General features: G+C 39.1%; 1 protein-coding gene and 1 pseudogene across 1 annotated transcript in view; both read right to left on the bottom strand.

Annotated features, from left to right (window-relative positions):
• Positions 1-8,166, bottom strand: part of LOC133070270 (cytochrome P450 2C18-like) — a 25,632-nt gene extending 17,466 nt beyond the window's left edge. The window contains 4 exon segments of the mRNA XM_061162229.1: positions 311-471; positions 5,969-6,118; positions 6,327-6,489; positions 7,999-8,166. Of these exon segments, the coding sequence (XP_061018212.1) occupies positions 311-471; positions 5,969-6,118; positions 6,327-6,489; positions 7,999-8,166 (642 nt within the window).
• An 18,623-nt stretch (positions 8,167-26,789) lies between these two features.
• Positions 26,790-49,671, bottom strand: LOC133069887 (cytochrome P450 2C42-like; annotated as a pseudogene).
• Between the last annotated feature and the right edge of the window lie 22,418 nt (positions 49,672-72,089).

The following is a 72,089-nucleotide window of genomic DNA, read 5'->3' as shown; positions in this document are numbered from 1 at the left end:
TCATGCTTTGGGGAAGTTACCAAAGTAGTTTACAGAAACTGGTCTTTGGATCTTGGTGGAAAAACCACTGAACAAGGTAAATGGGACTGAACTGCAGTTCTATATTCTGGGCACGTATTTTCCTGTCTATCATTAAGGGCTCTGCAGTCATCCAGATGAGTACACCCAGATGAGTACACCATGATGCTAAGCTCTGGGCAGGACTGTGTTGTTCACACATTCACCTCACAGCTTGGTGCCCAAAGAGATCTGGATCTCATGGGGAAAAGAGCCAAAATGAATCCTTGAGAAGAAAGGACTTTGGCCTCACCTGCAGCTATGGAGAGCCCAGAAGCCTGATGTTTTCATTCAGTCTTTCCATTAGATCTAAAAAAATCTGATCTTTATAATCAAAACGATTCCGGAAAATAATGGAGCAGATCACATTGCAGGGGGCACAGCCCAGGATGAAAGTGGGATCGCAGGGCGACCCTAAAGAATAACAAACAATTTGAACACACCATTAAAACATACACAAGAGACACTTGATATTTGAGATAACAGGTAAAGGTAATTTTTTAGAAACTCTAAAGCGATATCTCATCAACAAACTCCTTTAAAAATAAATATTCAGCATGCATAAAATCAACACATCACTTTACCTTAACCTGAGTAGGATATTTCAGCACAGCTAGTTAAATAACAGGCTTTTACAAATATTCAATTCACTCCTCCCACCTTTACTTGTACCCTTTTCACTCAAGGTGCCTGTAAATTTGAAGGGAAAATGACAAGAACATCTAAAGAGGCCATTTTGTATGATTTGATAATGAAAGTTATCAATGTTCAATATCATCTGTCTGCAAATTAAACACTGACAGAAAGAAAGAAAATTATTAGGGAACTCAAAATGAATAGTTGAAAAACTCATGTGCAGAATCAGGGAGGAAAAGCTAAAGTGAGAGAGAGAGACTGTAGTTGAAGTCATGCATTTGAAAGAATAAATGTAATAAAACACAAAGTATCCATGCTATATGAGAAGAAAAACTAAGATACAAGTGAACAATTAACCAATTATTATAAATTGAATTTTTGTCTAATTATATTTTGCCTAATTTATATTAATAAAATGTAACATTTTAATTTCAAACATAAATCCCTAGATAAGTGAAACAAAAAAAGTAACTTGATGAGTGGAATTCCCTTAATTTTGTTTCATGTTTAAAATTTCTTCTTTTTTAAGAATTGATGTCCCTCATTTACCATGGCCATTAAAATTAATATATTTAGAATTAATACTAGAGAGGATTTGGAGAAAAGGAAACACTCCTATACTGTTGGTGGGAATATAAATTGATGGAACCACTATAGAGAACGGTATGGAGGTTCCTTAAAACACTAAAAATAGAGCTACCATGTGATTCAACAATCCCACTCCTGGGTGTATATTCAGAAAAGATAAAAACTCTAATTCAAAAAGATACATGCATCCCGATTTCATGTCAGCACTATTTATAATAGCCAAGACAAGGAAACTAGAGAAGGCAACAGCAACCCACTCCAATATTCGTGCCTGGAGAATCCCATAGAAAGAGGAGTTGGGTGGGCTACGGTCCGTGAGGTCACAAAAGGTCAGACACGACTGAAGTGACTTGGCACAAGACACGGAAACAACCTAAATGTCCATCGGCAGATGCCTGGATGCCGAAGGTGTGACACACACACACACACACACACGTAATGAATATTGTTGTGTTGTCTAGTCTCTAAGTCATGTCTGATTCTTTGTGACCCCGGGACTATAGTCTGCCAGGCCCCTCTGTCCATGGGATTTTCTAGGCAGGAATACTGGGGTGGGTTTCCATTTGCTTCTCAAGGAGATCTTTCTTTTTTTTAATTTATTTATTTTTTCAGTGGGTTTTGTCATACATTGACATGAATCAGCAATAGATTTACAAGTATTCCCCATCTCGATCCCCCCTCCCACCTCCCTCTCCACCCGATTCCTCTGGGTCTTCCCAGTGCACCAGGCCCGAGCACTTGTCTCATGCATCCCACCTGGGCTGGTGATCTGTTTCACCATAGATAATATACATGCTGTTCTATCGAAACATCCCACCCTCACCTTCTCCCACAGAGTTCAAAAGTCTGTTCTGTACTTCTGTGTCTCTTTTTCTGTTTTGCATAAAGGGTTGTCATTACCATCTTTCTAAATTCCATATATATGTGTTAGTATGCTGTAATGTTCTTTATCTTTCTGGCTTACTTCACTCTGTATAATGGAGATCTTTTTAATCCAAGAATTGAACCCACATCTCCTGCATTGGCTGGCAGATTCTTTACCACTAATGTCACCAGAAAACCCCCAATAAATATTACTCAGTCATTAAAATAAAGACATAATGCCATTTTCAGCAATATTAAATTATTATATTGAGTGAAGTAAGCCAGAAAAGATAACTATAACATGATATTGCTTATAGTATGTGAACTGAGAACTTCTAGATGTACCTGCTGGATTTAGAAAAGGCAGAGGAACGAGAGATCAAATTGCCAACATCTGTTGTATTATAGAAAAAGCAACAGACTTCCAGAAAAACATCTAATTTTGCCTCATTGACTACACTAAAGCCTTTAACTGTGTGGACCACAACAAACTGTGGAAAATTCTTAAAGAGATGGGAATACCAGACCACCTTACCTGTCTCCCAAGAAACCTGCATGCAGGTCAAGAAGCAACAGTTAGAACCAGACATGGAACAACAGACTGGTTTCAAATTGGAAAAGGAGTATGTCAAGCTTGTACATTGTCACCCTGCTTATTTAACTTATATGCAAAATACATCATGTGAAATGCCAGGCTGGATGAAGCACAAGCTAGAATCAAGATGCCAGGACAAATATCAATCAATTCAGTTCAGGTCAGTTGCTCAGTCCTGTCCTGATTCTCTGTGACCCCATGGGCTGTAGCATGCCAGGCTTCCCTGTCCATCACCAACTCCTGGAGTTTGCTCAAAGTCACCTCCATCAGGTCAGTGATGCCATCCAATCATCTCATCCTCTGTTGTCCCCTTCTCCTCCTGTCATCAATCTTTCCCAGCATCAGGGTCTTTCCAAAGAGTCAGTTCTTCACATCAGATAACTAACATATTAGGGCTTTAGCATGAATGCTTCCAATGAATACTGAGGACTGATTTCCTTTTAGCATTGACTGGTTTGATCTCCTTGCTATTCAAGGGACTTTCAAGAGTCTTCTCCAAGATCAGAGTTCAAAAGCATCAATTCTTCATCACTCAGCTTTCTTTATGGTCCAACTCTCACATCTGTACATGACTACTGGAAAAACCATAGCTGTGACTATCTGAACCTTTGTTGGCAAAGTGATGTCTCTGCTTTTTAATGTGCTGTCTAGATTTGTCATATCTTTTCTTCCAAGGAGCAAGCGTCTTTTAATTTCATGGCTTCAATCACCATCTGCAGTGACTTTGGAGCCCAAGAAAATAAAGTCTGTCACTGTTTCCACTGTTTCCCGATCTATTTGCCATGATGTGATAGGGGTGGGGGGAAATGCCATGATCTTAGTTTTTTTTGAATGTTGAGTTTTAATCCAGCTTTTTCTTTTTTTTTCCATTTATTTTTATTAGTTGGAGGCTAAATACTTTTTGGACTCTGTGGGAGAAGGCGAGGGTGGGATGATCTGAGAGAATAAGCCAGCTTTTCCATGCTTCTCTTTCCCTTTCATCAAGAGACTCTTTAGTTCTTCTTCGCTTTCTGCCATAAGGGTGGTGTCATCTGTATATCTGAGGTTTTTTATATTTCTACCAAAATGGTGACTTCTACCTATTAACTTTAGGCTGCCTAAAGTTATCCTGAGCCAACAGCTTCCTGTAAACATACCCTGTGACACAGCTCTGCCCACAAGAGGGACAAGACCCAGCTGCACCCACCAATGAGCAGGTTTCAGTCCCACCCACCAGCAAGCCTGCACAGCTCCAGGACTAACCTCAAGCACCAAGGGGCAGACAAGCTAGAAGAACTACAGTCCTGCAGCCTGTGGAACAGAGGCCACAAACACAGGAATTTAGACAAAATGAGATGGCAGAGAAATATATTCCAGACTGTACATTTGTTGCTGCTGCTGCTAAGTCACTTCAGTCGTGTCTGACTCTGTGCGACCCCTTAGATGGCAGCCCACCAGGCTCCACCATTCCTGGGATTCTCCAGGCAAGAACACTGGAGTGGGTTACTAAAATCCAAAAAAGATGGGGCAAAATTTACAAACTGAAAACAGAACCAAATTCTACTTGGAGAAGACAAGATAAGCAGGTAAAAATTTAGTTAAATAAATATTTCATGACTTGGTTCTAAATAGGAAAAGGAGTACGTCAAGGCTGTATATTGTCATCCTGCTTATTTAACTTATATGCAGAGTATATCAAGAGAAACGTTGGGCTGGATAAAGCACAGGCTGCAATCAAGATTGCCAGGAGAAATATCAATAACCTCAGATATGCAGATGACACTGCCTTTATGGCAGAAAGTGAAGAAGACCTAAATAGCCTCTTGATGAAAGTGAAAGACGAGAGTGAAAAAGGTGGCTTAAAGCTCAACATTCAGGAAACTAAGATCATGGCATCTGGTCCCATCACTTCATGGCAAATAGATGTGGAAACAGTGGCTGACTTTATTTTGGGGGGCTCCAAAATCACTGCAGATGGTGATTGCAGCCATGAAATTAAAAGACACTTACTCCATAGAAGGAAAGTTATGACCAACCTATACAGTATATTAAAAAGCAGAGACATTGCTTTACCAACAAAAGTCAAGGCTATGGTTTTTTCAGTGGTCACGTATGGATGTGAGAGTTGGACTATAAAGAAAGCTGAGCACAGAAGAATTGATGCTTTTGAACTGTGGTGTTGGAGAAGACTCTTGAGAGTCCCTTGGACTGCAAGGAGATCCAAGCAGTCCATCCTAAAGGAGATCAGTCCTAGGTGTTCATTGAAAGGGCTGATGTTGAAGCTGAAACTCCAGTACTTTGGCCACCTGATGCGAAGAGCTGACTCATTTGAAAAGACCCTGATGCTGGGAAAGATTGAGGGCAGGAGAAGAAGGGGATGACAGAGGATGAGATGGTTGGATGGCATCACCGACTCGGACATGGGTTTGGGTGGTCTCCGGGATGGACAGGGAGGCCTGGCGTGCTGCGGTTCATGGTGTCGCAAAGAGTCGGACACAGCTAACAGACTGAACTCAGCTGAACTGACTTGGTATATGGGTGTTTTAACTGAATTAAGATGTAGCATACATTTATTCAAAATATACAAATCAGTACAATTAGTATTGAATAACAAGAAATAATGAATGCTGATACTTTTTAAAGACTGCTGTCTTTTCAAAGAAAGCATAATTGATGAGAATTGCACTAAGGTATACCAAGATGATTAAAACCATAGATCGTATTACCATTGGCCAGAATTGTAGGCCTGAGCCCTGGAAGTAACTCTCAAAATTGTCTGTAAGGCTGAATATATAAATATAGTCCATTTAACTGAACACACATGTTACTTGTTTCATGTCCCATAATGGTCATTCCCACCCTGTCCAATTAACAAGTATTCCCTGGTAAAATATTCCAGAATAGACAACCACATTATCTCTACCCTTCTCTGTTCTTTAATATTTTTAGGAAATGACTCAAAACTATGTTTTGTGGTTTCTGGTTTGAAAACAAAAAGTTTAGGAGATAATTTGATTAAATGATCTTTTTGCCCACACTGCGTGCACAGTCATGGGAGTACACACACAATAAGCACAGATACACAAAAGCTCCTTGGCTGCCTATGCTTTATAACCCCCTCCCCCATCTGAGGGCTGACAGCCAATACCCATATGAAAGATGCGGCCTTCCCTGAAATATTTCCAAGGATGTAACTGGAGAGAGAGCAGCCTGTTAAGGTCAGACTTAAGAGAAAATAGAATCACCCACCATTGGTTTTTCTCAACTCCTCCACAAGGCAGCGTGCTTCCTCTTGAATACGGTCCTCAACGCTCCTCTTCCCCATCCCGAAATTCCTCAGGGTCATGAGGGAGAAGCGCCGGGTCTCCTTCCATATCTTGCCATTGCTGAAAGCGATTCCTACCAGGGAGCGAAACAGAAACTAGGAAGGACGTTCTAGGGGAGGAGGAGTGAGCTGACACATGGCAGCCTCAGAGAAGGAACACGATCTGCTGGGGGGCCACGGTGCGGGGGCAGGGGGAGGGGGGCGGCATTTTCAAATTGCTCTTTTCCATCCTCCCCACTCCTACCCTTTGCCAATGCTGAACACCCACACATACATACCTACCGTATCCCTTAGTAGCTCTTTGAAGCACTGGGTAACTGCCTCTTCTAGAAAACTCCTCTCCCAGGTCAATCAGAGCTTCCTTCACTACTTCATATCCATGCAAGACCACAGTGGGCTTCATGCCAAAATACAGAGTGAACACAGGACCGTAGACTTTTGAGAGCTGGGAATGAAGAGGCATGTAACAGCAAAAGAAGTCAATATGAGATACTATGCTGTGCCTGATGCTGAATGTATTATCATCCTGCTATTATGTTTTTATTCTGCCAGAGAGAGCCTAATTATGTATTAAATTCATAATTTAATGCATAAATATGGTGGTAATTGTTATAGGTTCTACTTACAGATGACCTGAAATGCTGGGTAATGGCCCAAGTAGCTGGTGCACAGATTATAATTAATCCTCAGATCAGCACTTTCAGTGGGTTTATTTTCCCCACTATAAATAAGGAAACTGAGGTTGCAGAATTCTGTTCCATGTCCAGCACCCCAGGGCTAATATGTAGACGATTCAAATTTGAAGATCATAGTCACCCTCTGATCCTTGAGAGCAATGTAGCAATCCTCAAGGCCCACCTTTTGGACCAACAGCCAGCTCACTGCTTCAGAATCACCCATGGAGCAGTCATTAGAATTCTGATTCTGTAGCCCTATGATGAATACTAGAAATTTATAATTAAAAAAATAAGTTCATATAACTCTAATGCCCAGCCTAGTTTGAGATCCTCTGGTATCACTAACACAGAAAGAGAGGAAGCATCATAGAGGCAGTGCCAGGACATGCAGCATCTCATGGAAGACCAACACTTTCTATGCGGCAGCATTCACAGGGTACAGATGGCAGTTTCCTGCAGAATCCAAATGAATGCTGCTGCCACCAGTGGGAACCTAACTGATGACTTCTTTCTTTCATTCCCCCGTGATCATCCTAATCCTAAATTAATTCCTTAACACCAGGCACAATGCCCTTCTTCAGAAAAGTTCTGTTTTCCTGGTCATTTGAACAAAACACACAACTTATATAGTCAATGATTTCAGGAAAGAAATCGCTAATCATATGCTGAAGCTGAAGCTCCAGTACTTTGTTTGGCTACCTGATGTGAAGAGCCAACTCACTAGAAAAGACTCTGATGCTGGGGAAGATTGAAGGCAGGAGAAGAGGACGACAGAAGACAAGATAGCTGGATGGCATCACTGACTTCAATGGACTTGAGTTTGAGCAAGCTCTGGGAGGTGGTAAAGGACAGGGAAGTCTGGCGTGCTACAGTCCATGGGGTCACAAAGAGTCAGACACAACTGAGCAACTGATCAACAATATAGTAAATTATTTCTGGAAAGAAATCACTAATCACAAAACATTTCACTTACCCTTTACTTCCAGTCCCATGTGAAATAAAGGAGGCAACACTCCCAGCTTTTAAAACTTAATTATTTTGATTCTACCTTACAAAGGCATAAACGCTTCTCTACTCACAAAACACATTACTTTGTTCCTCTATTTATGATAATAACAGGCCTGAAAAGGCAAGAAAAATATCAAATTTACAGGGAGTAATTTGCTTCAAACTGACCTGCTTTAACAGTGTGCTCGTAAGAATATATATTGTTTTTTAAATTGGGCTTATTTTACTTACCTTTTACAAGACACTGGAGGAACATAAAATCTACTTACACTGCTTACAGATTTGCTGATTTCCTTAACATCTAATTGTAGGATGTTTCCAAGAATTGGGAGAGGAGTGGGGCCCAGCGGGAGCTTCCCTTTCCCAGAGCGCTGTTTCCAGAGTGAGAGGAGAAGAAGACAGCAGAGACAGAGCACCAGGGCCACAGCCAGATCCATTGATGCCGTCTCTCCTTACTCAGACGGCTGTGAGCCTGAAATCGAGAGCTTTTGTAACAGGCCCTGCTAATTCAACTTGGGCCTCTCTGAGGAATAAAGATACCATTCGATCACATCCACTTTGTACTCTATTCTGAATGGACTTTGGCCATTGATAAAGATAAAATTAAAGTGTCCTTTAGTCTTGTTTTCCTTCTGTTCAATGACGACTGTAGAGACTGTCATTTAATTGCACTGCGTTGGGATCAGGTTTGCTAACAACAACAACAAAAAAGTATTTCCATTGTGCAGCCAAGAATTAGAACCACTAAAATAAATAACTTGATGCCCCAAATAGCTCAAAACTCTGGATTCTAGTCAATGACCAGTTGCAAATGTATGACTTTGAGGGAAATCGGTGTATTCTGTGCCTTTTTTTATTAAAAAAAAAAAAATTATCTTGTAATTCAATATAGGATAATTTGTCCTTGAAAATGTATGTGTTTAAAATTTTTAATGTACTGCACTACCATTACAGTTATAAAAAAATAATTAATTATGACATATTTAAGGTAGTTTAAAAATCAGAATAGAGTAACTATGGTTCTGGCATCCAAAATGAAGTTTGGTGGTCATTGTGGATGTGGTTTTTAGACATAAGTGTTCCTGTATCACTGAGAACTTGAATTCTTTTCTGTGTCAAACTCAAGGACTACACCAACCATTTTCAAAACAATATATGTTAGCAGGTACTTGCTACAATTTTGTATTTTCAAAGTCCTCTCCAGACTCTCCTCCCTCCGATCCCCCATCCTGCATCCACTGCTTCACAACTCTGTAACCATTTCTAAGTCCAACCAATTTTGCTTACAAGCATCCTTACCTCTTGCCATCTACAAGTCTCAGTTCAGTTCAGTTCAGTCTCTCAGTCGTGTCCGACTCTTTAAAACCCCATGAACCGCAGCACAAGTCTAGCTCTTGACAAAAACTTCACCTACTCTTGTGGTTTCTTGTCTTTATTAAATTCCCCATTTTGTAGCCTAGAAGAACATAATTTAAGACCTTCTTGGATCTGTGCTTCCTGGGCTACAGTCCTATCAGGTCCAAATAAACACCTCTTGATTTTAACCAGATCGTCATTCTTGGAATTCATGCTTAATATTAACATAATTCAAACCTCTTAAATGACCAAAGACATATACAGTAATTATCTAAGTAAATTTACATGATTTTTACCTTGAAATCTCACATCTACTTTAGCAAAAAAAAAAAAAAAAAAGGAAGGTAGAGATAGTAATTTGATATTTTTTATATGAGGGAAAAGGTGATTCTGAGATAAGAGAACTGTCCAGCATCACAAGGCTCATAATAAATAAAATTAGGATTTAAACTGAGATCTTCTGACTCCCATTGTGATGCATTCTCATATATACCTCAGCTGCCTCAAGAACAATTTTAGAAAAACAAAACCAAATAGCCTAAAATATTACTCTGAATATGCACCCCACTGATTGTTCATCGATTGTTCAGAAATAACAGGCATCACAGGATACGCATGTCCCTGGACTTCGAGGGGAAAAGTCATAGATTCTTAAGACAAGAAATTCTAAAAAGATATTCACCCTTCTCCAACACCAAAGAGCAAAACTTGCTCAGGCAATGGAGGGAATAGACAGTCTCAAGAATTTAGTGGGGAAGGCTTGAGAAACTATGACTCAAGCCTCCTACTTGCCTCCAGACACAATTGTTTCTGTTGCCTTTTGGAGTCTGTCTTTGTCAGAAATAATGAAATTAAGAATACACGGAAAATGCAGACTTGACTGATATAAAAAGGTGTTTACTGGGAGTTTGTTAGGACTGCAGCCCAAGAGACAGAGATTCAAGAAACAACTGAATCACACTCTGCTGGACTACAAAAATGTGGAGGCTTACGAGGGCAAAATTCACAAAATTACAAAACAATTCTTGTTTGTCAAGAATCACTGTTGGAGTTGGCAAGTAAGGGTTCCTATTAAGTAACCGTTAGCTGGGGTCCAAGATGGTGGCACAGTTACAATGGGAGACCTTGAGAATATAAGGATGTAGCTGGTAAGTGTTTCCTGAATAGGGATAGTCGTGTCCTTGGGTCTGGTACAGGTCAAAGAAACATCAGGTTCTCAGAGGTGCGGAGACAACCCTGAGACTGGATCCTCAATGGCCTGCTGACTCCATTTTTGTATGTCTGAACTGTGACTACTCCATTATAATTCCAATTTGTCATCAAGAGCAAGGAAGATTTTACACAGAACAGCAGGTGTGGATTCAGTGGAGGATCACAGGCATAGACTTCATTAAACAGACCCTCAGCCCAGAACCACCAGTACATGCAGATCCAAATAGAAGACAGTTAGTGGTCATGATGATCTAAATATCACTGGAGGGGTGAACATCACTAGACCACTAACAGCAGTCCTTTACAATCACATATTCGACAAAGATATCATATTTGTTTAGATTGACTAGTGCAGTTATTTCTAAGATGTTTTTGCAGGCAGAAATAAGTTTTTGTCGAGACCCAATTACAAATTTTTTTTTAAATTTTTAAATTTTTAAAAATTTTATTTTATATTGGAGTCTAGTTGAGTATATTGTTTTTATTGGAGTATATATAACTACTATATAAACTACTCCAATAGTTTATATTGGAGTATGTTGGAGCATAGTTGATTTACAGTGTCGTGTTAAGTTCAGGTGTACTGCTGCTGCTAAGTCACTCAGTCGTGTCCGACTCTGTGCGACCCCATGGACGGCAGCCCGCCGGCTCCCCCGCCCCTGGGATTCTCAGGCAAGACACTGGAGTGGGCGCCATTGTCTTCTCTGTCAGGTGTACAGCAAAGTGATTTCGTTATACACATACCTATTTTTTTTTTTCAGATTATTTTCCCATATGGGTTACTATAGAATACTGGGCAGAGTTCCTTGTCTTATACAGGAGGTCCTTGTTTACTATCTGTTTTTATATAGTGGTGTGTGTAGGTTATTCCCACCTTCTAGTTTATCTCCCGCTCCCCCTTTCCCCTTTGGTAGCCATAACTTTGAGTCTGTTTCTGTTTTGTAAATGAGTTCATTTGTATCACTTTTTAGATTCCATATGTAAATGATATATATGATATTTGTCTTTGACTTTACTTACTATGATAATCTCTATGTCCATCCATGTTGCTAGAAATGACATTATTTCCTTTGTTTTTTAGGTTGAGTAGCATTCCATTGTCATACGTACCACACCTTCTTCATCTATTCATCTGTCAATAAACATCTGTCAATAAACATTTAGGTCGACTCCGTGTCTTGGCTTTTGTAAATAGTGCTGCAGTGAACACTGGGGTGCATGTATAATCTCGAAGTATGTTTTTCTCCAGATATAAGCCCAGGGGTGGGACTGTTGGATCATATGGTAACTCTATTTTTAGTTTTTTAAGGAACCTCCATACTGTTTTCCACAGTAGCTGTACCAATTTACATTCCTACTAATAGTGCAGGAAGGTTACCTTCTCTCCACACCCTCTCCAGCATTTACTGTTTGTAGACTTTCTGATGATGGCCATTCAGCATGGTGTGAGGTGATTTCTCATTGGAGTTTTGATATGCATTTTTCTAATAATTAGTGACTTTGGACATCTTTTCATGTGCTTTTTGGCCATCTATACCTCTTCTTTGGAGGGATGTCTATTTCTATTTTTTTCTATTTTGTGCCCACTTTTAGCTTGAGATGCTTGTTTTTTTTTAGTAATGGGCTGCATGAGTTGGGATATTTTGGAGATTAATCCCCTGTGAGTTGCATCATTTGAAAATATTTTCTCCCATTCTGTGGGTTGTGTGTTCATTTTGTATATGGTTGCCTTTGCCATGCAAAAACTATTCAGGTCCTATTTACTTATTTTTTAAAATTTTCATTACTCAAGGAGTAATGAAGGAGGTGGATCCAAAAAGTTATTGTTGCAATTTATTTCAAAGAGTGTTTTGCCCATGTGTTCCTTTAAGAGTTTTATAGTGTCTGGTCCTACACTTAGGTCTTTAATCCATCTGAGTTTATTTTTGTATATTGTGTTAGAGAATGTTCTAATTTTATTCTTTTACATGCAACTGTCCAGTTTTCCCAGCACCACTTATTGGAATGACTGTCTTTACTCCATTGTCCATTCTTGCCCTCTTTGTTGCAGATTAATTGACCAAAACTGCATGGGTTTATTTTGGGGCTATCTATCTTCTTCCATTCATCCTTTATCCCTCATTTTTACATGGATTCATGTTTTATTCACCAGGTAATAGGATTTTCACACCCATGATTTTCTCTCATTACCTTAGCTGAAGGTAAAACTATTCCCATTTGGGGAATGAAGAAACGGCCTTGGAGAATCACTACTTGTGCCAAGGACACAGGATCTGCATGTGGTAGAGCTGAGACTGGAACTCACATCTCTTAAGCCATGTGTGCTTCCCCCAAACCAAACATTCAGTTCACCAGGGTCACCACACTAACTGTGTATGTGGCATGATTCAATATTTTGGGATTCATCCTAGGCAGTGAATTTCCAAATATGTTGACTTGGTTAATAATTAGTGTACCAGTTGATTAAAATGGGGGTTAGAAAAGTTTAGTTTTCTAACCTGTAAACTTGATTGAGTCTAAGACTCAGAGTAGCTTTTATTTACAACAAAGAGATGCAGTAATTTGTTGCCTAACTCAGGTAGCTCTAAACCCTAAAATAACTGAACAGTTTATTGTGGATGAAATCTATTTGGTCACTTTCTTTAGAGCTTCCCTTTTATTCTTTGAGAAATGAGTGTGCCTGCTTTGTTCCACTTTCCTTCTGTTAAAAGCTCATTGTTTTTTATAGAATAGTAGAATCAAAGATAATTTAAAGATTCAAGGAATCTCTGAGATCAATTAGTCCAGTCTTTCTTTTTTCTAGGGGCAATTAGAAAATTGACTTGGATGATGTTTCCTCATTGCATTAGTTCAAAGCCTTGAGTGAAAATCCAAGTTTTCCATCTCCCAAATCAACACTGTCTCACATCAAATAACATTCTTCTGGCTGTCCTAATGATCAGGAGGTCATCATCATTAACTCCTTCATTGTCATTGAATAATGCAAACTTCAATTTGGCTAGAGTTGTGAATTAGTGGTTTTTTTTAATTAATAGAAATTATTTTATTTTTTACTGAAGCACAATTGGTTTCTAATATTATATTAGTTTCAGGTGTACAACATAGTGATTCAGTATTTTTACAAATTATACTCCACTATTACTAAAAGATAATGGCTATAATTGACTGTGCAGTACAATATATCCTTATTGCTAATCTATTTTATACACAGTAGTTTGTATCTCTTAATACTCCTCACTTGCCACACACCCCTCCTTTCACCCATTTAGTAACCACTACTTAGTTTTCTATATTTGTGAGTCTGTTTCTGTTTTGCATATACATTCATTTTCATTAGATTTTCAATTCCTGATATAAGTGATCATACAATAATTTTTTATCTGTCTGACATATTTCACTATGCATATGCACATATGCATTTTCTAGGACTATCCACTTTATTGCAACTGGTGGAATTTCATTCTTTTTAATGGCTGAGTAGTTATTTTATTGAAGATTATATTATATTCCAGTATAAACATACAGACCACATCTTCTTGCCTAGTCATCTATTGATGGACACATGAGATGCTTCCTTATCTTGGCAAGTGTATGTAGTGCCACTATGAACACTGGGGTGCATTTATCATTTTGAATTAGTGTTTTCATTTTCTTTCTGATATATAGTCGTGCTGTCGTTCAGTTGCACAGTCATGTCCTACTCTTTGTGATCCCATGGACTGCAGCATGCCAGGTCTCCGTGTCCTTCACCATCTCCTGAGGTTTGCTCAAGTTCATGTCCATTGCATCGGTGATGCCATCCAGCCATCTAATCCTCTGATGCCTTCTGCTCCTCTGCCTTCAATCTTTCCCAGCATCATGAACTTTTCCATTGAGTCGGCTGTTCACATCAGATGACCAAAATACTGGAGCTTCCTTCAAGTGAGTATTCAGAGTTAATTTCCCTTAAGATTGACTGGTTTGATTTCTTTGCTGTCCAAGGGACTTTCAGGAGTCTTCTCCAGTATCAGAGTTCAAACGCATCTATTCTTTGGCGTTCTGCCTTCTTTACAGTCCAGCTCTCACAACCATACTTGACCACTGGGAAGACCACAACCTTGACTATACAGATCTTTGTCGGCAGAGTCATGTCTCTGCTATTCTGTATGATACTCTACCACTGTAGTATCATACAGAACAACAGCATCACCTTAAAAATCCCCTGATTCACTTATTAGTCCCTCCACCACGCCCCTGGGAACTGATGATCTTTTCACTGTATTCATAATTTTGCAATGTAGTCTTCAGATTGATTTCTCTCACTTAGTAATTCTCATTAAGTTCTTCCATGTGTTTTCATGGTCTGATAGGTCTTTTCTAAGGGAAAAAAGCAATATTCAATTGCATATACTACAGTTTGCTTATCCATTCACCTATTGAAGGACATCTTGGCTTCTTCTGAGTTTTGGCAATTATGAATAAAGCAATTATAAAGATTCATGTACAGATATTTATTTACTTTAAATTGAAGTACATCATGGCTGATTCATGTCAATGTATGACAAAAACCACTACAATATTGTAAAGTAATTAGCCTTCAACTAATAAAAATAAATGGGAAAAATAATAATAAATTGAAGTACAGTTGATTTACAATGCTGTATTATGTTTCAGATGTACAGTAAAGTGATTCATTTATATATATATATATATATCCTTTTTAGATTCTTTTCAGTTATAGGTTATTACAAAATACTGAATATAGGTCCCTCTGCTATATAGTAGATCCTTGTTGATTGTCTATTTTATATACAGTGTGATGTATATGTTCATTTCAGACTCCTAGTTTATTCCTCTGTCTCCCTTCCCCTTGGAAAACCATATTTGTTTTCTCTGTCTGTGAGTCTATTTCTGTTTTGTATGTAAGTTCACTTGTATCATTTTTTTAAGATGTCACACATAACCAATTTCATACATTTGCTGTTCTCTGTTTGACTTCATTTTTAGTATGATAATCTCTATGTCCATCCATGTTGCTGTAAATGGCATTATTTCATTCTTTTTCATGGTTGAGTAATATTCCACTGAATATATATATATGTATATACATATATATATATATATCTTCTTTACATTTAAGACTATGATCTACTTGAGTTAACTTTTGCGAAGGGCATAAGATCTTGTGTGTGTGTGGAAAAGAGAGACAGGATTGGGGGAGAGAATATTCCATAGTGGGAGAAACCTTTGCTGAAAAAACTATCTTCTATATTTTTCCATTGGATTACTTTGCTCTTTTGTCAAAGCTCAGTTTTCTATATTTATATCTAGGAAATGGAAATCCACTACAGTATTCTTGCCTGGAAATTCCCATGGACAGAAGTGAGCCTGGTGGACTACAGTCCGTGGAGTCACAAAGAGTCAGACATGGCTGAGTAACTATAAACAACAACAATAACTAGCCTCTCTCTTCTGTTCCACTGATCCATATCTCTGTGCTGTCATCAATACCACACTGTCTTAAACACTGTAGCTTACAGTAAGTCTTAAGTCAGATAGTATCAGTGCTCTGTCCTTGTTCTTTTTCTTCAGTATTGTGTTGGCTATTCTGGGTCTTTAAACTGTTCACACAGATTTTAGAAAAGACTGTTCATGTCTTAACAAAAATCTTGCTGAGATTTTGATTAGGATAGCATTGAATCTTATACTATATTGCTCAGATGTTCAATCGTGTCTGACTCTTTGTGACCCCATGGACTGTACCTACCAGGTTCCTCTGTCCATAGGATTTTCCAGGCAAGAATACTGGAGTGGGTTGCCCTTTCCTTCTCCAGCGGATATTTCCCACCTAGGGGTCAAACCTGGGTCTCTTGTATTGTAGGCAGATTCTTTACCAACTGAGTCACCAGGGAAGAACACTAAATTGGGGAGAACTAAATACTACATAATTCTGAGACCTTCTATTGCTGGACATGGAATATATTTCCTATTATTTAGAGCCTCTTTGGTTTCTTTAATCAGAGTATTATAGGTTTTTTTCCCATTTGTTTTTATTAGTTGGAGGCTAATTACTTTACAATATTGTAGTGGTTTTTGCCATACATTGACATGAATCAGCCATGGATTTACATGTGTTCCCCATCCTGATCCCCCTTCCCGCCTCCCTCTCCATCCCATCCCTCTGCGTCTTCCCAGTGCACCAGCCCTGAGCACTTGTCTTGTGCATCCAACCTGGGCTGGTGGTCTGTTTCACCCTTGATAGTATACTTGTTTCAATGCCCTATATGAAAAACAGAAAAAGAGACACAGATGTACAGAACAGAATTTTAGACTCTGTGGGAGAAGGCGACGGTGGGATGTTCTGAGAGTATTATAGTTTTATTTGAATACAACTTGTACAGGTATTGCAGATTTAGATTTAAGTAGTTCAATTTTGTTTTAATGTACATAATATTGTGTTTTTAATGTCAAATTCCAATTGTTAGTTGCTAGTATATAGGAAAGAAACTGATGGCTATATGTTAACACTATGAACTTCTCTTCTGGTTCAGCAGGTAAAGAATCTTCCTGCTATGTGGGAGATGTGGGTTTGATTCATGGGTTGGGAAGATCCACAGGCGAAGGGAAAGGTTACACACTCCAGTATTCTGGCCTGGAGAATTCCAGTATTCAAGCCTGGAGAGTCAGACACCACTGAGAAAATTTCACTTTACAATATTATATACTGAAATCATGCTAAAATTGCTTATTAGTAGTAGTTCCTGGAGTTTTTTTAAAAAACTTTTGGGTGATTTTCTACATAGAAAATTACATTGTCTGAAATAAAGACAATTTTGTTTCTTCTTTCTCAATCTGCATACTCCCCTTATTTCCTTTTCCTGTCTTACTACAAGATCAAATAGGAATGATGACAGAGGATATCTTGCCTTACCCCTCATTTTAGCAGGAAAGCTTCTAGTTTCTCACCAATGACAATGATATTAGCTGTGACTACTTTGTAGATGTTCTTTCTCAAGTTAAGGAAGTTGCCCCTCCATTCCTAGTTTGCTGAGAGTTTCCATCATGAGCGGGTTTTGGATTTTGTCAGATGATTTTTACACATAAACAAAAATGCAATTTTGTGATTTCTAGTCTTTAATTTGTTGATGTGATGGTTTACACTGATTGGTTTTCAAATACTGAACCAGTGCATGAACCAGTCACGGACACCTTAAATAAATCTGATTGGACATTGTTGGATTTGGGTTGTTAATATTTTGCTGAGGAATTTTGCTTCTATGTTCATGAGAAATATTGGTCTGTGCTTTTCCTCTTTTGTAATGTCTTTGTCTGAATTAGGGTTATACTAACCTCATGAAATACTAGATTCATGAAATACTAGCCTCATCAAATGCTTCAGGAAGAATTTCTACTACTATATTAACTCTAGGTAACATGCAACCAAAGGTTAACTGAGGTTTGTATTTGAAAAGGAGAACAATTTCTTTCAGTGGCAGATTTCCCCAGTAGGAATATTGAGATCAGTAATGGTGAGAAATTAAAATTCAAATTAACCCACAGAAAACTACATATGAAAATCAGAATAAAAATCAGTGAGACTGTAAAAACGAAATCACCAGGTTAAAAATATCCATGAAACCAAAGGTGGTTCTTTAGAATAGAATTGATAAACCTATACCCAGGGCTACCCCCACCTTCCAAGTCAAGACAACACAAATTAAACAAGTTGTAGTTAAAATGGCGGGTCATTTCTTTGATGCCATGGACATTAAAAGCATAATAAAATAGTATTATTAACAGCTGTACATCCATGAATTTGATAGCTTAGTTGAAATGGGTCAATTTCTAAGCACACAATCTGCTGAAACTCACACAAGAGGATATAACATTAGTAAAATGCCATAATAGGAAGCTCTGAACTTTTCATTCCCCAATGGCCACATTGATTCAGAGCAACATGTAGAGCACTTCTCTTTGTAAAAATAATCCAGTACCTAGTTGAAAGACTTCTGCACCCTTAGTGAATGTGAATCCAGACACATCAAACCCAGAAAGAATTAACTCTAGGGAACATGCAACCAGGGCTTGCTTCCCTGGTGGCTTAGACAATAAAGACTCTGCCTGCAATGCGGGAGACCTGGGTTCGGTCCCTGGGTTGGTAAGATCACCTAGAGGAGGGCATGGCAATCCAGCATGATATCGTTGCACTTTTTCCTTTCTTTTCTTACCTACAATGTGCACAGATTTGAGAACTGATTTATCAAGCTCTGCTTTTCTTTTCTTTTTTTTTTTTTTATTATTATTTTTTTTTTCCAGTGGGTTTTGTCATACATTGATATGAATCAGCCATGGATTTACACGTATTCCCAATCCCGATCCCCCCTCCCACCTCCCTCTCCACCCGATTCCTCTGGGTCTTCCCAGTGCAACAGGCTGGAGCACTTGTCTCATGCATCCCACCTGGGCTGGTGATCTGTTTCACCATAGATAGTATACATGCTGTTCTTTTGAAATATGCCACCCTCACATTCTCCCACAAAGTTCAAAAGTCTGTTCTGTATTTCTGTGTCTCTTTTTCTGTTTTGCATATAGGGTTATCGTTATCACCTTTCTAAATTCCATATACATGTGTCAGTATGCTGTAATGTTCTTTATCTTTCTGGCTTACTTCACTCTGTATAATGGGCTCCAGCTTCATCCATCTCATTAGGACTGGATCAAATGAATTCTTTTTAATGGCTGAGTAATATTCCATGGTGTATATGTACCACAGCTTCCTTATCCATTCATCTGCTGATGGGCATCTAGGTTGCTTCCATGTCCTGGCTATTATAAACAGTGCTGCTATGAACATTGGGGTGCACGTGTCTCTTTCAGATCTGGTTTCCTCAGTGTGTATGCCCAGAAGTGGGATTGCTGGGTCATATGGCAGTTCTATTTCCAGTTTTTTAAGAAATCTCCACACTGTTTTCCATAGCGGCTGTACTAGTTTGCATTCCCACCAACATTGTAAGAGGGTTCCCTTTTCTCCACACCCTCTCCAGCATTTATTGCTTGTAGACTTTTGGATAGCAGCCATCCTGACTGGCGTGTAATGGTACCTCATTGTGGTTTTGATTTGCATTTCTCTAATAATGAGTGATGTTGAGCATCTTTTCATGTGTTTGTTAGCCATCTGTATGTCTTCTTTGGAGAAATGTCTGTTTAGTTCTTTGGCCCATAATTTGACTGAGTCATTTATTTTTCTGGAATTGAGCTGCAGGAGTTGGTTGTATATTTTTGAGATTAATCCTTTGTCTGTTTCTTCATTTGCTATTATTTTCTCCCAATCTGAGGGCTGTCTTTTCACCTTACTTATAGTTTCCTTTGTAGTGCAAAAGCTTTTAAGTTTCATTAGGTCCCATTTGTTTATTTTTGCTTTTATTTCCAATATCCTGGGAGGTGGGTCATAGAGGATCTTGCTGTGATTTATGTCGCAGAGTGCTTTGTCTATGTTCACCTCTAGGAGTTTTATAGTTTCTGGTCTTACATTTAGATCTTTAATCCATTTTGAGTTTATTTTTGTGTATGGTGTTAGAAAGTGTTCTAGTTTCATTCTTTTACAAGTGGTTGACCAGTTTTCCCAGCACCACTTGTTAAAGAGGTTGTCTTTTTTCCATTGGATATCCTTGCCTCCTTTGTCAAAGATAAGGTGTCCATAGGTGTGTGGATTTATCTCTGGGCTTTCTATTCTGTTCCATTGATCTATATTTCTGTCTTTGTGCCAGTACCATACTGTCTTGATGACTGTGGCTTTGTAGTAGAGTCTGAAGTCAGGCAGGTTGATTCCTCCAGTTCCATTCTTCGTTCTCAAGATTACTTGGGCTATTCGAGGTTTTTTGTATTTCCATACAAATTGTGAAATTCTTTGGTCTAGTTGTGTGAAAAATACCATTGGTAGCTTGATAGGGATTGCACTGAATCTATAGACTGCTTTGGGTAGAATAGCCATTTTGACAATATTAATTTTTCCAATCCATGAACACGGTATGTTTCTCCATCTGTTTGTGTCCTCTTTGATTTCTTTCATCAGTGTTTTATAGTTTTCTATGTATAGGTCCTTTGTTTCTTTAGGTAGATATACTCCTAAGTATTTTATTCTTTTTGTTGCAATGGTGAATGGTATTGTTTCCTTAATTTCTCTTTCTGTTTTTTCATTGTTAGTATATAGGAATGCAAGGGATTTCTGTGTGTTAATTTTATATCCTGCAACTTTACTATATTCATTGATTAGCTCTAGTAATTTTCTGGTAGAGTCTTTAGGGTTTTCTATATAGAGGATCATGTCATCTGCAAACAGTGAGAGTTTCACTTCTTCTTTTCCTATCTGGATTCCTTTTACTTCTTTTTCTGCTCTGATTGCTGTGGCCAGAACTTCCAACACTATGTTGAATAGTAGTGGTGAGAGTGGGCACCCTTGTCTTGTTCCTGATTTCAGGGGAAATGCCTTCAATTTTTCACCATTGAGGGTGATGCTTGCTGTGGGTTTGTCATATATAGCTTTTATTATGTTGAGGTATGTTCCTTCTATTCTTGCTTTCTGGAGAGTTTTAATCATAAATGAGTGTTGAATTTTGTCAAAGGCTTTCTCTGCATCTATTGAGATAATCATATGGTTTTTATCTTTCAATTTGTTAATGTGGTGTATTACATTGATTGATTTGCGGATATTAAAGAATCCTTGCATTCCTGGGATAAAGCCCACTTGGTCATGGTGTATGATTTTTTTAATATGTTGTTGGATTCTGTTTGCTAGAATTTTGTTAAGGATTTTTGCATCTATGTTCATCAGTGATATTGGCCTGTAGTTTTCTTTTTTTGTGGAATCTATGTCCGGTTTTGGAATTAGGGTGATGGTGGCCACATAGAATGAGTTTGGAAGCTTACCTTCTTCTGCAATTTTCTGGAAGACTTTGAGTAAGATAGGTGTTAGCTCTTTTCTAAATTTTTGGTAGAATTCAGCTGTGAAGCCATCTGGTCCTGGGCTTTTGTCTGCTGGAAGATTTTTGATTACAGTTTCAATTTCCTTGCTTGTGGTGGTTCTGATAAGATCTTCTATTTCTTCCTGGTTCAGTTTTGGAAAGTTATACTTTTCTAAGAATTTTTCCATTTCATCCAAGTTGTCCATTTTATTGGCATAGAGCTGCTGGTAGTAGTCTCTTATGATCCTTTGTATTTCAGTGTTGTCTGTTGTGATCTCTCCATTTTCATTTCTAATTTTGTTAATTTGGTTTTTCTCTCTTTGTTTCTTAATGAGTCTTGCTAATGGTTTGTCAATTTTGTTTATTTTTTCAAATAACCAGCTTTTAGCTTTGTTGATTTTTGCTATGGTCTTTTTAGTTTCTTTTGCATTTATTTCTGCCCTGATTTTTAAGATTTCTTTCCTTCTGCTAACTCTGGGGTTGTTCATTTCTTCCTTCTCTAGTTGCTTTTAGTGTAGAGTTAGGTTATTTATTTGGTTTTTTTCTTGTTTCTTGATGTAAGCCTGTAATGCTATGAACCTTCCCCTTAGCACTGCTTTTACAGTGTCCCATAGGTTTTGGGTTGTTGTGTTTTCATTTTCATTCATTTCTATGCATATTTTGATTTCTTTTTTGATTTCTTCTATGATTTGTTGGTTATTCAGAAGCGTGTTATTTAGCCTCCATATGTTTGAAGTTTTAACAATTTTTTCCCTGTAATTGAGATCTAATCTTACTGCACTGTGGTCAGAAAAGATGACTGGAATGATTTCAATTTTTTTGAATTTTCCAAGACCAGATTTATGGCCCAGGATGTGATCTATTCTGGAGAATGTTCCGTGTGCACTTGAGAAAAAGGTGAAGTTGATTGTTTTGGGGTGAAATGTCCTATAGATATCAATTAGGTCTAGCTGGTCCATTGTGTCATTTAAGGTTTGTGTTTCCTTGTTAATTTTCTGTTTAGTTGATCTATCCATAGTTGTGAGTGGGGTATTAAAGTCTCCCACTATTATTGTGTTACTATTAATTTCCTCTTTCATATTCGTTAGCATTTGCTGTACATATTGCGGTGCTCCTATGTTGGGTGCATATATATTTATAATTGTTATATCTTCTTCTTGGATTGATCCTTTGATCATTATGTAGTGTCTTTCTTTGTCTCTTTTCACATCCTTTATTTGAAAGTCTATTTTATCTGATATGAGTATTGCGACTCCTGCTTTCTTTTGGTCTCCATTTGCATGAAATATTTTTTTCCAGCCCTTCACTTTTAGTCTGTATGTGTCTCTTGTTTTGAGGTGGGTCTCTTGTAGACAGCATATATAGGGGTCTTGTTTTTGTATCCATTCAGCCAATCTTTGTCTTTTGGTTGGGGCATTCAACCCATTTACATTTAGGGTAATTATTGATAGGTGTGGTCCCGATGCCATTTACTTTGTTGTTTAGGGTTCACGTTTATACAACCTTTCTGCATTTCCTGTCTAGAGAAGATCCTTTAGCATTTGTTGAAGAGCTGGTTTGGTGGTGCTGAATTGTCTCAGCTTTTGCTTATCTGTAAAGCTTTTGAATTCTCCTTCATATCTGAATGAGATCCTTGCTGGATACAGTAATCTAGGTTGTAGGTTATTCTCTTTCATTACTTTCAGTACGTCCTGCCATTCCCTTCTGGCCTGGAGGGTTTCTATTGATAGATCAGCTGTTATCCTTATGGGAATCCCTTTGTGTGTTATTTGTTGTTTTTCCCTTGCTGCTTTTAATATTTGTTCTTTGTGTTTGACCTTTTTAATTTGATTAATATGTGTCTTGGGGTGTTTCGCCTTGGGTTTATCCTGTTTGGGACTCTCTGGGTTTCTTGGATTTGGGTGGCTATTTCCTTCCCCATTTTAGAGAAGTTTTCAGCTATTATCTCCTCGAGTATTTTCTCATGGCCTTTCTTTTTGTCTTCTTCTTCTAGAACTCCTATGATTCGAATGTTGGGGCGTTTCACAGTGTCCCAGAGGTCCCTGAAGTTGTCCTCATTTCTTTTGATCCTTTTTTCTTTTTTCCTCTCTGCTTCATTTATTTCCACCATGTTATCTTCTACCTCACTTATCCTATCTTGTGCCTCCGTTATTCTACTCTTGGTTCCCTCCAAAGTGTTTTTGATCTCATTCATTGCATTATTCATTTTTAATTGACTCTGTTTTATTTCTTCTAGGTCTTTATTAAACAGTTCTTGAATCTTTTCAATCTTTGTTTCCAGGCTATTTATCTGTAACTCCATTTTGTTTTCAAGATTTTGGATCATTTTTATTATCATTATTCTAAATTCTTTTTCAGGTCGATTCCCTATCTCCTCCTCTTTTGTTTGACTTGGTGGGCATTTTTCATGTTCCTTTAGCTGTTGGGTATTTCTTTGCCTTTTCATCTTGTTTAGATTGCTGTATCTGGAGTGGGCTTTCTGTATTCTGGAGGTCTGTGGTTCCTTTTTGTTGTGGAGGATTAACCCAGTGGGTGGGGTTAGACGATTGGCTTGTCAAGATTTCCTGGTTAGGGAAGCTTGCGTCAGTGTTCTGGTGCGTGGAACTTGATTTCTTCTCTTTGGAGAGCAATGGAGTGCCCAGTAATGAGTTTTGAGATGGGTCTATGTGTTAGGTGTGACCTTGGGCAGCCTGTATGTTGATGTTCAGGGCTATGTTCCTGCGTTGCTGGAGAATTTGCGTGGTATGTCTTGCTCTAAAACTTATTGGCTCTTGGGTGGTGGTTGGTTTCAGTGTAGGTATGGAGGCTTTTGGACGGTCACTTATTACTTCAAGTTCCATGTAGTCAGGAGTTTTCTGGTGTTCTCCAATTTTGGGCTTAAGTCTCCTGCCTCTGGATTTCAGTTTTATTCTTCCTGTAGTCTCAGGACTTCTCCAACTATACAGCCCTGATAAGAAAACTTCTAGGTTAATGGCTAAAAGATTCTCCCCCGTGATGGACACCCAGAGAGGTTCACAGAGTCACATGAAGAAGAGGAGAGGGAGGAGGGAGATAGAGATGAACAGGAGGAGAAAAAGGGGGACTCAAGAGGAGAGAGACAGATCTACGCAGCTGTCTGTTCCCAGAGTGTTCTCCGTAGCCCAGTCACCTACAAAGATTCACAGAATTGGATTGGGAAGAGAAGGGGAAAGGAGGAAATAGAGGTGTTCTGAGGTAGAAAACAGAGAGTCAAGATTGGGAGAGAATAATCTTCGGTTTAAAAATAGGGCTTCTCTTCTTTTCTTTTTTGTAAGGTTATAGTGTATTGAAAATGAAAATTAAGGAGTAGTAGAGGAGTACTAGGGGACTTTAAAAGAAATAAGAGAAAAAGAAAGATAGAAAATAGAAGAGGAAAAGGAAAGAAAAAAAAAAGAAAAAAAATTTTTTTTCCCCCTAATTAAAAAATCGTAAAAGTCTATGGAAATGAAAGTTAAGGAGTAATGGGGGAGTAATAGGGGATTTTAAAGGAAAATAAAAGAGAAAAAATAAAAAAGAAAAAAAGAAAAAAATAAAAAATAAAAAAAAAAAGAGAAAAACGTAAAATTATATCTAGGAGTTTCTCTGGAGCTGTTGCAGTCAGTGTGGGTTCGACTCAGTTTCAGATAGCTCCTCGTTCCAGCTTACGCTTCTCGATATCTACAGGCTCCTCCAGTGTAGTCAATGTTTCCTAGAGGGATTTTAATCTGTTGCACCAGTCCCTTCTGAAGCGGTTCCCTTTGTTTATTTGGCTTCTGTTTGCCGGTCTCTTCAGAGCCTCATTTCCGCCCTGACACAGGCGGGCAGAGGTGGACTCTTATTCAGGTAGCTAGTTCCATAGCTCTGCGGGGAGGGGCTTGCGCTGCAGGGAGAGGCTGGCGCTGTGGGGACAGGCTTGCGCCGCAGGGATGGGCTGGGGCTGCCGGGAAGGGCTGACGCTGCTCTCTCTGTCTGCGCTGCTCAGGCTCCCGGTTGTTCTATATGGAGCGCGCCCCGCGCTGCGCGAGGTTCCAACCCTCGGGTGTTCCACAAAAGCGCGGAAGGAAAAGCTGCGCCTGCTCTCTGTGCCTTCCCCGTCAGAGCAGTCCAGGCAGCCAGGGGCTTGGTGGGCGCACTCTCCCCAGGTGTGGCGTGCCCCCTCCCTTCCGCGGACCCAGACTCAGTTTCCGCTGGCGCCAGTCGGATGTGTGCGTCTTCTGCCCTCCGCGTCCCCAGCCCCAGTCCCCGCCCGCGCCGGTCAGGTGCCTGCGCCCTGTGTCTCGCCACGACCTTCCCCTCCCCCCTGCCTCCTGCCTCCGGCGGGGCTGGGCCGGTCCGCAGCCTGCGAGCTCCTCTCTGGACCCTGTCGGTCTCTTTGTTCTGCGAACGGCCGGCAGTGTGTTCGGGCCGGTTAATTTACTCTCTCTCTTTTGGTCTCCTACAGTTCAAGTTGGCAACTCACAGAAGCTCCCTCCGATTGTCCTCAGGGCACTCAGGCCCGGACCCTACCCCAAGCAATGCCGCCTAAGAGCTCCCGGGACGGATCTCCGTCCTTAGCTCTTTTGTCTCACTTTTTATCTTTTATATTTTGTCCTACCTCCTTTCGAAGACAATGGGCTGCTTTTCTGGGAGCCTGATGACCTCAGCTAGCGATCAGAAGTTGTTTTGCGAAGTTTGCTCTGTGTTCAGTTATTCTTTTGATGAATTTGTAGGAGAGAAAGTGGTCTCCCCGTCCTACTCCTCCGCCATCTTGGCTCCTCCCCCCTCTGCTTTTCACTAGGAACATATACAGGAGAAGTTGATCTGCATTGGTAAAATAATCACCTTATTTTATCTGGAGTGCCTAGTACTATGTGGACTTCCCAGGTGTTGCTTGTGTTAAAGAACCCACCTACCAATGCAAGAGATGTAAGAAAGTTGGGTTCAATCCCTGGGTTGGGAAGATACCCTGAAGGAGGTCATGGCAACCCATTCCATATTCTTGCCTGGGGAATTCTTCCATAATCCCACAAACAGAGAAGCCTGGCAGGCTGCAGACTGTAGGGTTGCAAAGAGTTGGACTGAAGTGACTTAGCATGCATGCAGCTAGTATGGAGTATGGAGTGTGCATGTTTGTGTTAAGTCTCTTCATTCATGTCCAACACTTTGCAATCCTATAGACTATAGCCTGCAAGGCTCCTATGTCCATGGGATTCTCCAGGCAAGAATACTTGAGTGGGTTGCCATTTCCTTCTCCAGCAGATCTTCCCAACCCAGGGATCAAACCCACGTCTCTTAAGTCTCCTGCATTGGCAGGCGGGTTCTTTACCACTAGCACCCCCTGGGAAAGCCCACGTAGGGAATACTACACAGTGTTAGATAAGTATTTGTATATACGGTCTCCAAAACAGATGTTACAGAGTATGAAGAACAGCAGACACATTTCTGCCTGTACAATGAATGAGGAGAGGTCAGAGAAGCTATTCTCAGGAAAGACTGATGAGAAACAGGTGAAGGATGCCCAAGATAAGAGAGAGTTGAAGACAACACCACAGAAGTCAAATGATCTAACACATTCCTCACCCAGGAATGAAGCAGAGCTGGTAAGGAGGCAGCAGAGAAGCAAACCCACTGGCAATTGGGGTGGTATCGATGTCCCTTGGGTCAACTACAGATTTAAAGGTAAATTTTTTCCAAAATTGTGCTCAGGAAGAAAAACAGCACCATGCTAGGTACTCTCACCCACAAATCTGTTTTCCTGAAAATAACAAACATAGTGAGCACATACTTCTTGAACACTGCGTTGCTGGTTGTCAGAAAGAGACTATGTAGTAATCATTTGATGAATGTTTGAATGGATGGATGGAAGGCAGGATAGACAGATGGACAAAAGTGGACACACGTGTTGTCCATGTAACATTTTACCTTAACAGGCATCCTTCTTTCAACAAATATTTACTGAGTGTCAGCACTATACCAAGTATCCATACATTATAGCTGCAATTTAATATTTTCAAGTTCCATAATTTTTTTTCTAGAAACACTCATACCTTGGTTGTATTTTTATTCTTGGCTTGATGGTCCCAATATGTATTTCTTTTATTTCTTCACAGCCTCTTCTCTGCTGTAAGTATATCTACTCTTCATCAACCTCCAAAATACCTTGAAGTTTCAAGTTTTATAACACATGGTTCCTTTTGGTTAAGATTAACTTCTTGTACATTTTCAGTATCCAGCTCAAATTTTCCTTCTGAGTTTGAAATAACTGGGTCACCTCTCCAAAGCTCTGGTAACCTAGCCCAAGAATGAGGATGTATCATGAGCAGTGAAAGTGTGTGGCCCTGGGACTGCTGCCCCTTACCATAGACAAAGAACATTTTTACCAGCCCCAGAGCAAGAACTATGTAAGTTCCCACTGATCACCAAAAGGTAATCTTGTCCTCTGAAGTAGTGAAGAAAATAAATTTAAGTTACCTGCTGAGAAAGCCATGAAGTAGTCAGTCTTCTTAAAGTTTCTACTCTCATCCAGGAAGTTGTCAGGTTCAAACACTTCTGAGTTGGCGATTCTTTGTCATCATGTAGCACAGAAGTCAGGGATGTTAATATATCTGTACCCTGGAAAGAACAGATGAAGATAAACTGAACTATGAAGAAGTCATGGAGCTGGAAGAAACGTTGCAAATTACTTACTCCAGTCTTATGATATAGATGAATGATCCTAGGTCCAAAGAAGAGCAGTGGCATTTTGAGGCAGCAGAAACAGGTAACAAACAAGGATAAGTTTAAGATAAGTGGCAGTGATGTTGCTAACGTGAACTTCGACAGCATCTGAAATACTCAGTACCTGGGTCCTAGGGTATCAGACCTTATTAATCCAATCTGCTTATCATACTGGTATAAGTCCCCACCAGCTGCTTTATTTTATTATACCAATTTTCACTCATCTCATATGTGGTTTATGATTTAAAACAAATCATTATTATTAATTTGAAATATCTGGAGTTATAACCTCTTTTGTGATAAAAACACTGAGCACAGTAACAAATATTAGTGTTTACCATTGCCGCACAAACTATTTGTCTTAATTTAAAAATATAGAGTAGACTTTATTGCAGATTAATCATAGCTTTGAAATTCAGGAAGGATGACAAAATTAGGAAAATTATTTTTAAACAATTCAGCTTAGGATTATTAATTAAAGCAAATTGTATCTATTAATGCTAAAAACTGCTAGGTAAATGAATAAGAAGCATCATATTCAGAAAGCCATAAAGAAACATTCAGTTAATTGAATATAAAAAACACTTCTGCCATAGAGAAATCTGGCAGATACCACTTTATCATGTGAACAACATTGCATAACCAACAATGGGATAAGTGACATGATGTGCTCCACCTCCCTAATGAATTTCAGTGGGACACACAAAGCACCCATGTAGTTCTCTTACCAAGTCATAACCGGAATCTGTGTCCAGAAATCAATCACATAAAACCAGCCTGAGGAAAATTTTACATGAGTACTAAACTGAACTCTTCACAAAGTTAAATGTACTAAAAGAAAACAAACAAGGCAAAGAGAACTGATAACATGAGAAAACAGGGAAAGATAACCAAATGTTAGGCTTGTTCCTGGCTGGATATTGATTGGCAATGAAAAAAAAGCTATAAAGTTTATTCCCCTAAAAAATCAATAAAGAAAATCTTTTTAAAAAAGAAAAAATAGGGGAGGAGCCAAGATGGCGGAGGAGTAGGACGGGGAGACCACTTTCTCTCCTACAAATTCATCAAAAGAATAACTGAACGCAGAGCAAACTTCACAAAACAACTTCTGATCGCTAGCTGAGGTCGTCAGGCGCCCAGAAAAGCAGCCCATTGTCTTCGAAAGGAGGTAGGACAAAATATAAAAGATAAAAAGTGAGACAAAAGAGCACAGGACGGAGATCCGTCCCGGGAAGGGAGTCTTAGGCGGCATTGCTTGGGGTAGGGTCCAGGCCTGAATGCCCTGAGGACAATCGGAGGGAGCTTCTGTGAGTTGCCAACTTGAATTGTGGGAGAGCAAAAGAGAGAGAGAAAATTAACCGGCCCGAACACACTGCCGGCCCGTTCGCAGAACAAAGGGACCGAGAAAGTCCAGAGAAGAGCTTGCAGGCTGCGGATCGGCCCAGCCCCGCCGGAGGCAGGAGGCAGGGGGGAGGGGAAGGTTGTGGCGAGACACAGGGCGCAGGCACCCGACTGGCGCGGGCGGGGACTGGGGCTGGGGACACGGAGGGCAGAAGGCACACGCACCGGATTGGCGCCAGCGGAAACTGAGTCTGGGTCCACGGAAGGGAGTGGGCGTGCCACACCTGGGGAGAGTGCACCCATCAAGCCCCTGGCTCCCTGGACCGCTCTGACGGGGAAGGCACAGAGAGCAGGCGCAGCTTTTTGCTCCCTGCTTTTGTGGAACACCCGAGGGGTGGAACCTCACGCAGCGCGGGGCGCGCTCCATATAGAGCAGCCGGGAGCCTGAGCAGCGCAGACGGAGAAACCAGCGCCAGCCCCTCCCCGCAGCGCCAGCCCTTCCCCGCAGCGCCAGCCCCTCCCCACAGAGCAACTGAACTAGCTACCTAAATAAGAGTCCACCTCCGCCCGCCTGTGTCAGGGCGGAAATGAGGCTCTGAAGAGACCGGCAAACAGAAGCCAAATAAAGAAAGGGAACCGCTTCAGAAGGGACCAGAGCAACAGATTAAAATCCCTGTAGAAAACACCAACTACTCCAGAAGGGGCCTGTAGATATCGAGAAGTGTAAGCTGGAATGAGGATCTATCTGAAAATGAGCCGAACCCACACTGACTGGAACAGCTCCAGAGAAATACCTAGATATATTTTTACTTTTTTTTTTTTTTAAGTAAGAAAAAAAAATTTTTTTTAATTTTTTTATTTTTTATTTTTTCTGTTTTCTCTTTTATTTTTCTTTAAAATTCCCTATTACTCCCACATTACTCCTTAACTTTCATTTTCATAGATTTTTACGATTTTTTTAATTAGGGAAAAAATTTTTTTTTCCTTTTTTTTTTCTTCTTTTTTTTTTCTTTCCTTTTTCTCTTCTATTTTCTATTTTTCCTTTTCTCTTATTTCTTTCAAAGTCCTCTAGTACTCCTCTACTACTCCTTAATTTTCATTTTCAATACACTATAAACTTACAAAAAAAAAAAGAAGAGAATCCCAATTTTTAAACTGAAATTCAGCTCCCATTTTTATTCAGGAGTGTGTTGATTATTCTCTCCCAATCGTGACTCTCTGTTTTCTACCTCAGAACACCTCTATTTCCTCCTTTCCCCTTCTCTTCCCAACCCAATTCTGTGAATCTTTGTAGGTGTCTGGGCTATGGAGAACACTCTGGGAACAGACAACTGCATAGATCTGTCTCTCTCCTCTTGAGCCCCCCTTTTTCTCCTCCTGCTCATCTCTATCTCCCTCCTCCCTCTCCTCTTCTTCATGTAACTCTGTGAACCTCTCTGGGTGTCCATCACAGGGGAGAATCTTTTAGCCATTAACCTAGAAGTTTTCTTATCAGGGCTGTATAGTTGGAGAAGTCCTGAGACTACAGGAAGAATAAAACTGAAATCCAGAGGCAGGAGACTTAAGCCCAAAACATGAGAACACCAGAAAACTCCTGACTACATGGAACTTTAAGTAATAAGTGACCGTCCAAAAGCCTCCATACCTACACTGAAACCAACCACCACCCAAGAGCCAATAAGTTTTAGAGCAAGACATATCATGCAAATTCTCCAGCAACGCAGGAACATAGCCCTGAACGTCAACATACAGGCTGCCCAAGGTCACACCTAACACATAGACCCATCTCAAAACTCATTACTGGGCACTCCATTGCTCGCCAAAGAGAAGAAATCAAGTTCCACGCACCAGAACACTGACGCAAGCTTCCCTAACCAGGAAACCTTGACAAGCCAATCGTCTAACCCCACCCACTGGGTAAATCCTCCACAATAAAAAGGAACCACAGACCTCCAGAACACAGAAAACCCACTCCAGACAGAGCAATCTAAACAAGATGAAAAGGCAAAGAAATACCCAACAGCTAAAGGAACATGAAAAATGCCCACCAAGTCAAACAAAAGAGGAGGAGATAGGGAATCTACCTGAAAAAGAATTTAGAATAATGATAATAAAAATGATCCAAAATCTTGAAAACAAAATGGAGTTACAGATAAATAGCCTGAAGACAAAGATTGAAAAGATTCAAGAACTGTTTAATAAAGACCTAGAAGAAATAAAACAGAGTCAATTAAAAATGAATAATGCAATGAATGAGATCAAAAACACTTTGGAGGGAAACAAGAGTGGAATAACGGAGGCAGAAGATAGGATAAGTGAGGTAGAAGACAAAATGGTGGAAATAAATGAAGAAGAGAGGAAAAAATAAAAAAGGATCAAAAGAAATGAGGATAACCTCAGGGACCTATGGAACAATGTGAAACGCCCCAACATTTGAATCATAGGAATCCCAGGAGAAGAAGACAAAAAGAAAGGCCATGAGAAAATACTCGAGGAGATAATAGCTGAAAACTTCCCTAAAATGGAGAAGGAAATAGCCACCCAAGTCCAAGAAACCCAGAGAGTCCCAAACAGGATAAACCCAAGGCGAAACACCCCAAGACACATATTAATCAAATTAAAAAGGTCAAACACAAAGAACAAATATTAAAAGCAGCAAGGGAAAAACAACAAATAACACACAAAGGGATTCCCATAAGGATAACAGCTGATCTATCAATAGAAACCCTCCAGGCCAGAAGGGAATGGCAGGATATACTGAAAGTAATGAAAGAGAATAACCTACAACCTAGATCACTGTATCCAGCAAGGATCTCATTCAGATATGAAGGAGAATTCAAAAGCTTTACAGACAAGCAAAAGCTGAGAGAATTCAGCACCACCAAACCAGCTCTTCAACAAATGCTAAAGGATCTTCTCTAGACAGGAAATGCAGAAAGGTTGTGTAAACGTGAACCCAAAACAACAAAGCAAATGGCAACGGGACCACACCTATCAATAATTACCTTAAATGTAAATGGGTTGAATGCCCCAACCAAAAGACAAAGATTGGCTGAATGGATACAAAAACAAGACCCCTATATATGCTGTCTACAAGAGACCCACCTCAAAACAAGAGACACATACAGACTAAAAGTGAAGGGCTGAAAAAAAATATTTCACGCAAACGGAGACCAAAAGAAAGCAGGAGTCGCAATACTCATATTAGATAAAATAGACTTTCAAATAAAGGAAGTGAAAAGAGACAAAGAAGGACACTACATAATGATCAAAGGATCAATCCAAGAAGAAGATATAACAATTATAAATATATATGCACCCAACATAGGAGCACCGCAATATATACGGCAAACACTAACGAGTATGAAAGAGGAAATTAATAGTAACACAATAATGGTGGGAGACTTTAATACCCCACTCACAACTATGGATAGATCAACTAAATAGAAAATTAACAAGGAAACACAAACCTTAAATGACACAATGGACCAGCTAGACCTAATTGATATCTATAGGACATTTCATCCCAAAACAATCAACTTCACTTTTTCTCAAGTGCACACGGAACCTTCTCCAGAATAGATCACATCCTGGGCCATAAATCTGGTCTTGGAAAATTCAAAAAAATTAAAATCATTCCAGTCATCTTTTCTGACCACAGTGCAGTAAGATTAGATCTCAATTACAGGGAAAAAATTGTAAAAAATTCAAACGTATGGAGGCTAAATAACACACTTCTGAATAACCAACAAATCATAGAAGAAATCAAAAAAGAAATCAAAATATGTATAGAAATGAATGAAAATGAAAACACAACAACCCAAAACCTATGGGACACTGTAAAAGCAGTGCTAAGGGGAAGGTTCATAGCATTACAGGCTTACATCAAGAAACAAGAGAAAAACCAAATAAATAGCCTACCTCTACACCTAAGGCAATTAGAGAAGGAAGAAATGAAGAACCACAGGGTTACCAGAAGGAAAGAAATCTTAAAAATCAGGGCAGAAATAAATGCAATAGAAACTAAAAAGACCATAGCAAAAATCAACAAAGCTAAAAGCTGTTTTCTGAAAAAAATAAACAAAATTGACAAACCATTAGCAAGACTCATTAAGAAACAAAGAGAGAAAAACCAAATTAACAAAATTAGAAATGAAAATGGAGAGATCACAACAGACAACAGTGAAATACAAAGGATCATAAGAGACTACTACCAGCAGCTCTATGCCAATAAAATGGACAACTTGGATGAAATGGACAAATTCTTGGAAAAGAATAACTTTCCAAAACTGAACCAGGAAGACATAGAAGATCTTAACAGACCCATCACAAGCAAGGAAATCGAAACTGTAATCAAAAATCTTCCAGCAGACAAAAGTCCAGGACCAGATGGCTTCAAAACTGAATTCTACCAAAAATTTAGAGAAGAGCTAACACCTATCTTACTCAAACTCTTCGAGAAAATTGAAGATGAAGGTAAGCTTCCAAACTCATTCTATGAGGCCACCATCACCCTAATTCCAAAACCAGACAAAGATGCCACAAAAAAAGAAAACTACAGGCCAATATCACTGATGAACATAGATGCAAAAATCCTTAACAAAATTCTAGCAAACAGAATCCAACAACATATTAAAAAAATCATACACCATGACCGAGTGGGCTTTATCCCAGGACTGTAAGGATTCTTTAATATCCGCAAATCAATCAATGTAATACACCACATTAACAAATTGAAAGATAAAAACCATATGATTATCTCAATAGATGCAGAGAAAGCCTTTGACAAAATTCAACACTCATTTATGATTAAAACTCTCCAAAAAGCAGGAATAGAAGGAACATACCTCAACATAATAAAAGCTATATATGACAAACCCACAGCAAGCATCACCCTCAATGGTGAAAAATTGAAGGCATTTCCCCTGAAATCAGGAACAAGACAAGGGTGCCCACTCTCACCACTACTATTCAACATAGTGTTGGAAGTTCTGGCCACAGCAATCAGAGCAGAAAAAGAAATAAAAGGAATCCAGATAGGAAAAGAAGAAGTGAAACTCTCACTGTTTGCAGATGACATGATCCTCTACATAGAAAACCCTAAAGACTCTTCCAGAAAATTACTAGAGCTAATCAATGAATATAGTAAAGTTGCAGGATATAAAATTAACACACAGAAATCCCTTGCATTCCTATATACTAACAATGAAAAAACAGAAAGAGAAATTAAGGAAACAATACCATTCACCATTGCAACAAAAAGAATAAAATACTTAGGAGTATATCTACCTAAAGAAACAAAAGACCTATACATAGAAAACTATAAAACACTGATGAAAGAAATCAAAGAGGACACAAACAGATGGAGAAACATACCGTGTTCATGGATTGGAAGAATCAATGTTGTCAAAATGGCTATTCTACCCAAAGCAGTCTATAGATTCAATGCAATCCCTATCAAGCTACCAACGGTATTTTTCACAGAACTAGACCAAAGAATTTCACAATTTGTATGGAAATACAAAAAACCTCGAATAGCTAAAGTAATCTTGAGAACGAAGAATGGAACTGGAGAAATCAACCTGCCTGACTTCAGACTCTACTACAAAGCCACAGTCATCAAGACAGTATGGTACTGGCACAAAGACAGAAATATAGATCAATGGAACAGAATAGAAAGCCCAGAGATAAATCCACAATCCTATGGACATCTTATCTTTGACAAAGGAGGCAAGAATATACAATGGAAAAAAGACAACCCCTTTAATAAGTGGTGCTGGGAAAACTGGTCAACCACTTGTAAAAGAATGAAACTAGGACACTTTCTAACACCATACACAAAAATAAACTCAAAATGGATTAAAGATCTAAATGCAAGACCAGAAACTATAAAACACCTAGAGGAGAACATAGACAAAACACTCTCCGACATAAATCACAGCAAGATCCTCTATCACCCACCTCCCAGAATATTGGAAATAAAAGCAAAAATAAACAAATGGGACCTAATGAAACTTAAAAGCTTTTGCACTACAAAGGAAACTATAAGTAAGGTGAAAAGACAGCCCTCAGATTGGGAGAAAATAATAGCAAATGAAGAAACAGAAAAGGATTAATCTCAAAAATATACAAGCAACTCCTGAAGCTCAATTCCAGAAAAATAAATGACTCAGTCAAATTATGGGCCAAAGAGCTAAACAGACATTTCTCCAAAGAAGACTTACAGTTGGCTAACAAACACATGAAAAGATGCTCAACATCACTCATTATCAGAGAAATGCAAATCAAAACCACAATGAGGTACCATTACACGCCAGTCAGGATGGCTGCTATCCAAAAGTCTACAAGCAATAAATGCTGGAGAGGGTGTGGAGAAAAGGGAACCCTCTTACACTGTTGGTGGGAATGCAAACTAGTACAGCCGCTATGGAAAACAGTGTGGAGATTTCTTAAAAAACTGGAACTAGAACTGCCATATGACCCAGCAATCCCACTTCTGGGCATACACACTGAGGAAACCAGATCTGAAAGAGACACGTGCACCCCAATGTTCATCGCAGCACTGTTTATAATAGCCAGGACATGGAAGCAACCTAGGTTCCCATCAGCAGATGAATGGATAAGGAAGCTGTGGTACATATACACCATGGAATATTACTCAGCCATTAAAAAGAATTCATTTGAATCAGTCCTAATGAGATGGATGAAGCTGGAGCCCATTATACAGAGTGAAGTAAGCCAGAAAGATAAATAACATTACAACATACTAACACATATATTTGGAATCTCGAAAGATGGTAATGATAACCCTATATGCAAAACAGAAAAAGAGACATAGAAATACAGAACAGACTTTTGAACTCTGTGGGAGAAGGTGAGGGTGGGATATTTCAAAAGAACAGCATGTATACTATCTGTGGTGAAACAGGTCACCAGCCCAGGTGGGATGCATGACACAAGTGCTCGGGCCTGGTGCACTGGGAAGACCCAGAGGAATCGGGTGGAGAGGGAGGTGGGAGGGGGGATCGGGATAGGGAATACATGTAAATCTATGGCTGATTCTTATCAATGTATGACAAAACCCACTGAAATGTTGTGAAGTAATTAGCCTCCAACTAATAAAAAAAATAAAAAAGAAAAAGAAAAAAGAAAAAATATTATTCAAGGAAAACTGGGAAATTTTACATATAACTTATATATTAGATAACATTGTTGAATCAATGACAACTCTTCTGTATATATGCTATTACTGTTCTGTATATAAAAGTTGTTGAGGAATATATACTGAAGTAGGGAGGTAATGATGTGTAAATGAACAGATTGATAAATGGATACTAATGGAAGAAATTTTCACATATTGAGGTATGGGGAAGTCATTCTGGCTTACACATAATTTAACTTGAATGTTATGTTCACTAAAATAAAAACAGTTTGTAGGCTATCAAACACACTGTACATTTGTTTAATCATTGAAGAAAACGATGCACTGACCAGAAATAATGTCCATAGTAAATATAAATATTAAATGTCTTGTTCCTGGGACACCAATGCTGGAATTCCAATGATAAGACTCCTTTCCCAGACGTCAAAGACATACTAACTCTCTATGTCCATGCTGATCTTTTGTTGGTGTTGTTTTAAACCTCAAAAGAATGTATCCCATACTTCTTCATGTTCTTCTTTTTGACAAGGTATAAGACTGTGTGGAAAATCCAGAGCAGTTCCTCAGAGTTATCTGAGGTTGCCTTCTGGGTTATAGCCCTCAGTTTGACTCAAAAATCTTTTCTCTTCTTATTAGAGATTGTTTATTGATGACTTCCTCTGACATTGCAAAGCAGATATACACACAAATTCATGTATTACATATACATAAAACAGGTTTTTCATGTTTAAAAAATAATTAATGCAAACTTGGGGAAGCCTTCCATCCCCTAATTTTATTATATAAAATGTCTGCAACTCTTTTATTATTCCCTTGTATATTTTTATACAAGTTCAAAGGTACAAAAGAGGCTTCTCTGGTGGCTCAGTGGTAAAGAATCCACTGCAAATGCAGGAGACACCAACAGCATAGACCCCTGATCCAGAAAGATCCTATGTGCTGTGGAGCAACTAAGTCCATGTGCTGCAACTACTGAGCCTGTGCTCTAGAGCCCAGGAGCAACAGCTACTGAGCCCACTTGCCACAACTACTCAAGTCCATGCGCCTTAGAGCCAATGCTCTGCAACAAGAAAAGCCACTGTAATGAAAAGCCCACACACAGTAACTAGACAGTAGCCCTCGCTGGCTGCAACTAGAGAAAAATCCTTGTCGCAACAAAGACCCAGCACAGTCATACATAAATAAATGAATAAAAAACTTTTAAAAAGATACAAAACCAATATACTCTCTTCAAATGTTGCTCCAGAAATTGGATAAGATTCATGTTCATAAAAAGGGAAACATAATCATTATTTCCCATCACAAATAAAAATTAACTGAATGAATCAATAATCTATGTCTCCTGCATTGGCAGGCAGGTTCTTTACCACTAGCACCACCTGGGAAGCCCTGAATCAATAATCTAAATGTAAAAACTAAGATTATAAAGTTTTAGCAATAGTTAAGAGTAAGTATTTGGGCTAGGAAATGTTCTTTAGAGAAACAAACAAAAAAACCCAAACAAAACTATTACAAACCAATCTCATAGAGCTGCAAAGTGTTCTATTAGACAGACACTCTTAGATGCTGACAACCCACATGCAAGTATAGCCTACCACCTGTTTTTGTACAATGAGCTGTATATTTTAAATTGAAAAACATCAATGAAGAAAAAACATTTTGATACACATGAACATGTTATGAAATCTCAAATTCAGTTTCCATAAAGACTGGAATACAGCCATTCACATTTGTTTAAATATGTCTATGACTGCTTCTGTGCTGCAGCTGCAGAAATGAATACTGGAATCAGATAGTGCAAGGCCCCACAGTCTGAAATATTTACACTTTGGCATACTTGAGAAAAAGTTTACCAACTCCTGTCTTAGACAATTATCTCTAGCTAGCTCAGTGGCTCCAGCCTTGGATAAAAGAAATCACTTATCTGATTGGTAAAAAAGCAAAATCAGCCTGCCAATATTCTGAGATGGCCATACAGAAGGGAATGGTCATTTTCAACATACACTTGGGAATATACATATGACAATATATTGGTTATTTCCTATTACAGTAGATGTGAAAGATGAGTCATTCCATTCTGATTTCTAGTGTATTGTTTCCCATTTACTTGGAAATAAAAGAAAAACCAAATTTGACTATTTATTACCTTAAACTCAATATTTTTTAAAAAGTCTTTTCTTATTATATCTTTTGGTGAAAAAATAGTTGACCTGTAGTCCTAACCCTTGTACAAAACTGGTGATCACTGAGACAAGTCCCCTAACCTCTTGGTAAAGTCAGCAAGTCTGTCTTCTCCAAAAACTGGCATTAGTACTTGAAGCCTTACCAATCTTATTACTTACATTCCCCAACAAAATATAAATTTTGGTTATAATCTTTTCTAATATGAATACCAGCATGTCTTGGCTTCAAGTGGAATAGAGTAGTTTTCAGCACACCAACTAGAAAGTCTTAATGTATACAGAAATTGTATGTTAGAAAGCATTAGAAATCTGCTAAGGCAAAAATCCATCTCAATATTCCATATTTGGGAGAATCTCAGAGAAGTAAGCTGACACCTAAAGTTAATTTTAGTGTGTGTCAATGTCCAAATTTTACTCAAAACAGGAGAGGTTGTATTATGCTGTCTGCCAAGGAGAAGAGGGATGAACCCTTTCTGGAAGAAAATAAATACCATCCAAAACCATGCATTTTTTTGTTTATAATAATGGATATTTAACCAAAAGTAACCAAGCATTTTGAAGACACAACTAATTGACCATAAGTAGAAGATGGGAAGACAATAAAAATACACTCATATTATGGAATATTTCTCATCTAATTTTATGATACCAGAATTACCTTGACAACAGAAATACGACAAGAAAATTTTGAGGAAGAAAAATTGTAGATCCAAAATTTCTAATGACTGGAAACAGAGAAGTACTGAACAAAATGTGGCATATTGAATCCAGCTGTATATACTTACAATATGTGTGTTTAGTGGGAATATGAGGCCAATATCTTCAAACATACCAATAGATAAAGTTGTCAAGTGAAAAAGCTACATACATGTTCATCACTAAAAGAAAGCATTAAAAATAAAAGCGTAAGTTTCCCTAACCTGATTTTTAAATTTATAACAAAATGTATATAAAAATCATTCTCAATAGTGAGATGTTAACCTCTGCTCTACTGCAGATCAGAAATGAAACAAGGACAAAACAAAGGTATTAATCCACAAAGCAGGACAATGTATAGAGAAATTGCAAATAATCTAGAGAGAAACTTTTGGCAATCATATTAAATTTAACAAGGTTGCTACAGATAAGGTCATCAAAATGACAACACTTATTATATTTTGGAAGAGGCCTTTTAAAAAATTTACAGCAACAATAACAGGTAGTAATTAAAAATAAATGTAAGATTTGCAATTCAAATCACCAAAAGAAAGCCATTACTGATAAAATTAAAGAAATCTCTTCAAAATTGGGGCATTTATAAAATTCATTAGTTGAAAGATTCAGCATGTCATGAATCTTTCCAATTTCATCTTCTGTCACTCTGATAAAAATCCCAGCAGAGTGTTCTGATAAATTACAAATGGATAACTAACATTCATTTGGAAATGTCAACAGCTAAGATTAACCAAACAAGATTAAAGAAGCAGAACAAATTTGGAATATTTATACCACCAGCCATCAAAACCTGTTCTAAAATTTTATAGACTAAACTAAAAACAACACAGAACCAATTAAGCTGCCACAAATACGGGTTTTTTTAAAAACTTCTCTCATATTGTAGTTATAGAAAATTGCACCCATACTTAAAAGGAGAACTTCACCACTGAGGTCAGTATAAGAGAAATCAATCTTACCTTGGGGATGAGGTAGTTTCTGACGTTAATGTCGTGGGTCACCGCATGGGGCAGACTGATGGGAGTCAGGTCAACGTATCCATCTTGTGGATCACATCATTCGTGTAGGGTATGTAGCCCTTGTTTGCAAGCAGAGGCTCCAGTGTCTGCCAGTCACACAGTCAGTCTCTTCCTGGACCTTAGCTGATAAGAGACAATTCAGACTGATGGAAAAAGAAAAAGGCACACCACATTTCCATACAAATTCAGAGATAAATAGGCATTATGAAGAAGTCCCAATATCATTTTAAACATCAATTATATGTCCAGGAATGCACCTAAATATATAGAGAAAAAGGCCATAATATAGAGACATGTAAGTCTCCTGCAAGCTAGGTTTAGGATATATCAATAAATATCTCTATATTGGTGACTCAGATGGTACAGAATCCACCTGCAATGCAGGAGACCTGGGTTCCATCCCTGGGCTGGGAAGGATCCCCTGTAGAAAGGAATGGCAACCCACTCCAGTATTATCACCTGGAGAATCCTCATGGACAGAGGGGCCTGGTTGTCTACAGTCCATGGGGTTGCAAAGAGTCAGACATGACTGAACAACTAAGCATGGCATACATAGTAATAAATACAGAAAAGATGAAATGTTTCAAAATATTAACAGAACATAAACACAAGAAACTATAGTCCTTGCAGAAAGAAAAACAGAAATCTAATATTAATTTTATATCAAAATTATATGTGTATATAGTGGTGATAGTGAAAGTCACTCAGTCATGTCGAACTCTTTGGGACCCCAAGGGCTGTTTAGTTCATGCAATTCTCCAGGCCAGAATACTGGAGTGGACAGCCTTTTCCTTCTTCAGGGGATCTTCCTAACCCAGGGATCAAACCCAGGTCTCCCACATTGCAGGCCGATTCTTTACCAGCTGAGCCACAAGGGAAGCCCATGAACACTGTAGTGGGTAGCCTATCCCTTCTGTAGCAGATCTTCCCGACCCAGAAATCGAACTGGGGTCTCCTGAATTACAGGCGGATTTTTTTTTTTCAACTGAGCTATTGGATTGTAATTATAGTATAGTAATAATTGAGATGGAAATGATAAGGAAAACTATTTCATTGTAATTATGGTAATAGTACTTTTTTTGAATTATGTTTTAATGCAGGATCATTAGGCATTATGATAATGATGGTATATTATATGTTTAATAAGATATTTGACAATTCATTGTAACATTTTTTGGGGAAATGGTGAGTGGGTAGAAAAAGAATACTATACAAATTTTTTAAAACTTTTGCCCATAAGAAACTTAGCTCCTTTTCTTTTTGGAAACTATTTTACTACTGAAATAAAAGTACTTGTCATAATACATAAGAGTGTGGGTTGTAAAGTTAAATTATAATATATGTGTTTTATTGTATTTGTGAAATGTGTGTGCAATTTGTAAAGCTACTCTTCATTCTCCAATTGCCAAATGACACACTTTCAAAGCTCTAGCAATTTCTTCTGAAATTCTTGTCCTACTTCTATATAATGACCCTCCATTTCTATTTCTTACCTACAGATTTTTAAACAATATCTGAAGTCCTGGTGTGAAAGTTAAGAATTTACATTTGCATCCCCCTTCTTACAAAATCACACACACACTCACACACAAATCCCCTCAGTCCATTTCCCCAATATATTTACACCACAATTTTTGGCTGTTAGAATACTCATTTTAACATCATTCTGACTAAATAAACAATCCTCCCTGGTAAAACAATTATGATTATGCTTCATATTTGGTACTATCTTGGACCTAACCATGTCTCTTTAGTTCAATTCATAAAACACTGTACCTTGATTTAGGATTATTTCCAAATACTGAGGTAGATGTTGCAAATTCCCAATTTCCCTATTATTCAGAAGCCACAGAAAATTTATCACCTCTCTGTTGCTCTTGGTGTCTCCCCTCATATACATCCATCTAATCCACCTAGAAATGGATATTTTCCAGGCTGGCTATCTAACGACAGCACTGACACTTTCACTCTACTTCATGAGCGTTCTAAATCCACAGAGCCCATGACTCCATGACTTCCTCTGATATGACTTCAGGCATTTGGATGAGAAAGGAGGAAGTGGGCGGAAATTTTTGCAGTACAGATCTGAAAATACTCTTTTTATTAATACACAATTTGACAGTTGCTCTTGAAAATTCAGATGCTGCTTTGAACTCTCGTCTTTTATCTATGAACCTACTACATCTCTCTGAATGTTTTTATGATTTTTCTCTTTTTACTCCAATATTCTGAAATTTCATGACCCTGTGTCTTGGGGTAGATGTACTTCATTCACTTCGTGAAACATGTTGAGAGAATTGTCTATCTACATGGCAAAACTCGGAGGCCTTTTCTGCATTGTTCACTGTGAAGAGTTTTCCTCTTGCGGTTGAATTTCTGGAATCATGATGGAGAAAGGAACTAAGGGTCTTTCAATTCAAGAAGAAGATTCTTCCCTAGTCTTTCCTCTAAGCTGTGTACCTCACTCCTTTCCCTGTCTCTGCCCAGTGTCCTGAGTGAACGGCCTCTTAGATTCCGTTTGTCTAGATAGTAAACCTCTCTCATCCTATTGGAGAAACAGAGTTACCTGATAAAAGGAGTTGTCAAAGCTCTCATGGCTGGGAGAGCTACCTTTTTCAGCCTATTTCTCCCTCTAACCTCTTTGACAATTAGTACTTCCAAATACAAAACCTTATAGGATTCTAAGGACACAGTTGACTGCTCTTCAACTTCATCTTCTGACACTTAAGCTATAGCTTCATCCTCTGTACTGACTTCGTTGTCACTCCTCAGTATGCTCTCTCTGTTACCCAAATTTTTAGAAGATTCATTGGCTGCTTCTTGACTTTCTTTTCTCCAGCCTTAAAAGGCTGACCTGTAATAGGCTATAATTATTTCACTGGAATCCTAACACAAGACAAGATAGTGTGTATTTCTAAACTGCTGTGCATAACTATAACTCTTTAGCGTTTAATTTCTAACAAAAAATTATTTGTAAAAGATAAAATTATTGACCCCCACCACCAAATTCTTATTTTGGCAATAATCACTTTCCTGGAAACAAACTTTCAAACTAACAGAATTCCTTTATATACACAACTTAAACCAATTCCTCACGAATCTAACTTTTCGAAGCATTTAAAATACTTTGAAAATTATCTTAGGCAAGGGAAAAGTCAAGAGAGCAGAATGGGAGGGCATGGAATTCATCTTGCCTCACAAGCACATCAAAAATACACCTACAAATAAAGACTGTCATAGAGAACCTGCTGAACATTAGCAGAAGATTTGGACATCTAAAAAGGCAAGAATAATCCCTTTGCAACTAGGTAGGATGAACAAAAGAAAAAAAATGAAAAGAGGAATCATAAAAAGGACCAGAAACCTGGTGGGAAGTTGAAGGTGAGAAATTTCCGCCCTTAGAAAAAAACCCTTAAGGTGACGAAATTAGCTGGGACAGAAGGAGACCTTCAGGGGATCAAAGGGCAATACAGCGGATAGACTGCACAAAGCAAGACAAAAGAATAACTGTACACTTGATCTGTGTCACAGCCCTGCACACCCCAGCCTGAGTCAAGTGTCTCCTGTTGTGGAGGGGGCTGGGTGCTGGAGACTGGTGTTTAGAGCATGGACCCAGGAGGGGACAGCTGTTGACTGTGAGAAGAGAGCCTGAAGGGACAAGAATAAGCAACCCCACAACCAAAAACGTTTGTGGAGGGAGCCCAGGACACCATAGCAGCTAGACATCATTGTTAAGTGTCACACTTAATAAAAAGAATCCAAATTAGAAAAGAAGAAGTCACTGTTTGCAGATGACATGGTACTACACAAAGAAAATACAAAACATGCTACCAGGAAACTACTAAAGCTCATGAATTTGGTAAAGTGGCAGGATACAAAATAAGTACAAAAAGATCATTTGCATTCCTATACACTGACAACAAAAAATCAGAATGAGAAATTAAGGAAACAATCCCATTTATCATTGTAACAAAAAGAATAAATACCTAGAAATAAACCTGCTTAGAGAGGCAAAATTTCTGTTTGTAGAAAACTGAGATACTGATGAAAGAAATCAAAGATGACACAAACAGATGGAGAGATACACCACGTTCTTGGATTGGAAGAATCAATATTGTGAAAATGACTATACTACCCAGTGAGAGGGTAACAGGCAGGAAGGCCAGGGGTCTCCAAATGGAGGAAAGAGGCTGCAAGTGCCAGATATTTTTATCTCCCTTAAGCGGCAGGAAGAAACAAACCATGATATGTTTTTCCTTCTCTATACAAATTTAAAAGGAGGTTTCTCTTAAAATGCTGTGTTGCCATGACACCTGGTCTCACCTAAAGCTAACTACTCTCAAACCTTGAGTTAACCAATACATTTCTTTTTCTTATGGAAATGTTGTCTTAAGCTATGTTAATGTACCCCAGACTCTATCTTCAAGTTGGTTCCGCCAAAAGGCCTAATTTACTTACTCAGGTATTATTCCCCTAATCTATGTAAACAAAACTATTTGTTGGTATTCTGCCCTTCTACAAGATTCAAGTCAATTGTTTTATGGCCAGGGATGAATTATCTGGTGCCATTCTAAATTTTATGACATCCCTTTCTTTTCTTTTAACAGACTGTGAGTGACTATATAACATACAGCTACAGACTAGGAGGGGGGGGTACTCTTTTGCCCCCTTCTGATGCCTATGTCAGAAGCTTTCTCTATCTCCTTTATATTTTAATAAAACTGTATTACACAGAAGCTCTGAGTGATCCAGCCTTGTCTCTGGCCCCGGATTGAATTCATCTCCTCCGGAGGCCAAGAATCCTGGCGTCTTATCGTTCAGCAACAACCTTTCACCAGAGCAATCTACAATTTCAATGCAATCCTTATCAAATTCCCAATGGCATTTTTCACAGAATTAGAACAAAAAATTTTACACTTTGTATAGAAACACAAAAGACTCCAAATAACTAAAGCAAACTTAAGAAAGAAAATCAGAGCTGGAGGAACCAGGCTCCCTGATTTCAGAGTATACTACTAAGCTACAGTCATCAAATCAGTATGGTACCTACACAAAAACAGAAACAGAGATCAATGGAACAGGATAGAAATCCCAGAGATAAACCACCATACCTATGGTCACCTAATCTATGACAAAGGAGAAAAGAACATAAAATGCAGAAAAGACAGTCTCTTCAATATGTCCTGCTGGAAAAACTGGACAACTACATGTAAAACAATGAAATTATAATACTTCTTAACACCACACACAAAAACAAACTAAAAATGAACTAAAGATCTAAGTGTAAGGTCAGACACTATAAAATTCTTAGAGAAAAACCTAGGCAGAACAATTTTGACACAAATTGCAGCAAGATTTTTTTGATACATCTCCTAGAGTAATGAAAATAAAAACAAAAATAAACAAATAGAATCAAACTAAATTTAAAAGCTTTTGCACAGCAAAGGAAACCATAAACAAAATGAACAGGCAACTCTCAGAATAGGACACAATACTTGCAAATGAAGAAACTGACAAAGGATTAATCTCCAAAATATACAAGAGCTCATGCAGCTCAGTGTCAAAAAAAAAAAAAACACAAAAAAACAAAAACAACCCAAATCAAAAAATGGGCAGAAGACCTAAACAACCATTTTTTCCAAAGAAGACATACATATGTTCAACAAACACATGAAAAGATGCTCAATATCACTAAGTATTGGAGAAATGTAAATCAAAACTACAATGAGGTATTACCTCACACTTGTCAGAATGGCCATCATCAAAAAATCAACAATCAGAGAGGTATGGAGAAAGGAAAACCATCTTTCACTGTTGGTAGGAATATAGACTGATACAGCCACTAAGTAGAAAAGTGTAGAGGTTCCTTAAAATCTAAAAATAGAACTACCATAAAAACATCTATTTCTGCTTTATTGATTATGCCAAAGCCTTCAACTGTGTGGATCACAATAAACTGTGGAAAATTCTGAAAGAGATGGGAATACCAGATCACCTGACCTGCCTCTTGAGAAACCTGTATGCAGGTCAGGAAGCAACAGTTAGAACTGGACATGGAACAACAGACTGGTTCCAAGTAGAAAAAGGAGTACATCAAGGCTGTGTATTGTCACCCTGCTTATTTAACTTATATGCAGACTACATCATGAGAAACACTGGGCTGCCTGAAGCACAAGCTGGAATCAAGATTGCCAGGAGAAATATCAATAACCTCAGATATGCAGATGACACCACCCTTATGGCAGAAAGAGAAAAGGAACTAGAAAGCCTCTTGATGAAAGTGAAGGAGGAGAGTGAAAAAGTTGGCATAAAGCTTAACATTCAGAAAACTAAGATCATGGCATCTGGTCCCATCACCTCATGGGAAATAGATGGGGAGACAGTGGAAACAGTGGCTGACTTTATTTTTGGGGGCTCCAAAATCACTGCAGATGGTGACTGCAGCCATGAAATTAAAAGACGCTTACTCCTTGGAAGGAAAGTTATGATCAACCTAGATAGCATATTAAAAAGCAGAGACATTACTTTGTCAACTAAGGTCCATCTGGTCAAGGCTGTGGTTTTTCCAGTGGTCATGTATGGATGTGAGAGTTAGACTGTGAAGAAAGCTGAGCGCCAAAAAATTGATGTTTTTGAACTGTGGTGTTGGAGAAGACTCTTGAGACTCCCTTGGATTACAAGGAGATCCAACCAGTCCATCCTAAAGGAGATCAGTCCTGGGTGTTCATTGGAGAGACTGATGATGAAGCTGAAACTCCAGTACTTTGGCCACCTCATGCAAAGAGTTGACTCACTGGAAAAGACCCTGGTACTAGGAGGGATTGGGGGCAGAAGGAGAAGGGGTGATAGAGGATGAGATGGCTGGATGGCATCACCGACTCAATGGACATGAGTTTGAGTAAACTCCGCGAGTTGGTGATGGACAGGGAGGCCTGGTGTGCTGCGATTCATGGGGTCGCAAAGAGTTGGACACCACTGAGTGACTGAACTGAACTGAATGCTTAGCAATATCACTACTGAGCATATCTCCTCCCCCCAAAAAATCATAATTCAAAGCCATACTTGTACCCCAGTGTCCACAGCAGCACTATTTACAATAGTCAGGGCATGTAATCAACTTAAATGTCCATCAACAGTGAAAGTGAAAGTGTTAGTCGCTAAGTCGTGTCCAAATTAAATGCCCATAAACAGAGGAATGGATAAAAAAGAAGTGTACATATATACAATGGAATATTACTCAGCCATAAAAGGAACAAAGTTATGTCATTTTCAGAGAAATGATTGGACCTAAAGGCTGTCACACAAAGTGAAGGAAGTAAGAAAGAGAAAAACAATTAGGATGGTGCAAAAGTAATTGCGGTTAGTGCAAAAGTAATTGAGATTCAAAAGTAATTGTGGTTGGTGCAAAAGCAATTGCTGTTGGTGAAAAAAAAAAGCACCCGAGGTTTAAAAGTAATTGCAGTTGACTTTGCACCAACTGCATTAACTTTTGCACCGTCTTAATATCATATATTAACACATATATGTGGAATCTTGAAAAGTGGAGTAGGTGATCTTATTTGCAAAGCAGAAATAGAGACAGACAAATCAAGAACAAATGTATGGTTAAGAAGGGGGAAAGGGAGGTGTAAGATGAATTTGGAGATTGAGATTGACATATATACATTTTCAGAATGAGGAGGCAAAGTAATATTTCCATGAGAAAGCCATTATACAGCCCCAGGTCAATTCATGCTACACATGAAATCCAGATGCTGCTGTGTTGATTTTGCTACAGCCCACAGGGTCTTCATCCTCTCAGTCATCATCTCATATTATGCAAAGGTGTCCCATTAGTATTTAATGAAGGATCCCTTCATTAAGTTTGAAAAAATTAAGCTGTTCAAACAGAGATTTAAGTAATTCTCTAAGAGTCAAAGATGGAAAGCATTCCCAGTCTCTTTCCAATGTCTTCTGAAATCACCCTACCCACCATGTTATCATACCTGTGACCTCTGGGTCTTTTAGCAGGAGGAGGAGCCCATATCTCAGTGGGGTGCTCATTGTCTCTGTCTCAGCTCCAAACAAAACAGATACTAGGTGTTGTCAAGTTTTCAAATGGACATTCCGATTGTTGGTTGTACTTTTCCTAGGAATGATTTAATTACAAAATTACAAGGTATATACAAAGCAGGTAACTTTGGACCACTAATGGCTAAAAGAAAAGAGAAGTTGAGATAAATCATTCCCTGAGAAAACCCAGATATTGGACTTACTAGGTAAAAACTTTGAGATACATGTCTTAAGTATACTCAAGCAGGTGAAGAAAACCATGTACAAGGATGAAAGAACATCAGAAAACTGTATAACCACTTAAAATTTTTAAAAACTTACCAGACAATTTCAACAACAGACTGGAGGAAGCCCAAGAAAGCAATAGAAAACATGGAGATAGGAGTACAGAAATTTCCCCTGTGACTATCAGGAAGAAAAAAGAATAAAGAAAAATTAACAGGGGGCAGTCCTAAGATGGCAGAGGAATAGGACAGGGAGACCAGTTTCTCCCCCACAAATTCATCGAAAGAACATCTGAACGCTGAGCGAATTCCACCAAACAACTACTGAATGCTGGCAGAGGACATCAGGCACCTAGAAAGGCAGCCCATTGTCTTCAAAAGGAGGTAGGACAAAATATAAAAGATAAAAAGAGAGGCAAAATAGATAGGGATGGAGACCAATCCTGGGAAGGGAGACTTTAAAAAGAGCGAAGTTTCCAAACACCAGGAAACACTCTCACTGGCAGGTCTGTGGCGAGTCTTTGACTCTCAGAGGGCAACATAACCTGGAGGATAAATAAATAAATAATTAAAATCCACAGATCATGTGCCTAATGACAACTCCCAGTAGAGAAGCAGCCCAGACGCTTGCATTCGCCACTAGCAAGCGGTGGCTGGACAGGGAAGCGTGGGCTGCATTGCTTAGGGTAAGGAACGGGCCTGAATGGCCCAAGGGCAATCTGAGGGAACTAACGTGAGATAGCAACCCAGACTGTGGGGTAGCCAGAGAGAGAGAGAAAAGAGAGAGAGAGAGAGAGAGAGAGAGAGAGAGAGAGAACTATTCGGCGAATAGCTCTAACCTAAGACAATGCCAGGCCCGCTCACAGAACAAAGGACTGAGCAGAGCTAGCTGGCTGCAGACCAGCCCATCCCCCACCAGAGACAGGCAGGCGGGGGCAGCCAGAGCCAGAAAGGGGCAATCGCGGCCCCAGAGAGGCATCCTCTACCAAACTGCAAGCAGGCTTCCTTGCTAGCCAAGACTTCTCGGGATTCTGGATGGCTGACATCCACCAGGAGGGTCATAGCCAGAGATCAGCCCCCCAGAAGAGACACATGGCACACCTGAAAAGGCGTGCCCTATGTACATCCACAAAAACAAGCGGTTGGGACAAGGGAGGCAATAAGATGCACACCACACCTGGGGGTGACTGTGCTCGCCACGCACCTGGTCACCTGAGCTGCTTGGACCTGAGAAAGGCACAAAACGCAGGCCCAACTGAGTCTGGGCCTTTGTGGCCTACCGAGAACCTGAACCTGAGCAACTTAAACCTGGGAAGTGCCGGCAACCCAGGGCCTGCCTCACACAGTTCCCAGCAGAGCAACCTAGAGCCTGAGAAGTGTAGACTGTGAAAGCACACACGCCAGGAACGGGGGGGCAAACCCAGTGTGGCTGAAACACTGCAAGTGCTCCCCACACACACAGTGATATTTGTTTGCAGTGTTCCTCCCTCCCCACAGCACGAATGAACACGTGGCCTTAAAAAGTGACCACCATCGCCCCCTTATGTCAGGGCGGAAATTAGACACTGAAGAGACCAACAAACAGAAGAAGCTAAAATAAACAGTGGGAACTGCTTTGGAAGTGACAGGTGCAACAGATTAAAACCCTGTACACCGACTACATAGGAAGGGGCCTATAGATCTTTAGAAGAAGTATAAGCCAGATCAAGGAACTATCTGAAAATGAACTGACCCCACACTGCCCTCAACAGCTCCAGAGAAATTCCTAGATATATTTTTACTATTATCATTTTCTAAGTTAAAAATTTTTAAGTCCTCTATTACTCCTTTAATTTTCATTTTTATAACATACTATTACCCTGTCCCCCCAAAAAAATATTTTTAAAGAAAATTTCATATATATATATAAAATAATAATAATTTTTCTGACTTTGTTTTTTTTTTTAATATTGTATTTTTGAGAATATAACCTCTACTCTAGATTTTTAATCTTTGCTTTTCAGTATTTGTTATCAATTTTGTACCTTTAAGAACCCAGTCTTCAGTATCCAGTTTTACTTTGGAGGGAGATTACTGGCTTGATTGCTCTCTCCCCCTTTTGACTCTCCTTTTTCTCCACCAGGTCACCTCTATCTTCTCCCTTCCACTTCTCTTCTCTGTCCAACTCTGTGAATCTCTTTGTGTGTTCTGGGCTGTGGAGAATACTTAGGGAACTGATTACTAGCTGGATCTGTCTCTCTCCTTTTGATTCCCTGTTTTCTCCTACTGTCCACCTCTGTCTCCTTCCTCCCTCGTCTCTTCTCTGTGTAACACCGTGAATATCTCAGAGGGGTCCAGACTGTGGAGAGCACATAGGGAAGTGATCATTGGCTAACTTGCTCTATCCACTTTTGATTTCCCCTATTCTCCTCCTGGTCACCTCTATTTCCCTCCTCCCTCTTCTCTTCTCCATGTAACTCTGTGAACCTCTCCGGGTGTCCCTCACTGTGGAGAAACTTTTCATCATTAAACTAGATGTTTTATCATTGGTGTGTATAGATGGAGAAGTCTTGAGGCTATTGTAAGAATAAGACTGAAAACCAGAGGCAGGAGGCTTAAGTCCAAAACCTGAGAACACCAGAGAACTCCTGACTACAGAGAACATTCGATAAGAGCTCATCAAAAGCCTCCATACCTACACTGAAACCAACCACCATCCAAGAGCCAAGAAGTTCCAGAGCAAGACACACCATGCAAGTTCTCCAGCAACACAGGAACATAGCCCTGAGCTTCAATATACAGGCTGCCCAAAGTCAGACCAAACCCATAGACATCTCAAAACTCACTACTGGACACTTCATTGCATTCCAGAGAGAAGAGCTCCAGCTCCACCCACCAGAACACTGATACAAGCTTCTCTAACCAGGAAACCTTGACAAGCCACCCATCCAATCCCACCCACAGCGAGGAACCTCCACAATAAAGAGGAACCACAGACTGCCAGAATACGGAAAAGCCACCCCAAACACAGCAATATGAACAAGATGAAAAGGCAGAGAAATACTCAGCAGGTAAAAGAACAGGATAAATGCCCACCAAAACAAACAAAAGAGGGAGATAGGGAATCTACCTGATAAAGAATTCAGAATAATGATAGTGAAACTGGTCCAAAATCTTGAAAACAAAATGGAGTTATAGATAAACAGCCTGGAGACAAGGACTGAGAAAACGCAAGAAATGTTTAAAAAGGACCTAGAAGAAATAAAAAAGAGTCAATATATAATGAATACTGCAATAAATGAGATCAAAAATACTCTGGGGGGAACCAACAGTGGAATAACGGAGGCAGAAGATAGGATAAGTGAGATGGAAGACAGAATGGTAGAAATAAAGGAAACACAGAGGGAAAAAAAATTGAAGTAAATGAAGCCAACCTCAGAGACCTCTGAGACAATGTTAAACGCCCCAACATTTGAGTCATAGGAGTCCCAGAAGAAGAAGACAAAAAGAAAGGCCATGAGAAAACACTTGAGGAGATAATAGTTGAAAACTTCCCTAAAATGGGGAAGGAAATAGCCCCCAAATCCAAGAAACCCAGAGAGTCCCAAATAGGATAAACCCAAGGCAAAAACCCCAAGACACATATTAATCAAATTAACAAAGATCAAACACAAAAAACAAATATATTAAAAGCAGCAAGGGAAAACAACAAATAACACACAAGGGGATTCCCATAAGGATAACAGCTGATCTTTCAATAGAAACTCTTCAGGCCAAAAGGCAATGGCAGGACATACTTAAAGTGATGAAAGAGAAAAGCCTACAACCCAGATTACTGTACCCAGAAAGGATCTTATTCAAGTATGAAGGAGAAATTAAAAGCTTTACAGACAAGCAAAAGCTGAGAGAATTCAGCACCACCAAACCAGCTCTTCAACAAATGCTAAAGGATCTTCTCTAGACAGGAAACACAGAAAGGGTGTATAAATTCAAACCCAAAACAACAAAGTAAATGGCAATGGGATCATACTTATCAAAAATTACCTTAAATGTAAATGGGTTGAATGCCCCAATCAAAAGACAAAGACTGGCTGAATGGATACAAAAACAAGACTCCTACATATGTTGTCTACAAGAGACCCTTTTTCATACTGTTCATGGTGTTCTCAAGGCAAGAATACTGAAGTGGTTTGCCATTCCCTCCTCCAGTGGACCACATTCTGTCAGACAAAGGTCCGTCTAGTCAAGGCTATGGTTTTTCCAGTGGTCATGTATGGATGTGAGAGTTGGACTGTGGAGAAAGCTATGCACCGAAAAATTGATGCTTTTGAACTGTGGTGTTGGAGAAGACTCTTGAAAGTCCCTTGGACTGCAAGGAGGTCCAACCAGTCCATCTTAAAGGAGATCAGTCCTGGGTGTTCATTGGAAGGACCGATGTTGAAACTGAAACTCCAGTACTTTGGCCACCTCATGCGAAGAGTTGACTCATTGGAAAAGACCCTGATGCTTGGAGGGAATGGGGACAGGAGGAGAAGGGGGCGACAGAGGATGAGATGGCTGGATAACATCACTGACTCAATGGACATGTGTTTGAGTAAACTCTGGGAGTTGGTGATAGACAGGGATGCCTGGCGTGCTGCAATTCATGGGGTCGCAAAGAGTTGGACATAACTGAGCTACTGAACTGAACTGAACTGACAAGAGACTCACCTCAAAACAAGAGACGCATACAGGCTGAAAGTGAAGGGCTGGGAAAAAAGATATTCTACGCAAATGGAGACCAAAAGAAAACAGGAGTGGCAATACTCATATTAGATAGAATAGACTTTGAAATAAAGGCCATGAAAAGAGACAAAGTAGGGAACTACATAATGATTAAAGGATCAATCCAAGAAGAAGATATAACAATTATAAATATATATGTACCCAACATAGGAGCACCGCAATATGTAAGGCAAATGCTAACAAGTATGAAAGGGAAAGGGAAAGGGAAAATTAATAATATGAAATGAAAGGGAAAGTTAACAATAACACAACAATAGTGGGAGACTTTAATACCCCACTCACACCTATGGATAGAAATAAATAGAAAATTAACAAGAAAACACAAACTTTAAATGATACAATAGGCCAGTTAGACCTAATTGATATCTATAGGACATTTCACCTCAAAACATTGAATTTCACCTTTTTCTCAAGTGCACATGGAACCTTCTCCAGGATAGATCACATCCTGGGCCATAAATCTAGCCTTGGCAAATTCAAAAAAATTAAAATCATATCAAGTATCTTTTCTAACCACAATGCAGTAAGATTAGATGTCAATTACAAGAGAAAAACTATTAGAAATTCCAACCTATGGAGACTGAACAACACACTGCTGAATAACCAACAAATCACAGAAGAAATCAAAAAAGAAATGAAAATATGCATTGCATAGAAAATATGCAATGAAAATGAAAACACAATAACCCAAAACCTATGGGATGCTCTAAATGTAGTACTAAGGGGAAGCTTCAGAGCAATACAGGCTTACCTCAAGACTAGAAAAAAGTTAAATAAATAACCTAATTCTACACCTAAAGCAACCAGAAAAGGAAGAAATGAAGAACCTCAGGGTTAGTAGAAGGAAAGAAATCTTAAAAATTAGGGCAGAAATAAATGCAAAAGAAACAAAAGAGACCATAGCAAAAATCAACAAAGCTAAAAGCAGCTATTGACAAACCATTAGCCAGACTCATCAAGAAACAAAGGGAGAAGAATCAAATCAACAAAATTAGAAATGAAAATGGAGAAATCACAACATTAACACAGAAATACAAAGGATCATAAGAGACTACTCTCAGCAACTATGTGCAAATAAAATGGACCACTTGGAAGAAATGGACAAATTCTTAGGAAAGTACAACTTTCCAAAATTGAACCAGGAAGAAATAGAAAATCTTAACAGACCCACCACAAGCATGGAAATTGAAACAGTTATCAGAAATCTTCCAGCAAACAAAAGCCCAGGACCAGATGGCTTCACAGCTGAATTCTACCAAAGATTTAGAGAAGAGCTAATACCTATCCTAATCAAACTCATCCAGAAAATTGCAGAAGAAGGTAAATTTCTAAACTCATTCTATGAGGCCACCATCACCCTAATTCCAAAACCTGACAAAGATGCCACAGGAAAAGAAAACTACAGGCCAATATCACTGATGAACATACATGCAAAAATCCTTAACAAAATTCTAGCAAACAGAATCCAACAACATATTAAAAAGATCATACAACATGACCAAGTGGGATTTATCCCAGGGATACAAAGATTCTTCAATATCTGCAAATCAATCAACGAATACACCACATTAACAAATTGAAAGATAAAAACCATATGATTATCTCAATAGATGCAGAGAAAGCCTCTGACAAAATTCAACATCCATTTATGATAAAAAAAAAAAAACTCTCCAGAAAGCAGGAATAGAAAGAACATACCTCAACAGAATAAAAGCTATATATGACAAAGGCACAGCAAACATTATCCTCAATGGTAAAAAATTGAAAGCATTTCCCTAAAATCAGGAACAAGACGAGGGTGCCCACTCTCACCACTACTATTCAACATAGTGTTGGAAGTTTGGGCCACAGCAATCAGAGCAGAAAAAGAAATAAAAGGAATCCAGATTGCACAAGAAGTGAAACTCTCGCTGTTTGCAGATGACATGATCCTCTACATAGAAAACCCTAAAGACTCTACCAGAAAATTACTTGAGCTAATCAATGAATATAGTAAAGTTGCAGGATATAAAATTAACACACAATGAAATCCCTTGCATTCCTATACACTAAAAATGAGAAAACAGAAAGAGAAATTGAGTCCATTCACCATTGCAACAAAAAGGATAAATATTTAGGAATACATTTACCTAAAGAAACAAAAGACCTATATATAGAAAACTATAAAACACTGATGAAAGAAATCAAAGAGGACACAAATAGATGGAGCAATGTTAATGGAGCAGAAGAATCAATATAGTGAAAATGAGTATACTACCCAAAGCAATCTATAGATTCAATGCAATCCCTCTCAAGCTACCATCGGTATTTTTCACAGAACTAGAACAAATAATTTCACAATTTGTATGGATACACAAAAAACCTCGAATAGCCAAAGCATCTTGAGAAAGAAGAATGGAACTGGAGGAATCAACCTGCATGGCTTCAGGCTCTACTACAAAGCCACAGTCATCAAGACAGTATGGTAATGGCACAAGGACAGAAATATAGATCAATAGAACAAAATAGAGAGCCCAGAGATAAATCACCACCTATGGACACTGTATCATCAACAGAGGAGGCAGAAATATACAATGGAGAAAAGACACTCTCTTTAACAAGTGGTACTGAAAAAAAACTGGTCAACCACTTGTAAAAGAATGAAACTAGAACACTTTCTAACACCACACACAAAAATAAACTCAAAATGGATTAAAGATCTAAATGTAGGACCAGAAACTATAAAACTCCTAGAGAAAAACAGAGGCAAAACACACTCTGACATAAATCACAGCAGGATCCTCTATGACCCACCTCCCAGTGTATAGAAAATAAAAGCAAAAATAAACAAATGGGACCTAATTAAACTTAAAAGCTTCTGCACAACAAAGGAAACTATAAGCAAGGTGAAAAGACAGCCTTCAGAATGGGAGAAAATAAAAGCAAACGAAGCAACGGACAAAGAATTAATCTCAAAAATATACAAGCAACTCCTGAAGCTCAATTCCAGAAAAATAAACAACCCAATCAAAGAGTGGGACAAAGAACTAGACAGACATTTCTCCAAAGAAGACATACAGATGGTTAACAAACACATGGAAAGATGCTCAACATCACTCATTATCAGAGAAATGCAAATCAAAACCACAGTGAGGTACCACTAGACGCCAGTCAGAATGGCTGCTATCCAAAAGTGTACAAGCAATAAATGCTGGAGAGGGTGTGGAGGAAAGGGAACCCTCTTACACTGTTGGTGGGAATGCAAACTAGTAGAGCCACTATCGAGAACAGTGTGGAGATTCTTTAAAAACATGGAAATAGAACTGCCAAATGGCCCAGCAATCCCATTGCTGGGCACTACAATATTCTAAAGTAATGAGCCTCCAATTAAAATAAATAAACTTATATTTAAAAAAAAAGAAAGATTAACAGAACCTAAGACACATATTAGCAGAACAAATTACAAAACAAATTAACAGAACAAATTAACCGAACCTAAGAGACAGTGAACAATGCAAAAAAAAAAAAAAAAAAAAAGAGGAAAGCAACAGAATGGGAAAGACTAGAGAGCTCTTCAAGAAAATCAGAGATACCAAGGGAACATTTCATGCAAAGATGGGCTCAATAAAGGACAGAAATGGTATGGACCTAGCAGAAGCAGAAGATATTAAGAAGAGGTGGCAAGAATACACAGAACTGTACAAAAAAGATCTTCATGACCCAAATAATCATGATGGTGTGATCACTCACCTAAAGACAGATATCCTGGAATGTGAAGTCAAATGGGCCTTAGGAAGCATCACTATGAACAAAGTTAGTGGAGGTGATGGAATTCCAGTTGAGCTATTTCAAATCCTAAAAGGTGATGCTGTGAAAGTGCTGACTCAATATGTCAGCAAATTTGGAAAACTCAGCAGTGGCCACAGGACTGGAAAAGGTCAGTTTTCATTCCAATCCCAAAGAAAGGAAATGCCAAAGAATGCTCAAACTACCATACAATTGTACTCTTCTCATACGCCAGTAAAGTAATGCTCAAAATTCTCCAAGCCAGACTTCAGCGATACATGAACGGTGAACTTCCAGATGTTCAAGCTGGTTTTAGAAAAGGCAGAGAAACCAGAGATAAAATTGCCAACATCTGCTGGATCATCAAAAAAGCAAGAGAGTTCCAGAAAGACACCTATTTCTGCTTTGTTGACTATGCTAAATCCCTTGACTGTGTGGATCACAATAAACTGTGGAAAATTCTGAAAGAGATGGGAATACCAGACCACCTGACCTGCCTCTTGAGAAACCTATATGCAGGTCAGGAAGCAACAGTTACAACTGGACATGAAAAAACAGACTGGTTCCAAATAGGAAAAGGAGTACGTCAAGGCTGTATATTCTCACCCTGCATACTTAACTTAAATGCAGAGTACATCATGAGAAACGCTGGGCTGTATGAAGCACAAGCTGGAATCAAGATTGATGGGAAAAATACAAATAACCTCAGATATGCAGATGACACTACCTTTGTGGAAGAAAGTGAAGAAGAACTAAAGAGCCTCTTGACGTAAGTGAAAGAGGAAAGTGGAAAAGTTGGCTTAAAGCTCAACATTCAGAAAACTAAGATCATGGCATCCAGTCCCATTACTTCATGGCAAATAGATGAGGAAAAAGTGGGAACAGTGGCTGATTTTATTTGGGGTGGGGGGCTCCAAAATCACTGCAGATCTTAACTGCAGCCATGAAGTTAAAAGACGCTTACTTCTTGGCAGGAAAGTTATGACCAACCTAGACATCATATTAAAAAGCAGAGAATTACTTTACCAACAAAGGTCCATCTAGTCAAGGCTATGGTTTTTCCAGTAGTCATGTATGGGTGTGAGGGTTGAACTATAAGGAAAGCTGAGCATGGAAGAATTAATGCTTTTGAACAGTGGTGTTGGAGAAGATTCTTGAGAGTCCCTTGGACTGCAAGGAGATCCAACCAGTCCATCCTAAAGGAGATCAGTCCTGAATATTCATTGGAAGGACTGATGGTGAAGCTGAAACTCCAATAATTTGGCCAACTGATGCGAAGAGCTGACTCATTTGAAAACACCCTGATGCTGGGAAAGATTGAGGGCAGGAGGAGAAGGGGACTGCAGAGGATGAGATGGTTGGATGGCATCACCAACTCAATGGACATGACATTGGGTGAGCTCCGGGAGTTGATGATGGACAGGGAGGCCTGTCGTGCTGCAGTCCATGGGGGTCCCAAACAGTTGGACACGACTGTGTGACTGAACTGAACTGAACTGAACTGAAGAGACATGGAATTCAATCAAGTATACCAACATCCATTTAATGGAAATCTGAGAAAAGAGAGAGCAAAGGAATAGAAAATAAATATTAAAAAAAAAAAAAAAAAGAATGGCAACTTCCCTGTTGGTCTAGTGGTTAAGACTCCGCCTCCCAATGCAGAGAGTGAGGGTTCAATCCCTTGTCAGGGAGCTAGGATCCCACATGCCTCCCAGTCAAAAAACAAAACAAAAAAACCTCACAAAACAGAAGCAATGTTGTAACAAATTAAATAGACTTTAAAAATTGTCCACATCAAAAAATCTTTATAAAAAAATAAAAGAATGGCTGAAAGCTTTCAAAATTTGGTGAAATACATGAACCAATGAATCCAAGAAGTTAAATAAGCTTCAAGAATTATAAACCCAAATAGACTCACAGCAAGGCACATTTTGATCAAACTGTCAAAAGCCAAGGCAAAAGAGAGAAAGTTTAAAGCATCTACAGCGAAATCCTTCATCATATGCAAAGGTTAGTAATAGGATAACAGTTCATTTTCTATACAAACAATGGAGACCAGAAATCAGTGGAAAGATATAGTTTAAATCCTGGATGTAAAAATATCAACCAAGAAGTCTGTATCTGCACAATTATCTCTCCAGAAAATAGAAGATATAAGAAATTCCCAAAATAAAAGCTAAGGGGGTTCCTGACTAATAGATTGACCCTACAAGAAATGCTAATAGTAATCATCTTCCCAGTTAAAAGCAAAAGCCACCAAATGATAATCCAAAGCCAGACTAAGTTCCTTGTTAAAAATAACCATGTAGGTAAATATAAAAGTTAATGTTATCATATTCTTAAAAAAAACTTCTTTTAATTTTCTATTTTATTTAAAAGAAAAAATGTGAGAGGAGCTAAGATGGCAGAGGAGTAGGACGGGGAGACCACTTTCTCCCCCACAAATTCATCGAAAGATCATTTGAACACTGAGCAAACTCCACAAAACAACTTCTTATTGCTAGCAGAGGACATCAGGCACCCAGAAAAGCAGCCCATTGTCTTCAAAAGGAGGTAGGACAAAATATAAAAGATAAAAAGAGAGACAAAAGAGTTAGGGACAGAGATCCATCCCGGGAAGGGAGTCCTAATAGAGGAAGTTTCCAAACACCAGAAAACCCTCTCACCGGACGGGTCTGGGGGAAGTATTCGAATCTCAGAGGACAACCTAACCGGGAGGAAAAATAAATAAAACCCACAGATTACATGCCTAAAAGCAACTCCCAGCAGAAAAGTACCCCAGATGCTCGCATCTGCCACCAGCAAGTTGGGGCTGAACGGAGAGGAGCGGGCGGCATTGCTTAGGGTAAGGACTGGGCCTGAAAGCCCTGAGGGCAATCTGAGTGAGCTAACATGAGATAGCAACTTAAACTGTGGGATAGCGAGAGAGAGAGAGAGAGAGAGAGAGAGAGAGAGAGAGAGAGAATTAACCTGCGACAAGCCCTAACCGAAGGCACTGCCAGCCATTTGCATAACGAAAGAAGGACTGAGCAATTCCAGAGAAGAGCTAGCCGGCTTCGGACCGGCGCATCCCCCGCCGGAGTCAGGAGGCAGGGGGGAGGGGAAAGGGGCAAACTCTTGGCCCCAGAAACGGCATCCCCTACCAAACTGCAAGCAGGCTTCCAATCTCTAACCAAAGACTTCCTGAGATTCTGGATGGTTGACATCCGCCGGGAGGGTCGCAGCCAGAGATCAGCTCCCCAGAAGAGACACATGGCACACCAGACAGGTATGCCCTGAAACTGAGGCGGGGACCGGGAGGGGAGAAGTCGCGCTGCACCTGGGGAGAGTGCACTAGTCAAGCTCCTGATTCTCTGAGCTGCTCGGATAGGGAAGGCAAAAAACGCAGGCCCAACCAAGGCTGTGCCTTTGTGGAGTACCTGAAAACCTGAACCTGAGAGGTTTGGGCCTGGGAAGTCCATGCAACCCAGGGCCCGCTCCCTGTAGAGCAGCCTGGAGCCTGAGCAGTGTAGACGGGGAAAGCACACACGCTGTGAGTGGGGGCAAACCTAGTGTGGCCGGAACACTGCGAGTACTCCCCACACACACCAGTGATATTTGTCTGTGTTCCTCCATCCCCACAGCACGACTTAACAAGTGAACCTAAACAAGAGACCACCTCCATCCACTTGTGTCAGGGTGGAAATTAGACACTGTAGAGACCTGCAAACAGAAGCCAAATAAACAAAGGGAGCCACTTTAAAGGTGACAGGAGCAACAGATTAAAATCCCTGTAGTTAACACCGAATACACTGGAAGGGGCCTATAGATATCAAGAAGTGTAAGCTGGAACAAGGAGCTATCTGAAACTGAACTGAACCCACACTGCCTGCAACAGTTCGAGAGAAATTCCTGGATATATTTTTACTATTATTATTTTTTATTAAAAAAATTTTTTTCTTTCTTTTTTTGAAAGTCCTCTATTACTCATCTATTACCCCATAATTTTCATTTTTATAACCCACTATAACCTTGCAAAAAAACGGGGGAGGGGATCCTATTTTTAAAGTGAACTTCATATGTAATTCTCAAATTTTTTGTGTTTTTGGTTTTTTTTTTAATATTGTATCTTTAAGAGTCTAATCTCGACTCTAGATTTTTAATCTTTGTTTTTCAGTATTTGATATCAATTTTAGACATTTAAGAATCCAACCTTCAGTACCCATTTTTGCTCAGGAGTGTGATTACTGGTTTGATTACTCTCTCACACTTTTTGACTCTCCTTTTTCTCCCCCAGATCATCTCTATTTCCTCCCTCCCCCTTCTCTTCTCAATCCAATTCTGTGAATCTCTGTGGGTGTTCTGGGCTGTGGAGAACACTTAGGGGACAGAGTACTGCCTAGATCTGTCTCTCTTCTCTTGAATCCCCCTTTTTCTCCTCCTGCTCATCTCTATCTCCTTCCTCCCTCTCCTCTTCTTCATGTAACTCTGTGAACCTCTCTGGGTGTCCCTCATTGTGTAGATCTTTTCACCATTAACCTAAAAGTTTTATTATCAGTGATGTATGGATGGAGAAGTCTTGAGGCTACTGGAAGAATAAGACTGAAATGCAGAGGCAATAGGCTTAAGCCCAAAACGTGAGAATGTCAGAGAACTCCTGACTACAGGGAACGTTAAGTAATAAGAGATCATCCAAAAGCCTCCATACATACACTGAAACCAAGCACCACCCAAAAGACAACAAGTTCCAGAGCAAGACATACCATGCAAATTCTCCAGCAATGCAGGAGCATAGCTCTGAGAGTCAATATACAGGCTGCCCAAAGTCACACCAAACCCATACACCCATCTCAAAACTCACTACTGGACACTCCATTGCACTCCAGAGAGAACAAATCCAGCTCCACCCACCAGAACACCTACGCAAGCTTCCCTAACCAAGAAACCTTGACAAGCCAATCGTCCAGCCCCACCCACTGGGAGCAACCTCCACAATAAAAAGGAACCACAGACTACCAGAATACCTAAAGGCCACCGCAAACACAGCAATCTAAACAATATGATAAGGCAGAGAATTACCAAGCAGGTAAAGGAACATGAAAAATGCCCACCAAGCCAAACAAAAGAGAAGATAGGGAATCTACCTGAAAAAGAATTTAGAATAATGATAATAAAAATGATCCAAAATCTTGAAAACAAAATGGAGATAAATAGCCTGGAGACAAGGATTGAGAAGATGCAAGAAATATTTAACAAGGACCTAGAAGAAATAAAAAAGAGACAATTAAAAATGAATAATGCAATAAGTGAGATCAGAAACACTCTGGAGGGAACCAACAGTAGAATAACAAAGGCAGAAAATAGGATAAGTGAGGTAGAAGATAAAATGGTGGAAATAAATGAAGCAGAGAGGAAAAAAGAAGAAAGAATGAAAAGAAATGAGGACAACCTCAGGGACCAGCTACACAATGGACCAGCTAGACCTAATTGATATCTATAGGACATTTCACCCAAAACAATCAATTTCACCTTTTTTTCAAGTGCACACGGAACCTTCTCAGAATAGATCACATGCTGGGCCATAAATCTAGCCTTGGTAAATTCAAAAAAATTGAAATCATTCCAGCCTTCTTTTCTGATCACAGTGCAAAAAGATTAGATTTCAATTACAGGGGAAAAAAATTATTAAAAATTCAAACACATGGAGGCTAAATAACAGGCTTCTGAATAACCAACACATCATAGAAGAAATCAAAAAAGAAATCAAAATATGCATAGAAAAGAATGAAAATGAAAACACAACAACTGGAAACCTAAGGGACACTGTAAAAGCAGTGCTAAGGGGAAGGTTCATAGCATTACAGGCTTACCTCAAGAAACAAGAAAAGAGTTAAATAAATAACCTAACTCTACACCTAAAGCAACTAGAGAAGGAAGAAATGAAGAACACCAGGGTTAGTAGAAGGAAAGAAATCTTAAAAATTAGGGCAGAAATAAATGCAAAAGAAACTAAAGAGACCGTAGAAAAAATCAACAAAGCTAAACGCTGGTTTTTTGAAAAGATAAACAAAATTGACAAACCATTAGCAAGACTCATTAAGAAACAAAGGGAGAAGAACCAAATTAATAAAATTAGAAATGAAAATGGAGAGATCACAACAGACAAACCTGAAATACAAAGGATCATAAGAAACTACTACCAGCAGCTCTATGCCATAAAATGGACAACTTGGATGAAATGGACAAATTCTTAGAAAAGTATAACTTTCCAAAACTGAACCAGGAAGAAATAGAAGATCTTAACAGACCCATCACAAGCAAGGAAATCGAAACTGTAATCAGAAATCTTCCAGCAAACAAAAGCACAGGACCAGATGGCTTCACAGCTGAATTCTACCAAAAATTTAGAGAAGAGCTAACACCGATCTTACTCAAACTCTTCCAGAAAATTGCAGAAGAAGGTAAACTTCCAAACTCATTCTATGAGGCCACCATCACCCTAATTCCAAACTCAGACAAAGATGCCACAAAAAAAAGAAATCTACAGTTCAGTATCACTGATGAACATAGATGCAAAAATCCTTAACAAAATTTCAGCAAACAGAATTCAGCAACATTAAAAAAATCATACACCATGACCAAGTGGGCTTTATCCCAGAAATGCAAGGATTCTTTAATATCCACAAATCAATCAATGTAATACACCACATTAACAAATTGAAAGATAAAAACCATATGATTATATCAATAGATGTAGAGAAAGCCTCTGACAAAATTCAACATCCATTTATGATAAAAACCCTCCAGAAAGCAGGAATAGAAGGAACATACCCCAACATACTAAAAGCTATATATGACAAACCCACAGCAAACATTATCCTCAATGGTGAAAAATTGAAAGCATTTCTGCTAAAGTCAGGAATAAGACAAAAGTGCCCACTCTCACCACTACTATTCAACATAGTTTTGGAAGTTTGGGCCACAGCAATCAGAGCAGAAAAAGAAATAAAAGGAATCCAGATAGGAAAAGAAGAAGTGAAACTCTCACTGTTTGAAGATGACATGATCCTCGACATAGAAAACCATAAAGACTCCACCAGAAAATTACTAGAGCTAATCAACGAATATAGTAAAGTTGCAGGATATAAAATTAACACACAGAAATCCATTGCATTCCTATACACTAACTATGAGAAAACAGAAAGAGAAATTGAGTCAACAGTTCCATTCACCATTGCAAAAAAAAGAATAAATATTTTGGAATATATTTACCTAAAGAAACAAAAGGCCTATATATAGAAAACTATAAAACACTGATGAAAGAAATCAAAGAGGACACAAACAGATGGAGAAATATACCGTGTTCATGGATCAAAACAATCAATATAGTAAAAATGAGTATACTAGCCAAAGCAATCTATAGATTCAATGCAATCCCTATCAAGCTACCAATGGTATTCTTCACAGAACTAGAACAAATAATTTCACAATTTGTATGGAAATACAAAAAACCTCGAATAGCCAAAGTAATCTTGAGAAAGAAGAATGGAACTGGAGGAATCAACCTGCCTGACTTCAGACTCTACTACAAAGCCACAGTCATCAAGACAGTATGGTACTGGCACAAAGACAGAAATATAGATCAATGGAACAGAATAGAAAGCCCAGAGATAAATCCATGTGCCTGTAGACACCTTATCTTTGACAAAGGAGGCAAGAATATACAATGGAAAAAAGACAACCTCTTTAACAAGTGGTGCTGGAAAACTGGTCAACCACTTGTAAAAGAATGAAACTAGGACACTTTCTAAGACCATACACAATAATAAACTCAAAATGGATTAAAGATCTAAATGCAAGACCAGAAACTATAAAACTCCTAGAGGAGAACATAGGCAAACACTCTCTGACATGAATCACAGCAAGATCCGCTATGACCCACCTCCCAGAATATTGGAAATAAAAGCAAAAATAAACAAATGGGGCATAATTAAACTTAAAAGCTTTTGCACTACAAAGGAAACTATAAACAAAGTGAAAAGACAGCCCTCAGATTGGGAGAAAATAATAGCAAACGAAGAAACAGACAAAGGATTAATCTCAAAAATATACAACCAACTCCTGCAGCTCAATTCCAGAAAAATAAATGACTCAGTCAAATTATGGGCCAAAGAACTAAACAGACATTTCTCCAAAGAAGACATACAGATGGCTAACAAACACATGAAAAGATGCTCAACATCACTCATTATCAGAGAAATGCAAATCAAAACCACAATGAGGTGCCATTACATGCCAGTCAGATTGGCTGCTATCCAAAAGTCTACAAGCAATAAATGCTGGAGAGGGTGTGGAGAAAAGGGAACCCTCTTACACTGTTGGTGGGACTGCAAACTAGTACAGTCACTATGCAGAACAGTGTGAAGATTCCTTAAAAAACTGGAAATAGAGCTGCCATATGACCCAGCAATCCCACTCCTGGGCATACACACCAAGGAAACCAGATCTGAAAGAGACACATGTACCCCAATGTTCATCGCAGCACAATTTATAATAGCCAGGACATGGAAGCAACCTCGATGCCCATCAGCAGATGAATGGATAAGGAAGCTATGGTACATATACACAATGGAATATTATTCAGCCATTAGAAAGAATACATTTGAATCAGTTCTAATGAGATGGATGAAACTGGAGCCCATTATACAGAGTGAAGTAAGCCAGAAAGATAAATACCAATACAGTATACTAATGCATATATATGGAATTTTAAAAGATGGTAATGAAAACCCTATGTGCAGGACAGAAAAAGAGACACAGTTGTATAGAACAGACTTCTGGACTCTGTGGGAGAAGGTGAGGGTGAGATGATCTGAGAGAATAGCATTGAAACATGTATACTATCAAGGGTGAAACAGATCGCCAGCCCAGGTTGGATGCATGAGACAAGTGCTCAGGGCTGGTGCACTGGGAACACCCAGACGGATGGGATGGGGAGGGATGTGGAAGGGGGGTTCAGGATGGGGAACACATGTAAATCCATGGCTGATTCACGTCAATGTATGGCAAAAACCACTACAATATTGTAAAGTAATTAGCCTCTGACTAATAAAAAAAATTAAAAATAAATAAATAAAAGAAAATGCATAAAAACAATCATTAGAAATACATTATTCTAGAAAAAACTATATACAGATATATTCTGTGATACCAGTGAAAGAAAGTGGAATGAAACTGGATGGGATCAGAATTAACATATACAATTAGAAGCTACAGTGAAAACGATTCATATTGGATTTTTCTAAATTTAAGAAGTTAACAGGACTTCCCTGGTGGTCCAGTGGTTAAAAATTCAGCTCCAGTACAGGGGACATGGTTTTGATCCCTGGTCAGGGGCAATTCCACATGCCTCAGAGCAACTAAGCACGTGTGCCACAGTTTCTGACCCTGCATGCTGAAACTAACAAAGCCCACGCACCTAGAGCCTGTGCTATGCAGCAAAAGAAACTGCCACAATGAGAAGCCCACATATCACAACAAAGAGTAGTCCCCTCTCACCACAAGTAGAGAAAGTCCACACAAAGCAATGAAAAGCCATTGTAAACAAAATAAATAAATAAATAAAATCATTTTTTTAAGAGAGGTTAACAATAATTCCCATTTTAAAGATTAACAGAAATATACAAACATTTGAAAGGGGTAAAATGTTACACTAGAAAAAAGTGATCATACAAAAAATAAAGCTATACCAGAAGAACTGAGAAACAAAAAACATACATGAAAACAAAAACTAACAGCAGGAATAAGTCCTTTAATATTAATAATCACTTTAATGGATTGAAACTCACAATTTTAAAAATATAAGAATATATACATATTTATATTTTTGGCCACTTCACTTGTAGGATCTCAGGCACTGAACCCAGGCCATGGCAGTGAAAACCAGGAACCTAACCATCAGGCTACCAAGGAATGCCCAAAAGAATACATTTTTAAATTATGTACATAAATATTCCATTACATATCTATAAGACACAATCCATACATATATAGAATATAATATACTGTAAAATAAAGAAGGAAATCCTGACACTTGTGACAACATGGATGGGCCTTAAAGTTATTGTGCTAAGTGAAATAAATCAGACACAGAAAGACAAATACCATATGATCAATCATGTGTGTGAAATACTTTAAAATCTGATCTCATTAATACAAATTTGGTATTTGATATCAGTGCCTGCCAGAGATGAGGGGTGGTCAAAAAGAATGAAGGGAATCAAAATGTATAAATTTTCAGGTATAAAATAAGTGTTGCAGATACACTATACTACATGATGACTGTAAATAATACTGTATTATATATTTGAAAGTTGCTAGGAAAGTAAATCTTAAGAGTTCCATGACAAGAAAAAATTGAAACTATGTGTTGCAATGGATGTTAACTATATTTATTGTGGTAATCATTTTGCAATATCCCCTTTTACTGAATCATTATGTTGTACACCCGAAATTAAAGTCATGTCAATCACTCTCAACTTAAAATAACTACATTTTGTCAATACAAAACTCACTTTTGAAACACAAAGACATGAATCTGTTGAATGGGAAAGAGGAAAAGAGATTTTGCCATCAATGAATAGCCGAATAAAGCAGGAATGACATTACTAAGGTTAAGAAGAAATGGTTTTTAATAAATAACAATTTAAAAGAAACAATAAGAATGAAATGCTTTGCATGCTAAGTCACTTCAGACTTGTACAACTCTTTGTGATGTATGGATTGTAGCCCACCAGGTTCATGTCCATGGGGTTATCTAAGCAAGAATATTAGACTGGGTTGCCATTTCCTTCTCCAGGGAAATGCTCTATATTGGATTAAAAAAGTAAATCCTTCAAGAAGCAATATAATTATACACATATATATACCTAGAGAACAGAGCCCCAAAATATATAAGGCAAATAATGAAAGACCTAAAATGATAAACAGAGAGTTCTACAATAATAGTTGCTGTTGTTCAGTCCCTCAGTTTCAGCATCAGTTCTTCCAATGAATATTCAGGATTGCTTTCCTTCAGGATTGACCGCTTTGATGTCTTTGCTGTCCAAGGGACTCTCAAGAATCTTCTCTAACATCACAATTTGAAAGCATTAACTCTTTGTCACTCAGCCTTCTTGATGGTCCAACTCTCACATCTGTACATGACTACTGGAAAAACCACAGTTTTGACTAGACAGAGCTTTGCAGAGAAGTGATGTTTCCGCTTTTTAATGCACTGTCCAGGTTTGTCATAGCTTTCCTTCCAAGGAGTAAGCATCTTTTAATTTTGTGGCTGCAGTCAATGTCCACAGTGATTTTGGAACCCAAGAAAATAAAATATGCCACTGTTTTCAATTTTCCCCAATCTATTTGCCGTGAAGTGATGGGACCAAATGCCATGATCTTAGTTTTTTGAATGCTATGTTTTAAGCCAGCTTTTTCACTCTCTTTCAACCTCATCAAAAGAAAGACACCAGAAAAGGAGCCCACCATGTCAGTAGGTCTCCAATATCCAATGGGGAAGAGTGGAGAAACGGCTCCAGAAGGAGTGAAGAGCCTGGGCCAAAGCAGAAATGACACCAGGTTGTGGATGTGTCTGGTGGTGAAAGCAAAGTGTGATGCTGTAAAAAATAATATTGCATAGAAACCTGGAATGTTGGGTCCATGAATCAAGGTAAATTGGATGTGGTAAAGTGGGAGATGGCAAGAGTGCATATCAACATTTTAGATACCATGAACTAAAATGGACAGGAATGGGTGACTTTAATGCAGACCACCATTATATCTACTACTGTAGGTAAGAATCCCTTAGAAGGAATAGAGTAACCCTCAGTCAATGAAACAGTTCAAAATTCAGTAGTTGGGTGCAATCTCAAAAACAACAAGACAATCTTGGTTCATTTCCAAGGCAAACCATTCAATATCACGTAATCCAAGCCTATGCCCCAGCCACACTGTAAGTGAAAATCTTAAATCTTAACTGGTTGTCTTCAGATGGTGGTATAGATCATTGGTGCTGCTATTGGTGGTGCTGTTTCTTAGGTTTTGTACTGAAAAACACACACTCTTTCTTACTCACTTTTACAGCAGAATTCTTAATCTTTTGAGTTTTCTCTTCTTAAAACAAACCAGACTTGCTGCTGGAAACCTCTTTTTCACTTTCCAGTAAATAGCAGAGGCTTGTGAACAGACTCCCTGCTGGAGTCATAAAGAGAGTCAGCAGGACGGCATCTCCCCCTAATGTCCTCTGAAATTCTTGTCTACTTCATTCACTTTTCTCCTCTCTGGCCCAGTCATGGGGGTCCTGCTGTAGTACTCTGGTTGCTGCTGGAAAGAAATGAGTTTCTCCAGCTGCAACCCACACAACTAAGGTGACCAGGCACTCACTCACTGCCTTCCATCTCCTCCACAGGAGAGGATGCTGCCAGCACACAGCTCAGTCCCTGGTAGTGGGGTGAGGGGAGGGGTCTGTGGTGGAGTTCTTCTCTCTCCACTGCATCTCAACTCATATCCTTCTTGCTCTGATTTTACACTGAAATTGTCCATCAGACATGCTAGACTGCTAGAAATTCCCTCTCATGTGTGGATATCTGTCAAAGTCAGCACTCTCCATGTTTTTACCTTAATGGCAGGAAGAGGTAATGGGGCAATTTCACCAACCCCTTTGCATCTCCAGCCGTTACTGAGACCTGACTGTCCATTTTCAGGTGCACAGGTGGCCCCACTGCTTCCACTGAAGCATTTCACTCATGGATAAATCTCTAATTGTTGTTCAGCTGCTCAGTGTTGTCCGACTCTTTTGACCCCATGGACGGCAGCATGCCAGTCCTTCACTATCTCCTGGAGTTGCTCAAATTCATGACCATTGAGTCAGTGATACTATCTAACCATCTCTTCTTCTGCTGCCACCTTCTCATTTTGCACTCAATCTTTCATAGTATCAGGGTCTTTCCCAGTGAGTCAGCTCTTCACATCAGGTGGCCAAAGTATTGGAGCTTCAGCTTCAGCATCAGTCCTTCCCCTGCATATTCAGGGTTGATATCCTTTAGGATTGACTGGTGTGACTTCTTTGCTGTCCAAGGGATTCTCAAGTATTCTCTAGCCCTACAGTGTGAAAGCATCAATTTTTCAGTGTTCAGCCTCCTTTATGGCCAAATCTCATATCCATACATGATTACTGGAAAAAACATGTTTTTGACTATAGGGACCTTGGAGCTTCTCAGGTGGTGCTAGTGGTAAAGAACCCACCTGCCAATGAAGGAGACATAAAAGATGCAGGCTCAATCTCTGGGTCAGGAAGATCTGCTGGAGGAGGGCATGGCAATCTACTCCAGTATTCTTGCCTGGAGAATCCCATGGACACAGGAGCCTGGTGAGCTACAGTCCACAGGGTCGCACAGAGTCTGACACAACTGAAGTGACTTAGCACACATGCATGCACAAACAGACCTTTGCTGGCAAAGATCTCTAACTGTTGTTAAAGAGGGAAGAGAAAGGAGGAACGTTTTAAGTCACCATGCAGCTGACATCTCTCACCTTCTCAATTTTCTTATTACTTATTACTTATACCTGTTTTATTACTTGTTTTTGATGGTTTCCCTAGAGCTCTCAATATACAATTAATTCAAGTCCATTTTAAAATAATCCAGTACTATTTCATATGAAGTACAAGTACCTTGTAATAAAGTATATCTAAGGTCTCTCTCCCCTTACTAATAGCATTGTTGTAATGTATCTCACTTTCCATAAAATATACTCACAAAGTACATTACTGCTATATTTTCAAAAATGGGAAAGGAATATGTCAAGGCTGTACATTGTCACCCTGCTTATTTAACATCTATGCTGAGGACATCATATGAAATACTAAACTGGATGAAATCACAAGCTGGCATCAGGATTGCTGTAGAAATATCAATAGCCTCAGATACACAGATGAGACTGCTCCAATGGCACAAAGTAAAGCAAAAGTAAAGAGTCTCTGGAAGAGGGTGAAAGAGGAGAGTGAAGACAATGACTTAAAATTCAACATTCAAAGAACTAAGATCATAGCACCCAATCCCATCAGTCAGTCAGTCAGTCAGTTCAGTCTCTCAGTCGTGTCCAACTCTTTGCAACCCCATGAATCGCAGCACACCAGGCCTCCCTGTCCATCACCAACTCCCAGAGTTTACTCAAACTCATGTCCATCTAGTCAGTGATGCCATCCAGCCATCTCATCCTCTGTCGCCCCCTTCTCCTCCTGCCCCCAGTCCCTTCCCAGCATCAGGGTTTTTCCAATGAGTCAACTCTTTGCATGAGGTGGCCAGAGTATTGGAGCTTCAGCTTCAGCATCAGTCTCTCCAGTGAACACCCAAGACTGATCTCCTTTAGGATGGACTGGTTGGATCTCCTTGCAGTCCAAGGGAATCTCAAGAGGCGTCTCCAACACCACAGTTCCCATCACTTCATGGCAAATAGAAGGGGGGAAAGTGGAAACAGTGGCAGATAATATTTTCTTGGGCTCCAAAGTCAATGTGGATGGTGACTCCAGTCATGAAATTAATAGATGCTTGCTTCTTGGAAGGAAAGCTATGGCAAACCTAGGCAGCATATTAAAAAAGCAGAGACATCACTTCTCTTAAAAGGTCTGTCTAGTTAAAGCTATGGTTTTTCCTGTAGTCATGTACGGATTTGAGAGTTGGACCATAAAGAAGTCTGAGCACCAAAGAATTGATGCTTTCAAACTGTGATGCTGGAGAGGAATCCCCTGGACTGCAAGGAGATCAAACCAGTCAACGCCAAAGAAATCAACCCTGAATATTCATTGGAAGGACTGATGCTGAAGCTCCAATACTTTGGCCAACAGATGCGAAGAGCCAACTCATTGGAAAAAATTCCTGATGCTTGGAAAGCTTGAGGTCAGGGGGAGAAGTGG

This window comes from Dama dama, chromosome 15, assembly GCF_033118175.1.
Source record: "Dama dama isolate Ldn47 chromosome 15, ASM3311817v1, whole genome shotgun sequence".
Lineage (NCBI taxonomy): Eukaryota > Metazoa > Chordata > Mammalia > Artiodactyla > Cervidae > Dama > Dama dama.
This window is presented reverse-complemented; position numbering and strand designations above follow the sequence as displayed.